The 72,089-nt window shown below is 44.1% G+C and overlaps 1 long non-coding RNA gene across 1 annotated transcript; it reads right to left on the reverse strand.

Moving 5' to 3' along the window:
• Window positions 1-16,491: 16,491 nt before the first annotated feature.
• On the reverse strand, window positions 16,492-45,246 carry LOC308458840. Its single transcript, XR_013977720.1, has 2 exons — window positions 45,078-45,246; window positions 16,492-16,635 (listed from the first exon to the last, which is right to left on the reverse strand). It is a non-coding gene; the product is annotated as an uncharacterized lncRNA (long non-coding RNA).
• Between the last annotated feature and the right edge of the window lie 26,843 nt (window positions 45,247-72,089).

The raw sequence follows: 72,089 nt of genomic DNA on the forward strand, positions 1-72,089 counted from the left end.
ATATCTTGCTCCCAAGTTGGGATTCAAGACAGCTCTCACCATATTAACATGGTCAATATTTACTGTCGTTGTTTTTGGGCTACAGGTGATATTCGACGACACATAATAATTTATTATTTTATTCATTCAATGTATTTATAACCCACCTTTCTCCCTAGCTGAAATTCAGGGCAGCTTCCAACATTTGGGGAAAAAAATAAAATCAATCTAAAATACAGAGTCATTCAAAACAAACTAATTAAAAACAATTAAAACACATCAAAACACATTTAAAACCACATTTTTGCCTGGCAGCAGTGCAGTGATCAGCATACCTTAATTTTCAAAAGCCTGTATGAATAAGAAGGTCTCTGCCTGCTGGAGGAAGAATAGTAAGTCTCACATCTCTTTAGAGTGAATTTTGCAATATGAGAGCCACCACCGAAAGGACTCTGTCTCGTGTAACCACAAACTGTGCTCCTGATGTTGATCCTTAGCAACCAGGCAAGTTTGGACAGTGAGATTTTTTTTTTAACCTCAGATTCAGTTCTCCACATTCCAACATTAATCTGCATCATTAATCCCACCACCGAGTTAACCACAGATCCTCAGAAGTGCCCAGTACCTGGTGCAAGACTTTCATAGTTTAATATCTAATAAATTTTATTTATTTATTTATTTATTTATTTATTTATACATACATACCCCGCCCATCTGGCTGGGTTTCCCCAGCCACTCTGGGTGGCTTCCAACCAAATATTAAAAACACAACACAGCATTAAACATTAAAAACTTCCCTAAACAGGGCTGCCTTCAGGTGTCTTTAAAAAGTAGTAAGATAGCTGTTTATTGCATTGACATCTGTTGGGAGGGTGTTCCACAGGGCAGGTGCCACTACCGAGAAGGCCCTCTGCCTGGTTCCCTGTAACCTCACATCTAGCAGTGAGAAGAAGAGAAGAAGAGAAGAAGAGTTTGAATTTGATATCCCACTTTCATCACTACCTGAAGGAGTCTCAAAGTGGCTAACATTCTCCTTTCCCTTCCTCCCCCACAACAAACACTCTGTGAGGTGAGTGGGGCTGAGAGACTTCAAAGAAGTGTGACTAGCCCAAGGTCACGCAGCAGCTGCATGTGGAGGAGTGGAGATGTGAACCCGGTTCACCAGATTACGAATTTACCGCTCTTAACCACTACATCACACTGGCTCTGTGAGGGAATGGCCAGAAGGCCCTCGGCGCTGGACCTCAGTGTCTGGGCTGAACGATGGGGGTGGAGATGCTCCTTAGGGTATATTGGGCCGAGGCCGTTTAAGGCTTTTAAGGTTAGCACCAACACTTTGAATTGTGCTCGGAAACGTACTGGGAACCAATGCAGGTCTCTCAGGACTGGTGTTATATGGTCTCGGCAGCCGCTCCCAGTCACCAGTCTAGCTGCCGCATTCTGGATTAGTTGTAGTTTCACCTTCAAAGGTAGAGCGCATTGCAGTAGTCTAAGTGGGAGATAACTAGAGCATGCACCACTCTGGCGAGACAGTCTGCAAGCAGGTAGGGTCTCAGCCTGAGTACCAGATCTTGGGAGTAGCAACCACATAGTGCTACTTCGAATTCAGATTATATGGAAGAGAATAATTGCCAAGCAAGAGCAATACAATTTTAGTTGACTTCAGAATAAGTAACTTTAAGAAAAAATATATGAGGGGATTAGTTTTTTAAAAAAATGAATTTGAATGGAATGGACCTAATTGTTCTTGTTTGTTTGAAGAAAGTCAGCTTCTAGCATCTATAGAACCTGAAAAAAAAACGTATAGGAACTATTGTCTCCCCCCCCCCCCCCGAGAAGTTTAACCACTCAACCACTTTTATTGCTTTACTTTAACCTCCCCACACCCTGGAATAAATCCTGCAGACCTCCATTTTTGAGTTGCATATATCAGGGGTACGTAGGGGTTCTATTGGTCCATCAAGTTCAGTGTTGTCTGCACTGACTGACAGTAGCTCTCCAGGGTTTCATGCAGGAATTCCCTTCCATTCCTACCTGGGGATTGAACCTCACTGAGCTATGGACCTTACCTGAACCCACCCACCCATTGCAATAACCATATGAGGTAGGTTAGATTGAGAGAGTATAATTGGTTGCCCAGTGAGATCCCTTAAGGCGACAAAGGTTAAAACCTGCATCTTCCAGTCTGAACCCTCTACCCATTAAGCTTGCCCTTTCTTCAAATAAAATGCAGGTGTGTGTCCCCTGGGGGCAGCAGGGGAGGACTGCACCCGTCTCCTGGTTCTCAAAACCCTCAGCGCACACGTCAGCTCAGGAAAGCACAGCAGCAGTTTTTAAAGAGCGAGATGTTTGTCTCCCCTGCAGCATTCATTACTGTGATGTTTGCACCTTTCTCAGTCGAGACCATTAGCAAAGATATTAAATAGGCACCAAACCCTGTAAAAATCCACTTCTTCTCAGCTTGATTTGTTATTACCCTTTGTTTACAGACCTCCGGGCAATTATCAGATATGAGAGTGTTCATCTCCATGTCAATTTGAATTAAATTCCTTCAGATGCTAGTTATACAACTCATTTGAAAGGGAAAGGGAGGGGGAGAGGCAATCAAAGCTGTCTAGTAACATCGGGCTCCTTTCTTATGGCTCTGCGATGACGTCCTTGTGAGACCTGATCTGATGTTCTCCTTCCGCTACCAACTGCCCCATTTTAAGCTATGAACCATTCAGGGCTGGGCAGACCCCAGACTTGTGGGATCTCCTTTGTTTTTACTAGATTCCTGAACTCCATCAAGCAGACCCACATGCATAATAGTGGGTCTGAACAAACCCACAGCAAGAATTGAGGAACAGGGTGTTTCTTGGGACATATCCAGCCCGTCAAACAAACCTCACATGTCATTTTATGCAAAAACAAAAACAAAAACAAAACACACCTCTGACATTCTTTACAACATTTTCACTGTTGTATTATAAGATCATTGTTGGCTTGTACATTGAAATGGAAAATAACACTGCAATATGTCTGTATGTTTACTCTGTAGCATAGCATGGAAACTTCCCTTGCAGCTGAAGAAGAGCTGCAGAGAGCCTAACAATGATTAAGTAAGGTTGTATCTCTGTGCCTCACTCACAAGATGTTTAACTTAAATCCCCTGAAAAGTACAGTGGTACCTCGGGTTACAGATGCTTCAGGTTACAGACTCTGCTAACCCAGAAATAGTACCTTGGGTTAAGAACTTTGCTTTAGGAGGAGAACAGAAATTGTGCAGCAGTGGCATGGCGGCAACTGGAGGCCCCATTAGCTAAAGTGGTGCTTCAGGTTAAGACCAGTTTCAAGTTAAGAACAGACCTCCAGAACGAATTAAGTTCTTAACCCGAGGTACCACTGTATACAATTACAAGGCTATGCATATGCTAATCTCTCAGTTTCAATCTTGGGTGGAGTGAGCTTTTGTTCTGAAGCTGCTGAAGAGAATGGAGTGCTAATATCTCTCTCCAAGAAAACCAGCTCAGGCCAACTCAAGGCTGTTTAGAAGAGGCAGGGCTTTGACCTTTTTTTAAGCTCTGGATGCAAGATATTTCACAATCTAAGTGCCCCATGCTCAGAGAAGCATAAGATATTATGCATCTATCTGAATGTATCTCTATTGTTTTTAAGTCATTTTGGAGTAAAGTTCTGCTGGTAAAGCTTTTGAACCATATTTTTGGAGTAGACAATTTTTATTTCAAGAAGAGCCCATTTTTATTCATCCAGTTTGCATCCATATGTGCAATACCAATAACCCCAATAGACCTTCTTCTTGACCTCAACAGGAGACTCCAGGGATTCAACCTGTGGCCCCCTGCATAAGAACCTGTTGCTCTACCAATGAGCAACAGCCTTTGCTGATCTACTTTCTGCCTGTCCGTGGTTTAACACTGGACTTGGTTTAAGTCCATACTCAGCCACAAAGCTCCTAGGGTGACGCTGGGCCAGTTGCTGTCTCTCTACCTATTTTACAGTGGAGAGTTGAAATGGGAGGAGGGGTTTCCATGTACATCACTATGGTCAACTTGGAGAAAGGCAAAGATAGACAGTGGGAACTTCTGACACCTTCTAGAACTCTTAAGCTTGGGCAGTTGGTAATACTAGTACAGATATATAAATGCACATATATCTAAACTATGGCATTTTGTAATTATATGTGGCTGGCTTGGGGCTCTTCTGTTCCCTGAAGTAGCAATTTTGCTACCCTCTTGGAGGGAAAGGGGATGCCTCTGGTCCACAGAAGACCTCACTCTCCATTGCAGCTGGGTCCTTCAAGCACAGCTTGACTCCCAAGTGAAGCCTTTGTTTTCTAAGCAGGGAGCTAACCTCTCATTCCTGTGCATGGATGTTTAGTAGCAGTAGCAACAATATTCCATGGAATAAAAAGAGGGCTTATTCCATTAACCATCCCAGCTTTGTTCAAAAAGACCCCACAAATCTCTGCAAACTCTCAAAATGTCTTCTTGTTGTGCAATAAATTGCTTCACAAAACACCACCAATACTTGAATTACTGCCTGGCTGGGTCTCTTCTTTATCTATCAGAGGGTGAAAAGAAGATAAAATAATCAATACTTTTCATTTTTCAAGCCGAGTCTTGGCAATAGGTAGGAGAACTCCCACCGCCCCTTGATTTTTCTTAACTCCAGTGTTTCAGGCACAAAATTATTGGCTCTAAAAGTTGCCAAAATGACCATTTCTCTTTCTCTTTCTCTATTCTTCATTTTTTTTAGATGCAGAGAGACCTGAACTTTTACAACGGTACTCTGGATTAGAACTAAACTGAAATTAGCATAAATATTTGTATGTACATTTCAAGATAGGTTTCCTTGCTCATTATTTTGTGTTGATCTCAGCTGCCTTCAGAGTTGTTGTTGTTGTTGTTGTTGCTGTTGCCTGCCTGCCTGCCTGCCTGCCTGCCCTTCACCATCAGGTCCCAAGGCTGGTTACAACCATTTAAAATCCAGTATTAAAAGCAATGCAAAACAAACTGCAGTCACAGTAATAGGGTAGATCCTGCAAACACATATCTCAGGTGTCAAATGCAAAGGGATGTGTCTCCAGCATTCACCCAAAGTTGTATAGTCAAGGTACCAGATCCACCTCTGTGGGAGGAAATTTCAGAACTTAGGGGCTTCCACAGAGAATGCCCCCAAAATTCTGAGTGAGGTGAAATGACCAAGAGGGTCCCCTCTTCTGTTTTGGAAACTGAGAGGGTCTCACTAGTGTAAGCCCCTTAAATTAAACACCAAAGCAAAATGGTGGCCAATTAAGCTGTTTCAGAAAAGGGGTTATATGAGCTCTGGAGGCAAATCTCTGCCCATAACTTGGCCGCTGCATTTTGGACCAGTCCAAGTTTCTGCTTCATCTTCAAGGGCAGGCTCATGTACAGTGAATTGCAATAATCCAATCTGGAATTTACCAGAGCATGGAGTACCACAGGCAAGTCTGCTAGCCATTGAGGTCATATGGGTCTCAAGTAACATTGTTGGATCCAGGAGTGCCCCCAAGTTGTGAACTCACTCCTTCCAAGGAAGTGCATTGTTTCATTTTCCTTTTTTATTCATCACAAAGTGCATTGTTTTTCTCTGCTGGCTTCTTCCAGACCAGTGACTCTGATAGGGATGGGTGAATCTGTCAATTTTAGTTCCTCTCAGTTTTTTCTTCATTTTACCCAGTATTAAGTTGAATTCGCCATATGTCCACATCTACTTGAGGTGTGTGTGTGTGTGTGTGTGTGAAAAGCCTCCTCATGAAAACTGATCAGTGTTTTAGTGTGAATTTTGCATAATATACCCATTTCTGTATGCAATGTTGCAACCCCTCTTGATCTTACAACTAGAAACTTGCACACCTCTTTTAGACATGAATGGATAGCTAAATGAAGAAGATATGCACCTGTCATATCTAGTTGTGTTGTGGGAAACCTTAGACCAGTGGTCAAATATGGCCCTCCAAACCTCTCTGCCTGACCCTTGGGTCTCTTGCTTAGGAAGAAACCTAGGCAGTTGTCCTGCATACCCTTCAAGTGTCCTGATTTTCCCAGGATATCCCAGAATTGTAGAAGCCATCCCAGCTTCTGATTTGATCCTGGAATGTTCCTGTCCACCCCCTCCAGCGCCAGCACTGAGCTCAGGAGGATGACCCATCACTTGCAGCCATTTGCAGTGGTGCCACGCACACATGCGAGCCAACTCACAGCACCAAAAGACACATGTCCTGGTTTTCAACGGAGGAATGTTGGAGGGTATAGCCCTATATAGTGAGTCAAGCCATGGTTCTGTCTATCTCTGTATTCCCCATGCTGACAAGCATCACTCTCCAGACTTTCACAAGGGCATTTTTCACAAGTCCTACCTGCCGTAGCTCCATCCGAGTCCCATTGCAGGGGCTAGGAGTCTTTGAAGCACTCTTGCCTGAGAGCAGAATCCACATATGAAGTCAAACAGGTCTAGAGGCCAGTTGATCACAGAAGCAAGCAGCAAGATTGACCTGGAAACCACTGGCATTGTTTCCAGCATCTGCCTGCTGCTGAGAGCTCTGTTTAAGAAGGCTGGAGCTGAATGGTTCTCATCAATGCCTTCTCCCGTGGGAAGGCTAATCAGCTGCAAGTGGAGTTGCTCCCTCTTCTCCCTCTTCAGGCTGCTGTTCAGCAGGTGCAGCTGACTTCACCCGCTGAACAGGTTCTTCTATGACGCCACCTGGAGATATTAAGAATTAAACCTGGAACCTTCTGCATGCAGCGCAGATGCTCTAGCACCAAGGTAAAGTACTTCTCCTTGCCTGGATGGAGCAATGAGAGTGTGTGTTGTGTGTAAACCTATGAGACATAGGGAATTGCCTTAAACCAAGTCATACCAATGGTCCCTCCAACTCAATATTGTCTACAATTACTGGCAATAGCTCTCCAGGGTTTTGGGTAGAGGTATTCCAGCCCAACCTGGTACCTCGGGTTACAGACGCTTCAGGTTATGGACGCTTCAGGTTACAAACTCCACTAACCCAGAAATAGTACCTCGGGTTAAGAACTTTGCTTCAGGATGAGAACAGAATTCGTGCGGCAGCAGCAGAAGGCCCCATTAGCTAAAGTGGTACCTCAGGTTAAGAACAGTTTCAGGTTAAGAACGGACCTCCGGAACGAATTAAGTACTTAACCCGAGGTTCCACTGTATTTCAGTGCCCAGAAGGGCATACAGATGCATAAGTGCATAAGTCTGTCAATATGGGCTGAAGCTACTGAAAATGCAACTTGTGGAGCAACACTAAGCTTTCAGCCCCATTAGTCTGCAAATGCACCTTGGTTCCAGGTTACCATTTGTGATGTGTGTGTGTGTGTGTGTGTGTGTGTGTGTGTGTGTATCACAAACACCTGGTGAAATTTGTTTGACTAAATACACACTTAGTCCCTGCTTTGTTGATTGGGACAAAAGAGGGAGAGAGAAGGCATAAGGGGACGTAGAGCGTTAGTGAATCAAGCCCTCAGCTAGCATTTAATTGATAAGAAGTAAAGCTAATATTAGATAACAAATAAATGGTCTGTTGCACAGGCATTTAATTAAGCACCAAATTAATGCAGTAATGACCTACTGGAACTAACAGCCAGAAATGCTTTACTGCAGGCTACATCTGGAAGGGTTCACCTTTTCCCCCCATTCTCTCCTTTAGAAACACATTAAGAAGACATACATTTGTTTAAATAGATGGATTAGCGCTCTTCTGCTGCCGCCCGCCTGAGCGTCCTGTGGGTGCAATCCTGCTCCTGCTGAAGTCAGTCGCAAAACTCTCCTTGATTTAACTGGGACAGGGTCACAGCTTATTCCGACATGTTGATGGAATTGGGAGTTTGCTGGATTTTGGGATTCTAGCATTGGTTAGCTGACTGGACACAGTTATACCGGATACAGCTTTACTGTTTAACCAGTCAAACAGGTATGGGGAACCTCTGGAATTCAGGCTGGATGTGCTCTCTCTGGGTTGCCACCCAGCCATCAGGTGTTAAGTTTGAGAGTGGGGTGGAGGGCTTTGGTTGATGACCCTAGATGACCCCTGGGTCCCTTCCAACTCTCCAGTTCTATAAATTCTCTGTGCAAAGTGTGCCATTGCAGAGACTTCCTCTGCGAGAAATTCTGCTGCTGGGGGAAAGTTTCATCAGATCATTGCAAACTGTACTCCATGCCTTTTGCAATTGCATGTATACAATTTTCAGGATGCAATCCCATTTTCAAGTTCAAGACTTCATAGAAGGCAGGTCTTGCACTTCAGCTACATATTGGTCTGATTGGCCACCTTCTACTGGAATTACTGAAATATGTTTCACACATACAAATGAAGGTGAAATCTGGGTGGGGTTACTAAGAGTTGAATATTTACCTCTGTTTCCCTGGACAATATTGTTGTGTGTGTGCATGTGTGCGTGCGTGTTAAGGATGTGTGATAGTGTGGGGTGTAGGACCTGTGAAACATTAGCGCCCAGTGATATAAGCAGTCCAATTCCAGTTCCTTTTAAGTCCCCCTGAAATGTATTTTTTTTTATTGCTTTAAAGTGTGAAAAATACTTTCTCCCTGCACCTCTGAAGCATGGAAACACTCAGCTAGCTCCAAGATACCTCCAAAAAGATAATAATGCCAGAAAGGGCAACACTTCATTTTCCTCAGCCTTTGACACCTTTTTATTCCCTCCCTTTTGCACCCTAGCAGGTATGTTTGCAGAGCAAGTGGCTTTGCCTGGCAACCCAGTGATGCCCTCTGAAGTATGTCATGAGTAGTGAAACAGGAGCATCCATGAGCAGGTTAGGTTTTGTGCCACAGGTTGATCTGATCCAGGCACCACTGTTTTAAGACTAAAGGGGACCCTAAGGAATTCGAAAGTTCTGGGACTTTGTGGTCTTTTGGGCGACTTCCAAATGCACCATTTTTATGGTGAGAAAGGTAGTTCTCCTTCGAGCTAAGGCGGCTGGGTTTGAGGGCTCACATTTGCTTAGTTCTGGAACGATGTCCATAAGCCTTTATCAACAAGACCTACCAGAGCGAATAATGCAGAGTTTAAGCAATCAATGACATTGCCCTTTTCGAAGGGGCCTTGGAATGTGTAAGGCAAATGTTTGGTTGCATTAAGATCAGGGAAATTCTGTAAAGACGTCAAGACATTGACTGCTCCTGCAGCGCGCTTCTGCCCATTATCACATTTGGCAAAACAGGTTGCGCTCATGCAGAAAACCCCTGCTGAAAGATGCAAGAGCAGGCATTAAATAGCAAGCGGAGGTGTTGCTGATGAAAGAGGGTAGACACACACACAAAAGGAAGACTTAAAAGGACACTGAGCATGTTCTCTACAGAGTGGGTGTTCCTGGCACAATGGCAGAGGACATGCTTTGTAAGAGGAGGTCCCAGGTTTTGTCCCCAGCAGCTCCAGTTAGAAAGTCCCAGAGCTGGAAAATGCCCTTTGCCTGAAGCCCTAGTGAGCTGTGGTCATTTGGAGATAGATGGACATAGCTCCAGCATCAATGGCCATTCCTGACATCCTATGGCAGCTGCCAGGGGCCTCAATGTGATAGCGGGGTCCACTGCTGACATCTCTCTCAGGTCTCCCATTAACATTTTCAAAGGCAGTGATGCTGGTGGATACCAGTTGTCGAAAAGCACAAGAGGGGAGCATGCTCTTGTGCTCAGGTCCTGCTTGAGGTTTTCCCACAAACATCTGGATGTTGTGAGAACAGGTTGCTGCACTAGATGGGCCGTTGACCTGGTCCAGCAGGCTTTTCTTAAGTTAGAGAAATAAAAACATGCTGAAAAAATTCTGGGAAATGATATACAATGAATTGAAGAAAATGTTCCAATTAACATTTGTAAAAAAGCCTGAAGCATTTTTGTTAGGGATTGTAGGAAAAGACCTGCCAAGGAAACTGAAGAACGTCTTCATGTATGCGACAACGGCGGCAAGAGTCTTAATAGCACAACGATGGAAGAACGAAGAAATCCCGACCAAAGAACTGTGGCGAGAATTAACTGTGTGGAATTGGCAAAATTGATACACAAACTGCGTGATAAGGACAACTGTGACTTTAAAGAAGAATGGGAACCTTTTACAAAGTACTTTAAGAAACAGCAAACTGAACTGGACTCCTTGGCAGGTTTTGAATAAACATACACAAACTTATTATTGGTAACATATAGATAGATAAATTAAGGATCTTTACAATTTTATAATATGCAGAGAACAACATGTGCTGAAAAACCAGAGAGAGGAGGTGAGGGAAGTCTGGGGTGGGTGGTAGGGCGGGTTTCTTTTGGGGGGAAATGATGAGGATGATATGTTTTTGATAAATTGTTATGTTGAAATTCCTAATAAAAATATTTTTTTTGTTTTTTGTTTTTTAAAAAGAGAAATAAAAACATGCTCCCTTCATTTCTGCATTTGGCTCCATCCTCTTATGAGGTGTCAAAGGGTAACTTGAGCATCATTATGAAACATGATTAGAAAATTGCTGTGAGAGACTGTGCAACATCCCAGTGCACAAGCAGAACCAAGATCTCCAGCTCCATTTCCTGTTTCGTTCAGGGAAGAGGAATCTATGGCCTTCTGGCCTTGCTAGTCTACAGCTCTCCTCTTCCCTGACCATCAGCTATGGTGGCTATGGCTGATGGGAGCTGGAATCCAACAAACATCTGGTGGGTCACAGTTTCCCCATCATTATCAGCACCTCCAAGAGACAAAGTCTTTAGATGCTGCACCAACTCAAGAAGCTAAATGAGAAACGTTGATATGTGGGTGACTCAACCAGCTTACGTTCTTTCCTCAGACAAGGTTGGCATTCAAGGGAACATCATAAAATACAGAAGTGACATTATTTGTCTGCTGTTTAAATACAAGTAAGGAATGCTTACCGCAACACTGCTATCTTTTGTATGGTCCATTAAATCCCTGGGCAGTGAGTCATTTCATAGACAAAAACACACCACCAGCAGTACCCCTCCTTAGAGAGCACTATCGCTTCCCCACAAGGATGGAATAAGCAAAGAGATGCAATTTGTTGGATTTCTTGAGAACAAGAGGGACCTGCAGCAAAATGTTGCAGCGTGAAGCTTTGCTGTTGATTGCTCCAGCCAGTCAGCTGTACTATCTTCCAAGATCTTCCCTTTCTCCTGCCAAGTTATCTGTATGAGTACTTACCAGCCATGTTTGCTTTTTACAATACATGATTAGGAAAATGTCATTATTAAAGGCAAGGTGTGACTCAAGGCAGAATTTGCATATTGAAAGGACCTGTAGGGAGTGGTTCACCTATGTTACTCCAGAGCCAAATGTTCAGGTGCAAACATCTGGGGTGCAAATGAGGATTTGGGTTTTGTTAAGTTTTCTCCATGAGACATTCTATAACAATGACCTTTTGCGACATTTTAGACCTGCTCACAGTCCCCCTTTGCATCTTCTTTGACACGCAAAATATAGGTTTTTCTTCCTCTTACTGACTACATGATCTAGACAATCAGGGATCCTGTAGCCGGTTTGATGTCATCACAGCACCATGAAACTGATCTGTTTTGGCTACATAATGACACGATAAAACCAGTTCAGACTGAGGGCAACGAGAGAACATTCTCTCCCTGTTTCATGGTTCCCTAAATGATAACTGAATGTGGTGGAATGTTTTGCAGGAATGCATGGCATTTTGCTTATTTATTTATTTTTTTAAAAAATCACCTGTGCCCCACTTTAGCACACTGCACCCCAATACAGGATCCCTGTCCATAGGTTTGGGCCCACAATGTGTAATGAGTGAAGGACAAACGTTGGTACCGAAAGCATTGCTTTGCTTTTCCTGAGAGAATATATGGAGAGAAACCTTTAACTCAGGGACATCACAGAGTTGGGTCTCTAATGCCTTTGTCCCTGATAACCTCCAGGGAGCTCAGCCATTGAGAATCAACCCAGCTACTTTCTGCATGGATGCATTCTGCTTCGGTTTCTTGGTTATGCTAGAGAATGATAGAATGTCAAGAGCTAGCTTTTATAGAGAAATACAGACTGATACAAAGAAAGCCTTCTTTTCCAAAAGTGCAATTTCCTGCATTTTAAATCAGAAAGGTAGCGTGTCCAGACTTTACTGAAATTTTCTACTCTGGCCCAGGTTTGGAAACAGCAACAATTGCCAACAGTAGAAGAGTGGCAATACAAGGTTATGGAACAGGCAGAAATAGCCAAATTAACAGGGGAAATTCGACAACAGGGCGACGAAACATTTCAAAAAGAATGGGAAAAAGTTATGTCATATATAGGAAAGATAAGATGAAATAGTGAAACCAATAGAACTGAAATAAACCTCATAATGGGAAAACACAAAGAAATTTATGGGACAATAACAACAATAAGAAGTAAAAATGTATAATGTGACTAATGTAACTAACAGTATTTGTAAATGAATATAGACAGACAATACGAATTGTATTTACAGAAAGATTTATTTGTTTACAGGAACTTTATGGACAAATGTAGAAGAAGAAGAACTATATACAATGAGAAAAATTAAGAGACGACATAAAAAAGCCAGGGAAGGAGGGAAGTCAGTTCTTAGGAGCAAGTATAATGTAAAATGTAATGTAAAATGTGTAAAATGTAAAATGTAATGTAAAATGTGTATGTATAGTATGTAACTAAAAAACCAATAAAAATTATCTTGCAAAGAAAAGAAAAGAAAAGAAAAGAAAAGAAAAGAAAAGAAAAGAAAAGAAAAGAAAAGAAAAGAAAAGAAAAGAAAAGACATTTTCTACTCTGGCACAGAAATCCAGTGCAGAGAGCTTCCCGGGTTGTACATGTTGTGGAGGACCCAGGAAAGACAGGAGAGTTTGCTCGTGTGTACAGTGGTACCTCGAGTTAAGTACTTAATTCGTTCCGGAGGTCCGTACTTAACCTGAAACTGTTCTTAACCTGAAGCACCACTTTAGCTAATGGGGCCTCATGCTGCCGCCACGCTGCCGGAGCACGATTTCTGTTCTCATCCTGAAGCAAAGTTCTTAACCTAAAGCACTATTTCTGGGTTAGTGGAGTCTGTAACCTGAAGCGTCCATAACCTGCAGCGTCTGTAACCTGAGGTACCACTGTACTGTAGGTCATTCTGCTGGTTTCACAGTTTATTTAAGCTGAGAGAAGCATGGTATGGAGACTGCCAGAATTTGTGTTCTGGGAAGTTTCAGCACCCATGCCTAGCTGCATTGATGGAATCATAGAACTGTAGAGACAACCCCTGGGGTCATCTACTCCAACCCCCTGTAATGCAGGAATCAAAGCTAAATAGGATCAGCTCAGGGTTTCATGACTATTATGCCAACCACTGGATGATCCCAGTGTTTCTTGGGTAACATGGCATGAACAAATGCAGGATTTGGTAAGTTGCTGCAAAACGTGGTCCGAATTAATTCCTGCCTCCTCATGCATTTGGAATCAGACGGTGGGAGAGTCGATAGGGCTGCAGTCGCTCAAGTTTTGTGCAGCTTGGGTACCACTGTTTTAGCAGCGAGGCTTCTGGGTCAGGTTACTGACTCATCAAGTCCAGCATCATGTTCTCAAAGTGGTCAGTCGGATGTCTGTAAGCAGGACCTGAGCAAAAAAGGTGTTCTTCCCTCCTTTGGCTTCTAGCACCTGGTATTCAGAAGCGTTAGTGCTTCTGAACACAGCATCCATCATGACTAGCCAAAGCCCAAGACAGTGGGATCAGAGCTGCTTACTTCCGAACCATATAAATGCTGACAACATTTGGGAGTTGTAAAGACACCAGCCCCAATCTTGCAGCTGATCATAGTGTCTAAATTAATTTTCCAGGTTGCCTGGGAAATTAGTTTGCTTAGCTGTGTAATAAAAGGTGGGCATCAATCACCTGTCACTTTCTTTCACCATATCTATGGATGTCTTCTAGATCCTTACACTAGCCTTCTATTTCTCCCAGTATGGAGTGTTGGGAAACTGTGTACGTGCAGCTACTCACACAGGGTCAATTAAGGTTTGGCAGACAGCCAGAAGGCAATCTGAAGGAGTAAAGTCTGCCTGGTGATAGCAGAGACATGCAAGCAGCTCCCTGATTGGTCAAGCTCTCTCAAGGGAGTGATAATTAATGGCCTACTAACTGGAATGTGTTAGTTCAGTATTCAGAGGTTCAGAGTTCTGTGTGCCAGTGTAGGAGTTGTGCGTCGTGTCAGAGAGAGCTAGCAAAAGATCCGTGTTCTGTTCCTGTAAATAATCCACTGTATATAATAAACATCTAACTACAAGCTCCTGGTTCCTGCTTCATCTATCCTGTCTGCAGCCAAGTCGCCAGTTGCTTCCATGGAGTCTGTGTTTACTCTGCTAGGTCTGGCTAAGGTCCTGCAACTAGTCAGAAAGTTGTGAAACACCAAATAGGTTTTACCAATATGGAGTACTTCAGCCAATATCCACTTAGGGATGTTAGTGCACTTTGACCCAGCACTTCCATGTGCACCACAAAATCCCTTCCACCATTACATCCCACCCCCCATAATGGATACTACTCCCACCACCACCCTGTCCAAGTCTTGTCATCTTCCATTTTTCTCAACCACATCTTAGAGCAGCCTTCCCCAGCTGAAGGTCTTCCAGATGTTGTTGGACTCCGACTTCCATCAGTGGCAAGGGATGGTGGGAGTTTTCCAAAACTTCTGAAGGCCCTAGAACCTGTATATGCATGTGCCCACGTGGTTCAAGCCACCAACTTGAGGGATCAACTACGAGAATGTGGAACTCCTTTTTGGATTAGCACAGCTGTCTATCTTGCTGTGTTTCTCTCTAGGAGGGCCTCACAACCAGAATCTTCTCCCTCCTTAAAATTCCCTTTCAGTGCACACCGGAAGACATTTCTTGAGCTTGTCGGCAGCAATTTCTAATTTGTCTGATCTTCATCAGTCAGTTTAAAGGAGCATAAAATGTCATCTGCTGTGCCCATCACCGGGTGTGTATTAATGTATTTATCTGATTCGCTTCCTCTTGCTCATCTAGGCTTGATGCAATTCTGAATCTTTCAGATCCCCTAATTTATTTCAGTCACTCTTTGGGCTTTCTGAAGTTGAATTTCTCAGGTGGACTCATCTGAAGTGATGCCATGCTCTAGCAAGTCCATAAGCAATTATCATCTTGATAGCCTAGAATGTTTGGCTTGTATACTGCTAGTTGCCCTTGCACAAACCACACGGAACTATTTAACTTCTCTCTCTCTCTCTCACCCACACACACACACAAACATATTAAGGTCATGGTTCAGTTCCTAGGAAAGAAGCCCCAAAGTACTCAGTGAGTCTTAAGTCTGAGTAAATATACATAGGATCACTTTCACTAATGTGCTTTCTCTCTCTCACACACACACACACCCGATATATAATAATGCATGCATACAAGTGTATTGCTTGCACTGTTGAAAGCTGTTAGGAGATCCCTATTCACCTTCTACAGTTACAATTCCCAAGGTTCCCTGGGAAAAGGGATTGATGATTAAACTGCAGCCCAGTATTAAATTGTAGCTCACTGAAGGGAATAGGGGTGTCCTAACAACTTTCAGCACCCTTAACAAACTGCAACTCCCAGCATTCTTGAGGGGAGCCATGATTGTTTAAAGTGGTATCATTGTGACTGTTTAGAATATGTGGATGTGGCTCATATGAGCTGAAAGAGATCTACACATACACTGGCGTGCACATTACCTGCATATTTCATCTTGTAGGACAAACAGCCGTTTGTGTGGGGTGTGGGGGACATTTTGATTGGGAACACAGCACAGGAGACAAGGTTAGTGCTACTTCGACAGCCCCATGGGCCTGATCCAAACCTTTGAGTCTATTATGAACATTTAGCATGTACCTGACTACCAGTCATGACAGCTCTATGGACTACATTGAGGCCTTTGCACTGATCCAGCAGGGATCTTCTTATGTTCTAATATATAGATTTATTTACTTAATTAATTGGATTTATATCCTGCCTTTTTCTCGAAGGAGCTGAAGATTCTCCTCTTCCCCATTTTGTCCCTGTGAGGTAGGTCATGCTGAGAGTAAATGTCACCCAGTGAGCTCCATGGTTGAGTGGGGGATTTGAACCTAGGTTCCCCCCCAGGTCCTAGTCTAACACTCTAACCACTGCCCCACACTTCCCCTACACTTCATGTGAAGTGTAGAGTGGTGTGAAGATTACAACCTGTGTCGTGGGGGGAAAGGGAGCATCAACTGACGTGCCTTGAGTGAGCTCCTTAAAAATCATAGAGCTACTGATCTTGCAAATGCCAGGATTCATCTCACAGCCTTATACAGTGGTGCCCCGCAAGATGAATGCCTCGCAAGACGACAAACTCGCTAGACGAAAGAGTTTTCCGTTTTTTTAGTCGTTCCGCAAGACGGATTTCCCTATGGGCTTGCTTCACAAGATGAAATGTCTTGCGAGTTCTTGCGAGTTTGTTTCCTTTTTCTTAAAGCCGCTAAGCCGTTAATAGCCGCTAAGCCGCTAAGCCGTTAATAGCCGCTAAGCCGCTAAGCCGTTAATAGCCGCTAAGCCGCTAATAGCCGTGCTTCGCAAGATGAAAAAAACCGCAAGACGAAGAGACTCGCGGAACGGATTAATTTTGTCTTGCGAGGCACCACTGTAATCCTGCCCAGAATCTGTTGGTGTCAAACTTTTCTTGTCCTCATCCAATCCGTTCTCTATTTGGTCATTTTCACGGATAACATCGGCTGTTTGTTTTGGACGCTAACTAACCAGAAAGTTGCAGAGATTGAAACTTGCTCCCTGGCGGGTGGCTGTGATTTTTATCCATGATGACAGGATCCTTTTTGTTGCTCGTTTCTATTTTGGCGATCTTCACAGGTTTATTTACAAGTGGAGACGTGGCGGCAACCAGCCTCGGCTGCAGTCAGAGGAGCGTCCCTGCACTTTACTTCACTGACTTTCTGTCAGCTTTCATTTCAATGGCGATTTCAGAAGGCAGGCCCTCAATGGCCCCTAGAAAGCATCTTTTATTCTGCTTTGCCATATAACGGAGGGGGGTGGTGTGTGTGTTCTGAATTCTGCATGATGTTCCAGTCTGAATAACAAACCCTTCAGCAGAAAAAGAAACCCACATTTTGTCCTCACTGCATTATCCATCACGGTGTCATTAGGGTAGACTCACATACATACATGCACATTACTGAATTTTGCACCAACAATAGACTTCCATTTTAATTTTCCACCATGATGCATGGTGGTGCTTAATGATGGGCAAATCCATCAACTTCACATTTACCTCAATGTTAAATTCATCCCCCACATTTCCACGGCAATTTGCAATTTATTATTATTCTTTAAAATTCGCACGAAAATTCACCAACAGTTCTGTGTGATTTTTTCCCTTATAAATACATTTTTGTACACAGTTTTGATTAAGATGCACATTTCCTCACAAGCAATGATCCCTAATATAAAGCATTTTTGCATGTTAATTGCATGGATATATGCATTTTTAACGCACACTTTCACCTGATAACGTGTACACATCGGTCGGTTGGAAAACTGCAGTGTAAGATTCTGTGAACTCCGTTTTTGAAGGCTAGCCGTATTCTCTTTTGCGTGGCTGGTTCAAGAAGTGTGAGGTGGGAAGCTCCTCATTAAAATGCCAACCGAATTGAATTTCTCCCCATCCCTGGTGATGGTGCATCAGGGGTATTCTGAGGCATTAAAGGAAATTTTAATGGTGGGCTCAGGAAGGAGTTGGTGCTGGGTCCTGTGAGACTGCTAAGACCCAGACTTTCTGGATGCTGATTACCTCTGTAGGTATAGAGTTACACACACACAGAGAGAGAGAGAGAGAGAGAGAGAGAGAGAGAGAAATGATATTTCTAAGTAATATTTCTGGGCCCTTATCACCTTTTATAAGGTAAAATGAATTGATGTGCATGCATAGTTAATTAGCACAGGGTTTGGGAAATCTATTTTTGTATATCTAGTCTTATTTGCTGTATTTGCGTTGTTATTATAAGGCAGTGCCCTTCAAGCTCCTATTTTCAAGTGTGTCATCTCGTCCTGTTGTTTTGAGACTAAAGTTGTCTGCTGAGGGGTGATTCTGAAGCAGCCACTACACTACAGCCCCCTGGTGTATTATAGGAATGTTTCAAGCGCCTGATAGGAAGACGTTTGCAAGCAAGAATAACCTGGAGGCAGGGGACACTCTTGCCTCATTGTCCTTGTATTAAATAGACTACTTAGGTGCACTAGCAGTATGTGGGCAATTGCATCGCTCTGAATAACTGTGTTTCTAACCAAATACAAAACACTTCTGAGTGCAAATCCTAACAAGTTTAATTCTGAATAAATTATGTCGGGCCCACATAGATGGAACACTGGCTAATTGGGAAAGACATTGACTTGGGGAGTTGCTGATGGTCAGAAGAGGCAGTGCTCTTAGACTCTTTGAAGCCAGCACCTTCTAAATGGGAACTAAATGTTGGGAGATTCATAATAGGCGAAAGGCAGAACTTCGCAACATGCGTTGTCAAGCTATCAGGACAGGAAAGGAATCAGGGAGCTGTGCTGTGCAGAGGGCCTTCTCGGTAATGGCACCTGCCCTGTGGAATGCCCTCCCAGCAGATGTCAAAGAGAAAACAACTACCAGACTTTTAGAATACATCTGAAGGCAGCCCTGTTTAGGGAAGCTTTTAATGTTTAATAGATTATTGTATTTTAATATTCTGTTGGAAGCCACCCAAAGTGGCTGGGGAAACCCAGCCAGATGGGTGGGGTATAAATAATAAATTATTATTATTATTATTATTATTATTATTATTATTATTATTATTATTACTAGGCTTGTGATCTTGCCTCTGCAGCCCAACCAACATAGTTGGGAACTTAGTCTCTCATATTTCTAAACCCTGGGACCATTCAATGCATCTGAATGTTGGAAGATTCAGGATGGACAAAAGGTCACGTGGGACCTTAACTATGGAATTTGCACCTGCGAGAGGTAGTGAGGGCCACCAACTGAAATGACTTTGAAATAGGATTAGGCAAATTCATGGAGAATAAAGCTATCATTGACAGCTAGCCATTATGGTTATGTGCTACCTTCACTGTTGGAAGCACTATGCCTCTGAGCACAAGTTAATGGAAATCATAAATGAGGAATGTGGTACTATGCTCAGAGTTTGTGGGCTTGCGTGGCGAGTTCCCGACACCCCCCCCCCCACGGTAGAAATAATGAAACATGACACAATTATTTAAGGTTAATGGGCTAAAAAAGGCAACAACTTTATTGGTTACAGGTGATGAGCGGTATTGGCTTAGGCATTTGGATCTAACCGACTATCTCTGACTCCAACCCATCTTCTGGAAGTCCGGGAAGGGTTAACCACCGTTAGGGGGAGTCCTGCTGATGCACATCAACTAGGAGCTCCCCCGGGGTCACCAATAGGGGGCAATCCTTAGACCCTAACCTCCCTAGGCTTCGGACAGGGCCATGCCCCTGGAATCCTTTATCGGACTACCCTTCAATATATGGGGCAGGTGATGGCGCTACCTTCCCTCTTTCCATCTACAGAAGTATTCCAATGCCTAACCGCCAATACCCAGCAAATTGTGACGATTTGCTACGAGGTAGGCAAAAACCAAGTGGCTGGTGCCAATTTGCCAAGTGGAAAAATTCCTACCAGGCCCCTCAAAGGCGACCAACCAAAGTCCATAGCAAGGTCAAGGAACGAAAACCTTAAAGGGTGGGAGGGTGGAAAAAGCAGGAACAGCTGGTAAGCAGCAAAAAGGGAGATCCCTGGCCGCGTCCTGCTTCAAATAGAGCAGGTCACACCCCCAGAGCCAGCCGATTGGCTGGCCAGAAGGTGACACGGCTGGGAATACCCAATCACGCAGGGCCAGCCTCCCACCCCCTGCGCACGTGGAGGGGCCGTGAAGCCCACAACCCCACCTCCTCCTTAAGGCAGAAGTGGCTTTCCCTTAGGCTTCTGGTTGGACACTATGAGAACGGGAAATGAGACTGGATAGGCCCTTGGTTTCATTCAGAAATTTCCTGTTTCTGTGACAAGATGGACCAGTGTTCTGACTTACTCTAAAGCTATTTCATATCTTCATATATCCCACTGTTTTGGCCTCGTACATGTCAGCTACTTAATTGTATATCTTCCTTGCATCATAAAAAATAAATTTTGTATCCAGCTGCTAATGAAGTTTAAAAAATGCCATCAGTCATTTAGGAGTCTAATCCAAATTCATCAGTGTCTCAAATTGATGCATGTGTATGAGACGACCAATTGGTTAAATCTCTGATTCAGTGCTTTTGATCAGTTCTGTGCATTGGAGCAAGCTAGCTCCGCTGGAGATCAGTCAAATGGACTCATTATTAGTATGGAACACTTCAGAAAAAGGTATATTCTTTCTACAAATAAAGTTCTAACTGATCGATGGCATTTATTTTTTACTTTATTGACCACACAATGCAGAAAAAATATAATTCAGAACTGTCATCGTTACAGGTGTAACATAATACCTGCTCTGGACTTGTAAGAAATTGATCTTCAGTCTGGCAGCACCTACATTATGGAACGCCCTGGCTATTTTCATCAGACAGTTGCCTTCGTTGCCTTTTCAGCACTGGCCCCGACTTGGTGGAACGCTCTATCACAAGAGACCAGGGCCGTGTGGGATTTGACATCTTTCCACAGGGCCTGCAAGACAGAGCTGTTCCGCCTGGCCTTCGGCTTAGACTCACTCTTTCCCCTTATATGGGATTTGGTATATAAATTTTCCCCTGGCTTTTTTGCTGGCCCATGTAGGACCAGCATGGATAACTGGCTCAGGTGAATATCTGATGTTTCCTCCCTTTATGGTCTTGATTTATGGGCTACTACTAAAATGAGGCTGCATTTTAAGCTGCATTTTAAACTGTAATTTAATTAACCGTTTGTTTGTTTGTTTGTTTGTTTGTTTGTTTATTGTTGTTGTTTTCTGTTACGTTTTATTGTACTTTATATTTGGTGTTAGGGATGTGGGTGGTGCTGTGGGTTAAACCACAGAGCCTATGACTTGCTGATCAGAAGGTCGGCGGTTTGAATCCCCGCGACGGGGTGAGCTCCCATTGCTCGGTCCCTGCTCCTGCCAACCTAGCAGTTCGAAAGCACTTCAAAGTGCAAGTAGATAAATAGGCACCGCTCCAGCGGGAAGGTAAACAGTGTTTCCGTGCACTGCTCTGGTTCGCCAGAAGTGGCTTAGTCATGCTGGCCACATGACCCGGAAGCTGTACACTGGCTCCCTCAGCCAATAAAGCGAGATGAGCGCTGCAACCCCAGAGTTGGTCATGACTGGACCTAATGGTAAGGGTTCCCTTACCTTTACCTTTATATTTGGTGTTAGCTGCCCTGAGTCCGGCCCTGGCCGAGGAGGTTGGGGTATAAATAAATAATTTTGTTGTTATTGTTATTGTTGTTGTTACTCTTTTTGGCACCACATTAAAATATTTTCATTTATGCAAACGTATCCAGACATCTTCCATTCACATGGAAAATGGAGCAAGCTTGTTTTCTCCTGCTCTGTAGGGTAGGACTCAAACCAAGTTACAAGAAAGGAGATTCTGACTAAACATCAGGAAGAACTTTTTGACAATAAGAACTGTTCAACAGTGGAATAGACTCCCTCAGGTGGTCGTGGACTCTCCTTCCTTGGAGGTTTTTAAGCAGAGGTTGGACAACCATCTGTCATTGATACTTTAGCTGTGATTCCTGCATTGCAGGGGTTGGACTAGATGACCTTTGGGTTCCCTTCCAACTCTACAGTTCTGTAATTCTATGATCTGCAAGCTCCATGTGTTAATTATTTTTAGTTACCATTGATGTTAATAATCTTTTAAATATTTTAAATACCTGCTTTTAACTGTAAACCCCACCACCATCAATAATTTTAATGCTGTAATTCATAGTTTTGTAACTCACTTTGAGATTTTATTACAAACAAGTGGGATATACATTTTTGGAAATGAATAAATAAAAATACAAGAAGCTCATGTACATATGAAACTGTCTTCTTTTCCTTCTTCTTCTTCTTCTTCCACAGAGACCCACATCTACTTTTGGATATACAGTGGTACCTCGGTTTACGAACTTAATCCATTCCAGAAGTCCGTTCTTAAACCAAAACCATTCTTAAACCAAGGTGCGCTTTTGCTAATGAGTTCTCCTGCCGCAGGTGCCCTTCCACCATTCGGATTCCGCTCTTAGATCGAGGTAAAGTTCTCAAACCAAGACACTATTTCCAGCTTTGCGGAGTTTGTAAACCAAATCATTCTTAATTCGGACTGTTCTTAGGCCAAGGTGCCACTGTATTCATCTTCAAGTTCTCTACACTGTTTTCAGTTGTTTTCAGATGTTTGCATACACATAAGCCCTGCTGTTAATTTTAGATCACCCGCCCATCAAATAGGTGGTCATGCACTAGGTCTTTTGAAATTCTATGGTCTCCACACTAATGCTGCTATGTTCCATTGGCCTGAGTCATCTCTTGCCACATACCCTGCATATGTCCATTTTAACCCCATAACCATTTATCTTTACCATATCCAATTATTAGTTTCTCTATATTTTAATGATAACCATAACATTGCATGCCCCACGACATGTTGGGTTGTTCTTAAGCTGTTCATATTTCTCTATGTCATGGTCCAGTTCTCCACTCCATAACACATCACATGTCATATGCACAGACTGAATACTTTAGCTTTCAGTTCTAAGGAAATGTTTTTATTCTTAATCATGAAGCTGAGTTTCCCATCATGCTTCGACTCAAGGAAGGGTAACATCACCCCAATTCACCTTATTATTCAGCCCCAGCACAGAGTGGTTATTCAGCTCTAGCAACTGGTTGACTACTGTGTAAAATAACACCCTGAACTAATAGGCTTTTGATCCCCACGTCTCTTCTCATGCTTCCTGTCATATAAGTGCAAGTTTGAGCTCACATTGTGGGTGAGCAAATTTCCATGACTGCTGTTTAAATACTGCATCCGTCTTCATTCTCCTTCATTTTATGAGTTTTTGCTCTGTAGTTTGCCGAGAAGCTTGCAGCCATGGCAGGAGCTCTGTCAACTCGGCAGCGAGTCCCATTGATTTCACTGGGATTTACTTCCAAGTAACTAAGGTATTTGTTGGCAGCTTTCCAAACATCCTGGGCTCAGTTATCACTAGGCAAGAGTCCCAGATGTTTAAGGCATATGATTTGAAGACTGAGTAACCTCTCAAATGATACTCATGCCCTGATAATGAATTAATAGAATCATAATGGGAGGAAATAGTCCCATCATGGAATTTAGCAGATTGGGTTTATGTCAATGGGCATGCGATTGGCCTCAAATTGGTGCCAATTAAAACCCAGTGGCAGAACTCCAGCAGAATTTGATAGAAAATCATTCCAAACAGTTGGTTGAGTCCCCCCCCCCTTTCTTTGTAAGAAAGAACAGGCTCATTAGAATCAAGTATATCATTTTTTTATTTGACTCTAATTGCCTTTTAAAGCACATGTGAATGCAGGCTGCAGATGCCAAGACCATGTCTTAATATAACAAGTAGTGAAGCATTGAGGCTCTCATGTTTAATCAGAATTAAATAAATGCCAACAAAGGAATTAAACCGAGCAAGATCAAGGAGCTCTTTCCATGCATATGTGGGCCCTGTGCAAGGACTTGGCCATGGTTCACCAACACATTCTCTGCCTCACTTGAAGGAAGCTGTCTTCTATATCTTGAGTCAAAACTATTGGTCCAGCTACCTCAATGTGGCCACGAATGGCTATCTACATCTCACACAGGGTCTTTTCTCGGTCCTGCTGTTGGAGAAATATCTTACCATGTAGTGACTGGTTCTCAGCCTGGGATGTTTTTCACAAAAACTTCATGTTCAGCCACGAAAACATGCATCTTCCATAGTATTCATCACTTGATGTTTGCAGCACCAGGTAACAACTCCCATGTATGGACTATCACTTGTGGATGTAACACCACAGATTGAACTATCATCTCACATTACTTCAAAAGCAAAGCTTTGCTGTTGGGCCACGTCATACATTCAGCTGCCAATCACCTTGGGCTCCCCTGTGCACATTCAGACATGATTGAAATTTGCTTTTTTTTGGTGTATGTGTGTGTTAAAAAACATACTAATAAGGAGAAAGTAATAGAGGAAATTGCTTTCTTAATGAGCTGGCCTTATGGAACTTACGATCTGCCAGCCTAGTCTATTCCACAGGTGTGTTTTGAAACTAAATGGAGGAAGGTACAAAACACTCTGTGCAATGCAAGTGACTCATCTCTATCCCAATAATGAAATTGCAGCCATGTGCTAGTGCACCATTAGGGCGCTGCCTAGTGTCACAGGTATACCATTGAAGTCTCAAATTAAAACTCACAGCATGTAGATTTGCTGTCCAACTCTGGTTTCTGGGAATTAAATGACACATTGTGGAAAATCCAGGCCATGGTCTCTCATCAGCTCAGGGTGTCCAGAAGTTGAATAATACATGTCTTCGCAGTGAGTGCAAACACAATGTTATGTTCCACAGGTGACGAATGCTCCTGATGCCAACTCCAAACGCAGTGGGGTGATGACAGGCTGGGAGCAAGGGATGGGGACTGAGACCCACGAAGCATTGCCTTTGACAAATATTTCATTGTTCCATTGTTCAGCTTGGCATTGACTTCTAGGTGGAGTAGCTGTCCAAGGTCCTGAAGGGTCTCTGTTTGAGACTTCCATCTCCTAGCAGCTGACAACATTGTGGTTGGTGAAACCCTTTTAGCCCATCTCTCCCTTGCATGGGGCCACGTAATTGCCGTGTGCTTGTTAAAGGACAATAACAGAAGCTCCCGCACACCCACACACACCACCCTCTTTTTTTATTCCTTTTATGTCAGCCTTGATTTGCAGGAAACTTTTCATGGTTGCCCTTAGAAAAGGTGAAGGCAGCTGCAGGTTGCTTCCTACATGAAATCAGGTCACAGTGATTCTGGATATGGGAACGTAATGATCACCGCAAACAAAAAAGGGCCCCTGCTAACATCCTCCACGCCCCCCCCTCCATCCGAGTCCAATGCACGGCTCGGCATTTTCAATATATATTTAAAATAACAAAGCAAGACAAGCAGGCGCCTTTCCCCCCAGAAACTGCCAACGTATGCTCCAAAATCTCCTGCATTTTGCATTGTGTCAGTCTGTGTCAGAGGCTTCAGGGAAGGTAATATAGGAGATGAATGAAAGTCTATCATCTCAGTGCCAAGATGAAAAAGTGACAGCTCATAATGAAAAGAAAAATAGTTTCCATTTTGGACCTCTGTAAGTAAGAAAATGACGGAGCCCTGGGAACCGCCAAGCCTGAAAAATGATCCCTTTGACAGACATGCCTATAAGTGAAAGTGCACGGGATATAATTCGAACCATAATATAGGAAATAATGATTATTTTAGGGATAGCACGATTTTAAATAAAATCCTTGACTGCTCTATGGAAAATGGGAACTGGGAACAATGTGGGGCGGTGGGGTGGGCGTGAGGGCTGTAGGTTAATTTAAGAAATAAATGACCTAGTTTAAGATGTGTGTCTCTTTGATAATGTCACGCATGTGAAGATCGCCAAGGAAGGAGGACACCATAGCCTGGGTCTGAGTTTTCTTTTCTCCTACAAGCCTAGATCAGGGGGAAAAAATTCACTGGTGACAGGCAAAAATCTGGTGGTATTGGAATGGAATTGGTTGCAGGGGCTGTCTTCAACGGAGACAGAGAGGGCAGGTGCTTTGCATACACAAACACACACCAACGAATTTGTGGGGATGAAAAGTGGCTAGACCAGCTGCTTATTCACAAGAATCCTGACCAGCAATCAATTCAGACACGGAAAGGGACAGAGCTGATTCTACAAGCTTCCAAATCCCTCCCAATTGCTTAGAAGTCTCTGAGTGAAACATGGAAGGGAGAAGGAGGGGACAGAGGTTGCCTCTTGAGAGCCAATGTGGTGTAGTGGTTAAGAGTGGTAGAATAATAATAATAATAATAATAATAATAATAATAATAATAATATTTATACCCCACCCTCCCCGGCCAGAGCCGGGCTCAGGGCGGCTAACAGCAGTAAAATTACAATAAAAACATAATGGGGGGGGAGACACCAATTTAAATTACGGGTTAAAATACAATTTAAAATGCAGCCTCATTTTAATAGTAACCCATAGATCAAAACCATAAGGGGAGGGAAACATAAGGGTAAGACTGAGTCCAAACCAAAGGCCAGGTAGAACAGCTCTAGGGAGAAGAGTCGATGGAAGAAGACTGGAAGAAATTTAAAGACTATCTTCAGAAACACTGCAAAATTAAGGAATGTTAGAGTGATGTTGGACTGAAAATAAGCGGTTTCCAGCTGTACAGGTTAAAGCTAATGATAGACTAAGATTAAAGATTAAGATTAAAGATGTTTAAAGAAATGGAAATTTGATATTAAGAGGGAAAATTTTAACGTTATATGATACTAAGACCAAAGATCAGGTTTAAAGAAGTTGAAGTTATATATTTTAATATCTTATTAAAGCTAAAGATTGGGATTAAAAAAGTGGAAAAGAAACTGCTGGACAAACAATTTGGATTGGAATACAAAAGAGGGAGGTATGAGGAAGTCCAGAAAATAAGTAACTTAAAAATGGAAATGGAAAAGAGATATTGTTTTTAATTGTTATATTTTTTGTTTTTGTTTTATTGTTGAATTTTGTTTTGTTTTTTGTGTGTGTTGTTGTTATATGTATTGTGTATGTTTTTTTTCTTTCTTTGTTGTTCGAAACTTTAATAAAAATTATTAAAAAAAAAAAAAAGAACAGCTCTGTCTTGCAGGCCCTGCGGAAAGATGTCAAGTCCTGCAGGGCCCTAGTCTCTTGTGACAGAGCATTCCACCACATCAGGGCCAGTGCTGAAAAATGCCGTGGCCCTAGTTGAGATCTATCTAACCACCTTGAGACTTGGGACCTCCAAAGTGTTGTCATTTGTGGACCTTAAGGTCCTCCACGGGGCATACCAGGAGAGGCGGCCCCGTAGGTACTGGTGAACCATGTTCGATTCTCCACTCCTCCACATGCAGCTGCTGGGTGACCTTGGGCTAGTCACACTTCTCTGAAGTCTCTCAGCCTCACTTACCTCACAGAGTGTTTGTTGTGGGGGAGGAAGGGAAAGGAGATTGTGAGCTGTTTTGAGACTCCTTAGGGTAGTGATAAAGCGGGATATCAAATCCAAGCTCCTCCTCTTCTTCTTCTTCTTCTTCTTCTTCTTCTTCTTCTTCTTCTTCTTCTTCTATGGGGAGAAGGCAGGGGGGGAAGGAAACCCTGAATCTGGGGAATACAGAAATTGGTGTATGTGTGTGTGGGGGGGGTGTAAACAGGGTTAGTTGCCGTTCCCTTCTATGAGCTTTCTGTTAGAATTCCTGCTCTGTGACTGCAGTCATGGGATTGTTGTCTTTCACATGACGGTGTATGTTTTGACTCCACAAAGTGGGAAGTGATGGAGACAGGATGTTTGTTACTGTGTTCCGTGAAGTGGGACTATTGTCCTTTGTTCTTTCTGATGCTAGAGAGAGAGGGAGCCATGTTGCAGTGCTCCATGTGTGTTTATATGTAAATAAAGTAGATTAGCCAAAATGCTGAGTTGCTGAGGTCTGTCATGCAACCTGCGAAGACTCTGCAGATCCCTAAGTGTGCCGATGTCTGTTGGCATCAGTCACTGTGATGTTCAGGCAGAAGAAAGATTTTGAAGCTCCCGAACAAACAACCAGGAGGGAGAGAACATGCAAGTCAGGTATGTGTCTCTACCAGGGTCCTACTCAAGTGTAGGATGAGCTCCTAACACTTTCCAGGTTGGTGGCCATCACTACCTCTTGTGGGAGCAAACTCCATAGCACTGTGTTTCCTTTTATCCATCCTGAATCTTCACACATTCAACTCCATTGAGTGTCCATGAGCTCTAGCATTATAAAAGAATGAGAAAAGCTTCTCTACATCCACTTTCTCCATGCCACGCACATTAAATACACGTAGTCCTGTATGCATCTTTTCTCTAACCTGCCTAGTGATGGTCTTTCTCAGGAACCAGGTGCTGTTGCTGCATAAAGAGATTTGGAACTCCTGAACCGAAGATGAGCCTCCTGGATCAGGTCATTGTCCCATCTAGACCAGCATCGTGTTCTTACGGTGTCCAACCAGATGCATGTGGGAAACCTGCAGGCAGGATCCTGCAGTTGTGACACTTGCTCTAAACAACACTGAGGGAACAGGGGAAGAGATTGTGGGGAGGAATTCAAAAATTGGCAATCTGTTCTGTGGATCGCAATGAACACATTCTAAAACCACAAAACACCCAGGCAAAGGGAACAGTGTTATTTGTTGCTCAGAGCCAAAGGTTTGTGTTTGGATTGCCAAGCTGTTCACAGTGCAACCAAAAGCCTAGCATGTTCGCAGAGCATCAGTGTTTCTTCTGCTACACTCATCGTTTTCTCAATTTCCCTACCAATAATCAATACCGCCAGGCTGGTTGTGGTGGCAGAAGCAAATACAGTATCCCAGCTTAGAGGTTTCTGCAGGCAAACACTCCATTTTGCAAAACTCGGAATGAGCAAATAGGTTTTTGCCTCTGTGCCACCTATGGCAGCTGCGGTTACTATGGATGATTGGGCAGAATGGATAAAAACAGATTTCCCCAACCAACTATATGCAATGCAACATATTTCTCAGACGTTTAATGGAATAGAAATTTTGATTTGATCAGGCTCTTATGGGCACTGCTAGCTCTGAGCATTAAGCCCAAGCTTGGACTTGGGTAAGTGGAAGGATGGAATGGAGAGCATCAAAGGCAGCAGGTGTAGAAATAAAACAATTTCTTTCTCTCTCTTTTTTGGTCATAAAATTGGAATGTCACCAGGAGCCTCTTCCTCTGCTTTGGCCCTTCAGCAGCCGTGAAATATGATTGTTGAGCAGATCCGTCCCCTCTCTAAAGAACAGTTCTGCTCTTCCCCAACCTTTCCCTGCATCCTGGCTGACGCATTGTGTTTCAAACTTGGCTTCTCTCTAAAAGGCTGAAGCCAATGTTATAAAAAAGAGAGAGAACACTTTCATGATGATTCTTGGAAGCTTTTTCCAGGGAACGGATTCAACCGGTGAGACTATCAATGCATTCAGCAGGTTGGTAACTTTGGCACGGGGATGTGGAGGGATGCATCCTGGCTTTAAGGAACAATGCAGAACCCTCTTCAACCTCATTAATTTCAAATTGACTTCACCAGTTGGCTTTGACGAGTGTGTGTGTGCTATGGTCAGTTCTATGGATTTGGCAAGGCATCTGATATTGTGGGCTGTGACATTGTTATGTTAGAGCAGGGGTGGCTGTCGGGTCAGATCCTAATCTCCCCCACTCCTGTGGGCCAAGCATCAGAGGTGGGCAGGATGCCCCTCTGTCAATTGTCTGACATTACAATGATGTCAAATGTCCATTTGCTTTTGCCTTTTCAGCTTGCAAGCAAACTATGCAGACATAAGCATGGCACAATGCTAATTTCAACGGCCAACTGATATATGGGGGGCTTCCAAAAAGCCCCATGTTGGCTTTCATCCACAGCTTTGTATGTGCCACCAATTAGCTGATGGGTGATGCCAAACCACATCTTGACCTGCCCTGCGATTGATGTCCTACAGGGCAGGTGCATGTGGCTTGGCCAAAATGCTTCAGCACTCAAAATGCGGGACCCTGGTACGCTCAAATTGCTCTGCCGGCAAAAATTCCCCACCACTGTGTTAAGGTTACCAAGTCAACCCTCTCCTTCCAGAACATTTGTGGTATAAAATGTTTCTGAATTTCAAAAGGAAGTTATCGGTCATGCAAAGATTGGACACAGAGCAGTATGTCTGAAACCTTTCCAGGCACAAAAAGTGTTGAAAGTGGAATTGGGTATAGGACCCCCCTGGAAGGTTAAGTCCAGTCTAAGGCGACTATGGGGTTGTGGTGCTCATCTTGCTTTCAGGCCAAGGGAGCTGGCATTTGTCCACAGACAGTTTTCCAGGTCATGTGGCACATGGAGGACTGTAATGCCTGCCGGAGCACACAGAGCACACAGAAACACCATTTACCTTCCTGCCACAGCAGTACCTATTTATTTACTTGCATTGGCATGCTTTCAAACTGCTAGGTTGGCAGGAGCTGGGACAGAGCAATGGGAGCTCACCCCATCACAGGGATTCGAACCACCAACCTTCTGATCAGCAAGCCCAAGAGGCTCAGTGTTTTAGACCACAGCACTACCTGCGTCCCTATGAAATCGGGTATGTTACCAATCTGATACCATGTGTGAGCACATATAATCATTGATACACAATTCAAAGGACGTCTGGAGGGACCCCAGATCCACACATCAGGGAAACCTGGAATTGATAATCCATTTTAGCAGGTGCCTAAAATGTAACACTGATGGTACCTGCATAATAGTGGCCCATGCCAAGTATCCTTTATCTGGTTGTCACATGGTGAGTATCATGCAAATCATGAACTCTACTACTCAGCTATGATTCCCTCCATTACCTGGCTAACCTTACCCTGAAACTTTTTCTAAAAATCACTTTGAGGTTTGTTTGGTGGTGGTTGTTTTTTACAGTCAAGTGGTATATAAATTTTTATGAAATAAATAATATCCCCATATTTTTATGTCTCCACCAGGATCCTAGATTATGGCTAGAATTTGAACCCATGTTCCAATCTAAAATTCTGTGCATTGGGTCCACATTCTAATTTTCCTAATCCCCCCAGCAGATGTGCAGCCCAACATTCGAGCGGGGCAGGGAGGTGGAACATTTAATAACCAACAATGAGAAGGAGTCATCAAGATCAGGAGGGGAAATTACGCCTTCCAGCAAAACCAAGGCAGACGCGTCAGGCTAGTAAACAAGCCAGCACGGACGAGAGCAATTAAAAGCAGAAAGTTGCAGGAAGATGGATAAGTAAACAGGAGGGTTACAAGTTCACGAGCCCACCCCGAAGGCACCATTAAAAGCTTAATTTGCTACAATCAGGAATGTTCATGGCGTGTTTTGGCTTTCGGGAATGGAAGAGTAATTTCTCTGCTCCTGATGAAACACACTGGGGTTAATGCTTTGGCAAGTCTTCCGTGCTTCTCCTTAACGATGGATATATCCTGACATACAGGCAGCCCAACACAGATTGGTCTAAACCTTGCTATTATTATTTTTAATCATTTGGGAACTCTTGAAAGCAACCTCTTTGTAATGCCTTACAGCACAATCCTAGCCAGGAGTAAATTCTATTGAAATCAATGGGTCTTACTCTCAGGTAAGTGAGGTTAGGATTGCAGATTTAGCCATGCTGCCTAAGGAAGCAAACTGACCGGGGAACAAATGGCAAATCCCACTCTTTCTTTCCTTTCCCTTTTAAAACATAAGAAACAAAGGTATTGCTGTTGGTTATTAAATGCTGTATAAAACCCAGATCTCCATATAGTTCTGCCTCTTATTTCTAACAGTGAGTAATCCAATGTTTCTGAGAAGCATACAAGCAGGACACAAAAGCACAAATCTTTCCTGTAAATTGCCCACTAGGACAGGGGTGTGGAAGTTGTGGCATTCCAGACGTTGGGTTCCTCCAAGATGACTTGGCCACACTTCTCCATGCTCTGGTAACTTCCAGATTGGATTATTGCAATGCACTTTATGTGGGACTGTCCTTGAAGACAGTTCAAAAACTTCCATTGGTCCAAAATGCAGCTACCAGATTACAGTGGTTTCCTACTGTTGGGAATCTGAGGTGAGATGTCCACATACCAGAAGTTGCCCCCTGTTCCAGTCACCTCACAGAGACAGCGTACAGTCCAAAATAGTTTACTGCTGCAGAAGATAAGGCTTCAGTAATACAGTTCCAGAGATAGATGCATACACAGAGCTTGTAGGCTTTGCAGATGGAGATACATAAAAGTACAAAGAAATCCTGTTGCTCCAGAAATTCAGGACACAGATTCTGACTCACACCATTGAACACTTCCAGTCAGGCTCACTAATTTCACAAATGAGCTGATATGTCTCAATCACTTATATAGGCAGTACTGGGTCATTACCATAGTAACTGGCTTGGCTAACTTTGTACCTGTTTGCTTATCTCATCCATAAGGTGATTTTTACGCTCATGAAGGAAATGTTTGTTTTCAGGGTCCACGCTATTCCTGTGACTGCAATCTGTTTTAACTGTCTTAAATTCCAAATTTCAAATAGTTGTAACCTGCCCTGGAACCTCCTGCTGGTAAAGGGCGAGTAATAACTTTAATGATGATGATACTGCTGAACTACAACTTCCACCCTTCCTGCTCATTGCCCATGCTTGCTAGATGGGAGCTGTGTTCCTTGTGTGTGTTACTCATTCCTGCTCCAGTAAGTGCTTCTGAGTAATCAACATAGCCATTAGCCTTTGGCAGGTCTGTCCTTCATGAATTTGCTACATCCTGTTTCAGGAGCATCTACCTGTTGCAGCAAACACTGTAGATGATTGATGCCTTGATAAATAAGTCCTCTTTTTTTGGTCTGTCTTTTTAGTCTGTCGCTTGTGAATTTGCATTGTGTGACCTCTGGGTTGGTTGCCAAGAGTTCTTAGTGCAAAAGTTTGACATTCTGGGACGGTTGCCAGGACTTCTGGCTTAAACACAGGACATTTCGATTACAAGGTCGGCACCATCCTTTTCACTTATGGCCCCTCCAGACATCCTTTTAATTGTGCATTCCTGATTATTTGAGCTCATGATGGTCTTGAGGCAGTAATGCATGATTCCACTTCCAATACCGTTTTCAACTGTAAAGGTTTTGGGGCAGACGCACTGCTTCGTTTCCAGCCGGTGAATGACCTGTAGCTTCCTGCTAAAATTCTGTAACTTTGCCTATCACAAATTATTCTGTAGAAGAGCTGTGTGTCCTGCTTTCATTGCCCTATAGCACAAGAGTGCCTCTCCAGACTTCACTAATGTGATTATATTAGGGAAGCATCACAGAACACCCAATAAAGCAGAATGATGTGTGGATTATCCAGTATCAGCTCAGCACTAATGCACTATTATTGCATCAATGAAACAAAAATCACCATCTGGAGGGACTTTTGGTGTACATTCTGTAAATAATTATATAGCCCAAATATGCATCACTAAGTCATTGGCATCACCTCCAGTACATGGTTGCATGAGAGGGGTTGCAAGATACAGGTGTATAGTTTCTCCTTATCTTTGTCCAGATAAAGGTGGAGAAATCTGCCAGTCTTGGCTTCTCTCAGTTTTCCCTATCAGAAGGTGAGTTATCCAAACTTCCACAACAGTTTCTAATTATTATTGCTTTCAAATGTCTACGTGGAAATCCAAACACAATTTTGTGCAGCCATTGACTCGTTTGCTTCTCCAGATTTTGCGATGTGGTTCCTCAGCCAAAGAATACTTAAAAGGGAGAAACAAAGAGAAGCAAAAAATCATCAGGACAGTAAATTGAAAAGAAGAGAGAGATTACTTGTGGAATAATAACTGCCACTTGCATAAAGCCAATCAAAATCTCTTGGGATTGTCATTGCAGCCAGGGTAAATTTGCAGCAGTTTCAACCATCCTCTACCCACAAAGCACCTCCCCCCCCCCAATCATTGAAGCACCTCCCCCAACACAGCATGCAAAAAAAAAGGTGGCGAAGACAAAAGAGAAATTTCAGCTCATAAATGCCTTTTTTTCTGTTTCCATCTTTGCCAGCCCAATGCCCTCCAGATGTTTTGGCCACAACTGCCACCATCTCTGACCATGAGCCAAAACACTTGGAAGTCACCAGGCTGGTGAAAGGTTCTGTACCCATCTCTGAGACACCAGTTTTGAGTTCCTTGTACTCCATTGTCCTTGAGATGAAATATTTTCCTTCTTCCGTCTTAAAAAGAAAAGGATGAAAATCCTGCAATTTGCTACCGGCAATTCAGATTGGCTCTCCAATTATACCGATCTGGTATCCCTACCACCTGCTATCATTAGCATTTACTGGAACCCTGTAATGCGTTGTTTTCAGTTCTGCTAAAGCTTTTTATGACATTCAGGAGGCAGCAGCGAGAACAATAAGACAAGCAAACAAAGTGATATTTACTAAATGAAGTGAACCTTTCTCGTGAAATTAACAAAGTGTGCTTTTCGAAATAGATTGCCTTAAATGCCAGGCTGAGGCTTTAAAAAAATGTCCATTTATTTATTTATTTATTTTTGAAAAGTGCTTTGGGACTCAGAGAAGTGGGAGAAAACATTTCCTGGCAGAGAAGCGAAGTCAATGAGACTTGCTCCCAGACACCCAGATAGGATCAGAGGATGCTTGATTTAGTCAGACAACGGATTCATCTAGCCCTACACAGTTTCCTACACAGACTGGCAGTAGCTCTGGAGGGTTTCAGACAGGGGTCTTTTGTAGCCAGGCCTGGAGGCACCAGGGATAGATCACAGGAACTTCTTTTTTGAAAGCAGGTGCTCTAACACTGAGCTTTCCCTATAGGCAGGAGTAGCCACCATGAGGTCTTACAGGTGCTGTGGAACTCCAACTCCCAGTGTGGCCAGTGATCCAGCCACATCTGGAGGGTACCGCATTGGGCATTCCTGGCATACACAGATGGTGCCAGAGATACAAGAAGGTGGAAGAGGGTTGGTGCTTTTTTCTATGAGTCTCTTCTTCCCTGTAGAATCACACACATAGGTAGCCTGAACTACCCTAGCTTTATTTTTCCCCTTGAAGGAGTGATTAGCAGCCATTCATTTCCATGAGGCTTAATTTTTTAAAAATTATTATTATTATTATTATTATTATTATTATTATTATTATTTCTTCTTCTTATTCTTGCTTATCCTTAACTCTGTGGTTTTGATACCGTATCTTTATACTTTAATCTGCTGGTGTTCTTTTTGGAGGGACATTTTAGGTACATACTGGTTGATGTGAAGGCAAAAATACAATTTCCCCAATGATAGTCAGCACCCAGACATTCCCCGTCCCCATTCCTTGAGGTCATGTTCCTTGGTGTGACGTCAGAGTGCCCTGCTAGAAGAAGAGGAGAAGGAGGAGGAGGAGGAGTTTGGATTTGATATCCCGCTTTATCACTACCCGAAAGAGTCTCAAAGCGGCTAACATTCTCCTTTCCCTTCCTCCCCCACAACAAACGCTCTGTGAGGTGAGTGGGGCTGGGAGACTTCAGAGAAGTGTGACTAGCCCAAGGTTACCAAGCAGCTGCAAGTGGAGGAGTGGGGACGAGAACCCAGTTAACCAGATTACGAGTTCACCGCTCTTAACCACTACACCACACTGGCTCATTAGGACACAGGAGCAGGACACTCAAATGCTGAAGCAGGGGTGTCCTTGTTCTCCTAGCTCTGACTCCGACATCCAGGTATTGTGTGGCATTCCTGCGCATAATCAGATGTTTGCATGTAGAAGCATGACACAATTGTATGTCCCTACTATGCGGAGCTGCTTATGCGCTTTTAGATACAGTGGTACCTCGGGTTAAGAACTTAATTCGTTCTGGAGGTCCGTTCTTAACCTGAAACTGTTCTTAACCTGAGGCACCACTTTAGTTAATGGGGCCTCCAGCTGCCACCACACAATTTCTGTTCTCATCCTGAAGCAAAGTTCTTAACCTGAGGTAGTATTTCTGGGCTAGCGGAGTCTGTAACCTGAAGTGTCTGTAACCTGAGGTACCACTGTATCAATACCCAAATGTCAGGGGTGGAGGGTGGCCATGGGTTGCGATGGAGAGGACACTGAACCCCCTATTCAGATTCAACTCATGAGGCCCCTGTGTGCAAGTGGGAAGTGGAGAGAACCAGTGTGATGGGGTTTTAAGATCCAGAGAAAGACTTAGTTCTCAGTGAGTGGGCAAATCTGTAGGTGGGCTGTGCCGTTCTGGCGGCAGGTGGGAGATATACTGTACCTTTGATCTGCAGTTCCAGGAATGTGCAATCTAAAATTTGACACATGAAGGGGATGGAAAGTGAAGGAAGTAGAGAGAGTAATAAATTTCTGTCTCTCTGTGTGCATTTTCAGGAACCTTTGTAAATTTTTTGCAGCCCAGTCCTGCACATCTCTGCTCTGTCCCCAAGATGAGCCTAATTGTCCTTAAATGACAGTTTTGTGTGTCGATGGAGATGCACTTAACAGTGATTGCTGTTTGCCTTGCATGCCAAGCCGGCCTTTTTCAGGACTCAGGATAGCTCCAAACCTGCCATGTTCATGCTTTCTATGGCTCAGAAGGGGCCTTGGAGGAGTCTGCCACATTGTTAATAGACTCGGGTTGTTTTCTCCCCTCTTTTTACAATCTTTGTCGCTTTTGAAGCTCACGTCGCTCCGAAAAGCGGCAGAGAAGCACCGCGTCTGCATATTCCTTTCAGCCGCTCCTCATCTGAAGCAAAATAAAACAAACAAACCCAACAGCCCCCTCCTCTCCCCCGTCCCACTTCTGGCACCTGCAACCATTGCCGGCTGCCGAACAGGTGAGCCTCGCCGAGCGCTATTCAAAGCAAACAAGCTGGCAGCTTGCTAGACAACAAAACCACAGCTCGGCTCCAGCTGGGGAAGGAGATTACTTTGATAACAAATTAAAACTGGATCTGAAACCTTGGAAGGGGCAGGGGAACCGGAAGACACTTGGCTTCAATATTTTTTGTTTTGTTTTGTTTTGTTTTTAATGCACACTATAAAGATGGTTCTTTATTAACAACCATTCCTTAGCTCCTAGCAACCTCCATAGGACCTGGTATGGTTACCTTCTATTCTGATTGAGGAGACCATTTAAACTAGTCTTAAGGGTCTCCGTGGGATCTTCAGGGTTCTTTATGCATCTCTCCCCCCTCCTCTGCTCCTTGCATATGCAGACAATTGGGAAGTTCAATTTTAAAAATGTCCATATATTTCCCCGTGATGGGATTTTATTTTTTTTAACAACAGCACTGGATATTTCTAGCATGATTGCTGTTTTTAATAACCATATAATTACTGTATTACTCAGAACTGTCCTATGCTCTCCTATACAGTACAGTGGGAAGGAAGCATGCCCCAAAAGTTATGCAAACAGTTAACAGTTAACACAGTGATAAATCTATACTCTGTTGTCCCAGGCTGAACTTGGCCTCTTTGCCGCTCCAATTCGACCACATCCACTAAAGAAGGGGGTGAAAAAGGGCTTGCAGAGTAGGGATTATTTGGGCAGCAACCCACTCACCCCCCAAAAGGGAGAAACTGGAGTCAGATATTGAAGTGGGCATCAGTGTGATTAAGAGAGAATATAAGCCATGTGGGAACATGACTCAGAGATTTGTGCCATGCAGAATTCCAGCTGTGAGGTTGCGAGCTTGAATCATCACCTCCTAAGGAGTCATCTAGTCGAACCCCCTGCAATGCAGGAATATCAGCTGAAGCATCCAGCCTTTGCTTAAAAACTTCTAAGGAAGGAGAGCCCACCACCTTCTGAAGGAGTCCATTTCATGGTCAAACAGCTCTTACTATCAGAAAGTTCTTCCTAATGTTTAGCCAGAATCTCCTTTCTTGTCACTTGAATCCATTGGTTCGGGTCTTTAAATAGATTAGTTTGGTCTTTGATTCAGTCACTTTTTGTGGTTAGGTGCAGGAAGAGGAGTAATTATGGTCCTGCTAGGGGACCCTACTTAGGCATCTTTCAGGGCTGCCTTGAGACATTCTCTCTGGAATCTGGGGTGGGATAGGAGCCACCTTTTTAGGCAAACCTGCCTCATCTGTCTGGAGGTAAAGGCTCCCAGGTGGGGGGGGGGTGTAGCAGTCTACTGACTGAGCTTCATGGTGTGGCCTGGGAAGTAGGGTATAAACTGGATGGCCATGCCTCTATTTCCTGCAGGCAGGAGATTGGCCACTCTACTGGCTGCAGAAACAGTTCTATGTTGCAGATAGTTCCTGCACCAAGAGTTCTTTCCCTCTGCAGGTGTTTTCTTCCTGGGATTATTCTTAAATAAAGTGACTCTAGTTCAATTGAGCCCTTGTCTCTGCCTCCTTTTTCAACTATCAGGTCACAGAATCCATGACGTTATTGGGAACGGTTTGCCAAAATGTCTCATTTAGACAAAACATGAATATAGGAATGTGTTTATTAGGAAATACCCTCCATCATGTCTGAAATTAAAAAACAGTGGTACCTCGGGTTACAGACGCTTCAGGTTACAGACACTTCAGGTTACATACGCTTCAGGTTACATATGCTTCAGGTTACAGACTCCGCTAACCCAGAAATAGTACCTCTGGTTAAGAACTTTGCTTCAGGTTGAGAACAGAAATTGGGCGGCGGCGGCGCGGCAGCAGCAGGAGGCCCCATTAGCTAAAGTGGTGCTTCAGGTTAAGAACAGTTTCAGGTTAAGAACGGACCTCCGGAACGAATTAAGTACTTAACCCGAGGTACCACTGTAGGGACATTTTTCATGTGAGGAATATGGGAGGGTATGCTGCCCTTTCAGCATCTGTGTTTCTGCCGATGCTCCCCAAGGAGTTCTCACTCCCCCCAACTGACCCTCATTGACCCCTCCTCTATTTTGGTCCTTCACAGCCCCTCCCACCAGAGAAAGAGTGAGTGTTACCACCAACAGGACACAGCACCCATGCCCTCCATCACCCTGAGAAAACCTCTTTTATTTTATTTTATCCTTGGTAGATCTACAAAAAGAAAAGCACACATGCCAACAGATAAATTTTAGAAAGGGGCAAGATTAGACGTGGATGAACAAAGCATTTTTTTAAGTATCCAAGACTCCTTTTGCTCTTCTCGTCTCTCTCATTCCTTCCCAGCCTTGCCCTCTACCTGCCCCTCAAAGCTGGCATGTCAAACGGGGCTGGATCTCAGCCTCCCTTCCTCCTTGCCTACTCTCTAGCTACAAGCTGTCCAGAGGAGAAGGCCAGTATTGGTGGTCAGGGAGAGGCAATGTGAAGCTCCCTTGCAGCCATCATCACCACTGTTGTCATTGCTTGAGACAAACACCAGCTCATCCCCCTTCCCAAATTCAGCAGTGGCGGTGCTGGCATGGGGAACTGGGACATTTCAGGAACAAATCAGAAGCCTGGGTGGCTTTCATAATTCCAGGGCCGTCTCTGGAAAATAGGACACTTGGAGGATATGTTAGGAGACATCCCCAGTAAAATGTGGGAAGGATTCACGAGGACTATTTTATTATTATTGTTATTTTGAGGGGGAAGGGGAATAATAATTGCAAACTGATGTGGAAATGTTGGTGAACTGGATTTAAGATTAGAAAAGGAGAGGATTTTTTTTTGAAAGAAACTGAAATGGACAGATTCATCCATCCCTAGATACCCCCACCTTGAAATCCTGGAATCCACTGTTAATAAGTTTCAGGAAGTGTAGCTGAAGAAGGGTGTCAGGGAACTGCCATTGGAGCTGGAAGCGGAGGGAAGGCTCCAAAGGGATGGTGGAGAGGGTCCCAGTAAGGAGAGAGGAAGCCCGTCTGCTGGGGAAGGAAATCAGCGTAACACCAGTAGAGAAGGGGGGCAGATGGGGGAATCAGGGAGGAGGCTCCAAGACTCCTCGCTGGAGACCAGCAGAGAGAGTACGGGTACTCCACTGCCCACACCCCCCCTGCGCAGAAGACTTCCGCGCAGGGAGAGTAGGAGGAGGCTTGGCGTCAAGGAACTTTTGTGCTGGAAGAAGTTTAAGAAACGCCCACTGACGGATTCTGCCAGCGACTGAGACAGTCACGATGCTGGAGGCTGTTCAGTCAGAAAGGGTTAACCAGGTAACCTAGCCAGAAGTGGCGGCAACTTACGCACGAGCAACCCCTAAACCCATTACAAAGGGCTTTGCCCAAGGCTTTGCAGAGCTACTGCCAGTCAAGAGGAGATCATTCTGCACTCAGCAGACCAGTGGTCTAACTCAGCAGAAGGCAGTTTTCATCTGGTCATAGAATCTGGTTAGCAAAAATTACACCTATGGCTGAGTGCAGAGGCCGGCCTGCAGACAGACAGATAAGCTGAACAGGAGAGCCAGTGTTCATATCTATTCAAGCTGACGACCTCCATGGGAGCAGCTTCGGAGCAAAGCAGGTGCGCGGTCAGATTTACGAGAGGTTGTAATCATGATTCAGTAAGACAATATCTCAGTCCAGACCCATTCCTTTTGGGTATCAAGGAACCATTTGGGATTCTGTTGGAATGCACACACAGTCAGTTCCTGCAGCCGACTGAGAAATGAGGACTAGATCATGGGACTGGGGGCTCATTCTTATTCCGTATCTCCCCTTGCCTTTCAGTGCACTGCCAAATCCAGTATTTGCCCCATTTTCATCCTATTTTATATATTTGAGACCGCTTAAGAGGAAATCTTGCGGACACGGGTGGCGCTGTGGGTTAAACCACAGAGCCTAGAACTTGCTGATCAGAAGGTCATCGGTTCGAATCCCCGCGACAGGGTGAACTCTCATTGCTCGGTTCCTGCTCCTGCCAACCTAGCAGTTCGAAAGCACGTCAAAGTGCAAGTAGATAAATAGGTACTGCTCTGGCGGGAAGGTAAACAGCGTTTTCATGCGCAGCTCTAGTTCACCAGAAGCAGCTTAGTCATGCTGGCCACATCAACCGGAAGCCGTACACCGGCTCCCTCGGCCAATAAAGCGAGATGAGCACCCGAACCCCAGAGTCGGCCACGACTGGACCTAATGGTCAGGGGTCCCTTTACCTTTAAGAGGAAATCTGGGTCACAAATTCGTTCAAGTTTATGATGGTGCCACACTTGTCCCTGCACTTAGACAACTAGCATATCAGGAGAAATTATTCCAACTTTTGACTGTCTACTTCGCAGGTTCCAAAAGAAAACGAATCATTTATTCTCAGATTCAAATGTTTGATAGGGCTTCTGATACTACCAGCTGACAACCAGAAAATAAATACAGTGCAACAAACAAACTTCACCTGACACACACAGCTCCATGGATTATTATTACATTTTTGACCCACCTTCCCCCCCCCCCGCCAAGGAGCTCAAGGTGGCAATACCCTCTTGAGGTGGCTTCCCCTCTCCATTTTATCCTCACCACAAACCTGTGAGGTAGGCTAGTCTGAGAGACTGACTGCCCCAAGGTCACCTGAAGAGCTTTATAATTCTGTGGGGAACTGAACCCTGGTCTCCCAGGAACTAGAGCTTAACCCTTTCTCAACTCACAGCTGAAATTGTCATCTTCTTTTTACCCATACCACGTAATTATTATTATTTAACACATACACAAACACTTAAAGTGGGTCCCCAAAAAATAACATAAATTATTTTCAGCAGATATTGCACATAAGTAGAGATGATTAAAAAAACTTATTCAAATACTGATGAAGTCAACGCTTTTAAAAACATACATGCATAATAAAATTACCACTCTGCATAGGTATTTTTTATTTTATTTTTGCCCAAACAAAGATGTTTTCGGCATCGAAAACTATACAATGCAGGTACCTGCTTGATATTAATAGTTGCTATAATGTATAGTGCTATGTTTCTGCAAATTGTTAAGCAATTGTTAAGTAATTCTTTCAATTCACTCTGTAGGTGACTTTGAGCTTGTCAAGGAAAGGTGGGGTGACAACTTTGAAATAATAATAAAAAATAAATAAATAAAATAGAAAGCATTTAACTCTCCCACTGACTTTGACAGACTCTCTCTCTCTCTCTCTCTCTCTCTCTCTCTCTCTCTCTCTCTCTCTCCTCTTTCTTCTCCCCTTACTATTCTCTTTTCTTTTCTTTTTTAAAAAAATTACAAATAATCTTTGTGACCCTAGGAAAGGTATCTGAGTAATGTACCAGAACTGAATTTCCCATCTCCTTGATGTGTTGCGCAGGCTTCATTTTTGATGAAGTCACTGTCACCTGCTATTAACTTAATATCAGCTCTTAATAGGGTCCTTTCCTTTCCATCTTCACGCTGTTGGGGTCTGAATTAATTAGAGGGTGGGGGGATCTTGTGCACGGATCCTTAAATGGCAGGAGAAGGGGATGAGTCCTCTCACCATAGAGGAACCGGCTTCTTTAGTGGAGACCAAGGGCAAGAATTTACTGTGAGATTTTAGGTCAAATTCCACCCTGCCCTATTTGGACAGGGAATTTTGTTAAGGAAGGAATCTGCGAATCCACCATGGGGGTGATGGGGTCAGAGGATTAAGAAAGTGAATGAAGACAAGCTTTGTCCAATGGTGGGATCTATGTACAAGCCAGTCTTTGCATTGGTCAAGGAGCACACACACCATGGAATGAAGCAGCAGAAACTACATGGGCTTCAGTGAACCTCTTTGGGTGGTAGAAGAACCATGTTTTTTCTTGTTCCTTCACATGAAAAAAAAAGAAAAGCACCTTCTCAGAAGTAAAAATATAATATAAGGAGAAATATTACAGGCCATTCCTCTCTCTCTCTGATGTGTTCGTTTTTTATCTGAATGACGTTTGTTACCTACAAAAGCATTACAAATGTGTACATTCATTTCATACGGCTCAATGTGGTGCCTTCCATAGTTCTAGTTACAGGCAGGTAGCCATGTTGGTCTGCCATAGTTGAAACAAAATAAATTTTTAAAAATTCCTTCCACTAGCACCTTAGAGACCAGCTAAGTTTGTTATTGGTATGAGCTTTTGTGTTCATGCACACTTCTTCAGATACGAAAGCTCATACCAATAACAAACTTAGTTGGTCTCTAAGAGCCTAGATGTTTGGGACTACAATTCCCATCATCCCTAGCTAACAGGACCAGGGATGATGGGAAGTGTAGTCCCAAACATCTAGAGGGCTGGAGTTTGCCTATGCCTGCTCTTCAGCTTCTCACACCTCCTCCTCCCAGTCAGCTCCCTCTTCTCCCTCTGACCACTCGATACGATAATCTTTATTGTCATTGTCCCACACAGAACAATGAAATTGAAAATCTACATCAGACATTCTGAAACCAACAAGCCTAATATCCCAGCTATCCCAGCCTGGTTAGCCCTCTAAAAACTCTGATAGTCATAGAGACTCCTTACACTGTGTTTAAAACCAAAATCACATTTGAATAGAAACTGTTTCTCGGGTGGCTGTACCTTCTTCCAGAAGGCAGAAGCTGAAAGAGATCATTTCCAGGGTGCGTACTATCCCTCACTGTCTCTGCAGTTTTCTTATGGCACGTGGAAGCATGGCACCAACTCATTGCCATCCCACCACCACTCCCCTGGCTCTGAGCCGGCTTCTCCTGGGGGTTCCCTTGAGGTTTTCCCCAGCCAGTGCCTCCCACCACTCCTCTGCGTCCAGCCAGTCCATGACATCTAGGCAGCCTTTCTGGCTTGGACTATTTGTTACACTCAGTTCCTGCTTATGGTCTTCCCAGAGGCATCTGGTTGGCCCCTGGGAGTGCATGAACTAGCAGTGGCCTTGACTTGACCCAGCTGTAGGGCTTTCCTTAAGTAGCCTCTGCACAAAGACCTCCAGCAGACAGTGGTTGGGCAATTGTTCCATCTCCATGGCTTTAAATACAAGCGAGAAAATCCCACATGGAATTAAAATGAGGAGCGGAGGACCAATCCCGTGCTGTTAAATCAATTGCCCTTAGTCAGAGGTTTGTGGCTGTTTTGTGTTCACAGAGTGGTCTAACATGTTCAGAGAAAATTGCCTTGCTCCGTCTCCCTGGGTTGTTGCAGCGCCAAGTGGAACTGGGCCTCCACCTAACCAGCTGCATTACTCAAACTGAGCTCCATGAAACGTGGCACAGTTGGTTCAGCCAGGTGTTACAAACCAAGATACGCCATGGGTCACAGACTATTCAAATCTGTCTCCAATTTACCATGGGCTTCTCTGCTTCTGTTCTCCCCTCCCTGCTATTCCATTTCTCCCTCAGTGAAATGGGAGAGAGGGAAGGAGAGGGGTACACCAGGAAAAACTAAACCCAACTTGATTCTGGTAAAGTGCATAGAATGGTAACAGTATTGTCTTTCTCTGTGTGTGCTCAGTGGATTGTTAGGACCATTAATTGTTAAAGGAGAGGACATTTGTGGGTCTATGTGTGGATGCTAATTGTCAGCGAAATGTTGGCTGTTAGTAGTTGTTGAAACTGTGAGTGGAAGTATCTTGAATGAGAGAGTGTCCACAGGATTTTTTTTTGAAGTAGCGGGGAATAAGAACATTGAAAGTGGGTCGTAGGCTAAGTTCTTGCAAAGAAGAAAAAGAGAGAGTGAATGTAAGTTTTGTCTCATATATTAGGTTCTAGAAATGATGGAAACTTGCTCTTCTTTAAAAAATGAAAGCTCAGAATATGGGGATTATGGTTCATCTGCTGGGAATGTCCCCTCTCCCCAGAACCTCTGTGTAATCCTATTTTATGGATTTTGCTGTTTTATCTGTTTTATTGTTATATATGCTGTATTATTTAACTTAGTTTTTCCTCCCTTTACAAACCACTTTAAGATTTATTTTATTTTTGAGAAAAGTAGTGGATGAAATAATTGAAATAATAGGTAAGGATTTCTCTAATGCACCCTTCACCCACAGATGTCAGAGTAAGGTGTAAGACATGTTTTATTTATTGATTTCATTTATCTCCCACTTTTTTCCCCTCCATGGGGCTCAAGGTGGTTTACATGGTCATGCCTTTCCTCATTTAATCCCTACAACAGTCCTATGAGGTAGGTTAGGCTGAGAGTCAGTGACTGGCCAAGTAAGCCTTCATGGCTGATTGGGGATTTGAAGTCTACACTCTGAGCTCTACAAATCTAAACACTGCACCACAATGGCTCTCAGTTAAGCAAGTCTACTAAAACAATTGAAATCATCCATTAACATATCAATAGGAGTCATTGAAACCAATGTCTCCACCCCCATCATTCTGCCCGGATGCTGAGGTCCAGCGCCGAGGGCCTTCTGGAGGTTCCCTCATTGCAAGAAGCAAAGCTACAGGGAACCAGGCAGAGGGCCTTTTCGGTAGTGGCGCCCGCCCTGTGGAACGCCCTCCCATCAGATGTCAAAACGATAAACAACTACCTGACATTCAGAAGACATCTTAAGGCAGCCCTGTTCAGGGAAGTTTTTAATGTATGATATTTTAGTGTTTTTGGTTTCTATGGAAGCCGCCCAGAGTGGCTGGGGAAACCCAGCCAGATGGGCGGGGTACAAATAATAAATTATTATTATTATTATTATTATTATTATTATTATGTATTATTTGATCCTGTTCACATAGCCTGCCCCATCCCAAGGGCTCAGGGTGGATACATTAATCACCACCAAGAGCCACCATGATTTGGACGCGAGATCTTCAGTGCTGTGTGTGGCTGTTCTGTGTGGTGGTGAGACAGCAGGATTTCAGTCTGGGATGCCCTTTTGGGCAGTGAAATATCCTCACAGGCTCTAGACTGCCCACTCCTCCTCTAGAAAGATAGCTGTTGGGTTAGCAGCCTTTGACTATGCAACAACCTTCTTCACTCTGGTGTCTTTTGATTTGCTCATTGAGCCTGGCTTCTGCTTCACTCCTTCAGGCCCTCCAAGCTTTTCTGTGTGGTCCTTGGGACTCTCCCCAGCCCTGCTCCACATATTCCTCAGATGTTTTGCCTAACCACAATGAACTTTGCTTTCCTATATGGAAGATACAGTCGACTGTATATAAAAGGAGTGTCTCCATCCCCATCGTTCTGCCCAGACACTGAGGTCCAGCTCTGAGGGCCTTCTGGCGGTTCCCTCATTGCGAGAAGCGAAGTTACAGGGAACCAGGCAGAGGGCCTTCTCGGTAGTGGCACCTGCCCTGTGGAACGCCCTCCCATCAGATGTCAAAGAAATAAAAAACTATCTGAGGTTTAGAAGACATCTGAAGGCAGCCCTGTTTAGGGAAGTTTTTAATTTTTGATGTTTTATCATGTTTTTAATATTCTGTTAGGAGCCACCCAGATAGGGAAACCCAGCCAGATGGGTGGGGTAAAAATAAATAAACAATATCCTACTGTACAAAGGTAAACATTTTCATTCATTGCTTCACACACTTTTGCTTCTGGCCCCACTGCCATGTGCCCCCCAGACGGTAACCTTGGTCTGAAAAATGTTCCCCACCTCTGTCCTTGGCACTGATTCTTGCATGGACAACTTTATCCTCCCAACTCTGATATCCTTGCCAGTTTATTTCCTGGCTCCTGATTTCCAGCCCCAGACCCCTCTTTTCACACCTGCCTACAGAATACAAAACACCAAGTTCAGCAGATGAAGCCACACTTTGTCCTATTCCACCACAATTCGTTGACCACCAAACCCCCATCTCATTGAGATCTTCTTCTGCTTTCTTGCGAACAGTGAGATTTCTTGCTTTATCTCAGAGGGAAGATAATTCTGGCATTTATTCATTTTTTAAAAGGGGGGAGCTGCTGAAAGTCCCTTTCTCCGGCTGCCCTTAAAGTCTTGGTCTAGCCCATGATGGCTTCCTTTTTTGTTAGTTTTGCTTCGGATTTCAGCTTTTGTGTTTCCCAGGGAAGGTGAAATAAAATAGAAGCGTGCCTCTTCGGACGCGCCAAAATGTGTTTGGAATTCTCTGCATGGAGTGGAAAGGAAAGCATCTCAGCTGAGCAGATGAACTAGAATGGGTCCAGTAAACAGCATCCAGGTGTTTTACCTGGCTTCTATTTTCTCCGTAATAGGTGCCTACTGGAACGAGGGGAAAGGGCATATGAAGCTATCCTTGTCTCTGCAGCTGATGGCGAGCATTTATCTCATGGCAGTGGGCACCAGCAAGCTGGGCTTTTGTCAACCTGTCAGGATTTTTTCCCCCTCTCCCCCTCCCCTATTCCCCTCATCCTTTTTTTTTTTGAAACAGAAAGCAGAGTTCAGTAAATAAAGATAAATGATTGTGCTCCTTCTCTGCAGACCCCGGAGCTAAACCGAACAGGCCTCTTATGGTTTGTACCTGCTTCATTGACTGTTCAGACAGCCCAGTAATACGACAGATGTACCCAGCCGTTCCCTCTTCCCCGCTGTCCATTAGATTATGTTCATTTTGTCTGAGATGCCATTAGAAGTCTCAAGGTCAAAGGAGTCACGGGGAAGAAAATAGCAGGACTAATTTTTCCCCTACAGCCCTAATGTGCTTAAGGAAGCTGGTAGGCACTACTTGCAAACCAGGTAGTGTTCCTCTTTTTTTGGAAAGAGAAACAGCGAGAAAGCAGGGGCGGGAAGCATGTTCCATTTTGGGCTCAAATGTATTGAAATCGAATGCAGGTGTGCGGCAAGCCCTGAGGCCGTTTTGGCATGGGAGTCCAGGGATGAGAGCTCTGTGGCATCCCTAAATTCTTAATGAATTATTGGGCAGCAACATTTCATTATGGCAGAGAAGTCAGAGCAGGAAGACCGACAGGAGAAGAGTGCAAGGGCCCCCAATTTCATTCCCTCACGAGTTTGGCGGAAGCTTGTTATCCCAGTAACTAGGAACTGGGAAGCACGGAAGGTAATCCAGCGCAGCTTCTAGCAATGCCAATGCTTTTAAAAACAAAGTTGTTAAAAAGCAACAAAAGTCAGTCTCAAACAGAAGTCATTTTCCACTGCATGAGAGAATTTACACAGACACACACAAAAAGAGAGAGAATATTGTAAGCATCCAAGTTTACCATTTGCGTAACAAATTCAACAGGGGTGGCTGCATTTGTTACTTTCACCAAAATCTGCAAAAGCTCTTACGGCTCCTTAAACACTACAAGGCTGTTGCATTTTAAGGAAAGAAATAACATACAAAAAATTAATTTTATCAATGGAAAGTTTGCTTTTCAAAAATGTGTCAGGGATTTTTGCTGTTGTTAAAATGCTGGTGAGTTTTCACGAAGGTTTACTTCTTTTTTAAAAAAAGTTAAACTGAATTGGAAATATGGATAACTGAATTTAAGAAGGAAAGAAGGAGAGAATCTGACAGAAAATGAAAATGACAGCTTCACCCATCCCTAGTTGTTGTGGCATGAGCTTTTCCACAGTGTGAATGTATTTTGCTTTTGTTTTATTCCATTCATTCTCATTATTGAAACATCAATCATGTCCATTACTTCTTTGCAGCAGAGTTGCTATGGGCAGCCATCTCCTAGCAGACTGCATTTGATTATTCCAGGATGCTCAGCATTGTGGTATTCAAGGGCATTTGGGGGGGGTGTGGCTGTCTCCCCTGGTAGACAACCATTTCCTCCCAGAATGCACTGGGCCAACACAACAAATGGGACAAATGGGATAACAGCTTGTTTCTGAAGTGGTGCAGAACCTTATGTGTCAGGGACTGGATGGATGACAAAGAATGGTTGCAGACACCAGTCCAAGAACCACACAGAGGAAGAAGACTTAGAGCCAGGGCAGTAGTGGTGGGACACAGGGGGAGGCAAGCTGGGAGGTGGTAGAAGCAGGAGACTTAAGGGAACACGGGGAGTCAGAAGAAGACAAGGACAGGGGTAGGTGCTGAGGATCTCAATTTGAGTGTAGACTCTGACAGAGGAACCAGATGCTGCCTCAGTTTCACAGCAGTTGTCCAGTCCCTCTACATCAGGCTCTCAGAATCTGAACAATTGAAATTTATTTTCCTTACATTTGTTCCCATTCTGGTGCTTTATTCTATTTGCTCATAAGTCCTTCATGCATATAGCAGAGATGAGTCCTTGTCTGCTCTTTTGTGCATATTGCAGATGCACATTCATTGAGTTAGCATGACTGGGGTTCCTGATTTGTTGAAGAGTTGTATATGCTTATTCTCTCCTTTTCAATGAAATAAGGAATATTCGGACATTTGAAGGCATTGGAGGAGGGTGTGCAGAAAAATAGAATGAGACTTGCAGGTGTACTTCCATTTCCCCCACCATGAATATAAAATGTGTGTGGAGGACACTCCTGCCTCAGCGATGTCTACACTGGCTTGGACATGTCCACAGAATGGAAGATGGCAGGATCCCCAAGGACATGCACTATGGGGAGCTGGCTTCAGGCACCAGGCCCATTGGCAGGTCAACTGTGCTTTCCAAAGAGGTCTGCAAACATGACACGAAGGCCTGCAACATCAACCCCGCTGTGTGGGAATCCCTTGCAGACAACCACTGGCCTGGAGACAGACAGACAGGCCATGTGTCCATAGCAGTGACCAGAGAGGTCATGACCCCATTTTTTAATCTACCAATCAAAGCAATGAAAGTTTCCATCCCAGCACATAAAGGAAGAAACCTACTAAGAGCTTTTGCCAATATGGCTAGATTAAACTTGAAGGCATTTACTGCTATACTAAGAGCCAGCCCAGCCATTTGACATGGTGAAGCCACCGCTTCAGGCGGCAGAAGCTCCCAAGGCAGCACACCAATGAGTGTCCTGGTTGCCTCACTGCCTCCGCTGGTGGCCAAGAAGCAGAGACAGCACCAAAAACAATTTCAGGCAAAGTCTCACCCAAAAATGGCAGAGGTTGCAGGGCAGGGGTTAAATGGGACATGTCACCCCTGACTATGTTGCTGGCCAGCTTAACTTTTTGAAAAACCCAAATTCAACTCAACATCTCTCCCAGTAGAATGAACCCATCGAGCAGAATTGCTGAGGAGAGAAAAATATGATCCATGCCTCAATATTTCAGACAGGGATGAACCTCGATGAATACTTGAGACATAATAAATAAATGGTGTTTTCTTCATTAGGCTGCCAGTTTATGAAACTGAAGAGCAGCACTTACGGTGGCGTGATTTGTCTCGGAGAAGAAAAACGTCGAGTCGTTACATACTTGTTACTCTCCCAAATTTTTATTCTGCACTTGCGATGAAGACTAATATGAGAATTTGGGAAATGGTGTGCAATTTCAGCTCATTTCCAAGAAGCCGATTACCTTTATTGCAATGGCTTTTTAATTGATAATTCAATTGAATTTTTTACCCCTTTCCTGCCTCATGGTAGGTGCTACTAATTCTATTAATTCCCAGCAAAGCTACAAGGCATTCTGCTCAAATTTCTATTTTCTTTGTAATATGGTATCACAACAGACAGCAACCCGGGTGGCGTATGGCAGATTGTTCCTTTTCTGGCACTTTTATTGAAAATCAAGATACTGTATTTGCTTGATTATAATAATGAAGCTGATGGCTTCCAATCTGTTTAATAAAGGGCTTCTGTGTTGGAATATTTCTATTAAATAAACCAGCTGGTGAGACGGTTTCTTTGTTATATATATTTCTTCCAGTGGTGGCGGGGTAAGGGATATTAATTACTGAAAAGTAAACATGCTGGTTGGAAACTTTAGCGCCCCCTCCCCTTTCACAATTCAGAACTTCGGCATTATATAACAGCATCACAATGAGCTCTAAACTTGGAAAGGAACATCACAGATCTGAGAAAGGTACAAAGAGTGGAGGTTGTTCCATTAGGCAAACTGAGCATCATCTCACCAACCTCAGCCAGTCCCCACCTGCCTGCCTTCTTACTGACATCCACTCCAGGGGGTACCACTCCCTGACAGCATCCTCTTCCTTACTCTCAGTATTACCACTGTAGGAATCAGCAGGGAGGAGGCAGGTGGGGATAAACTAGAATTAAGTGGGTTCTGCCTGGCTTTGACTGCAGCTATTAATAAAACATTTTATGGTTAGGGTTAGGGTTAGGGTTGGGGCTGAGGTTAGAATTAGGGCTAGGGCTAGGATTGGTTAGGGTTAGAATTAGGGTTAAGGCAGGGGTCAGCAAACTTTTTCAGCAGGGGGCCGGTCCACTGTCCCTCAGACCTTGTGGAGGGCCGGACTATATTTTGAAGGGGGGGAAAGGATCTGGCCCCTGGGCCTTAGTTTGCCTACCCATGGGTTAGGGTAAGAATTAGGGTTAGGTGACAGTGAGCTTTGCCAAATTCAATGTATTTTTCAATTTTATTTTGTTTTATTTTATTTTATTTTATTTTATTTTTAGCATTTTCACAGCATTTTTTATATGTGTCTAGAATCCACCTTGGTCTCCTTTCTCTCTACCCTATCAGGCCAGAGGGTCACCAGATTGACTTGTTGTTGGGGTTTTTTCCCCAACCAGAAGGTAGCATATAGTTAAACTATGGGAGTCGCTCCCACCTGTGGCTTCAATGGCCACCAGCCTAGATGGCTTTCATAGACTCATAGAAGAAAAGAAAGGGACACAAAGGGCCAACCCCCTGCAATGCAGGAATCTCAGCTAAAGCATCCATGACAGATGGCCATCCAACCTCTGCTTACAAACCTCCTGGCCAGGATATCACCACCTTGTTATGCCGCTGATGAAATCGCTGATGAAATAATTGCACTGGCTAAGGTTCTGGTTCTGACATATAACACACCGTAGAGCTTGGGACCAGGATACCTGAAAGTCCTGCAGACCAGGGACCTTATATACTAAATTTGCCACTTGCAGGAAGCATCCCATAATGAGGTCCTCTCCACGCAATATTGTAATCAAGCCTTTAATATTAGACAGGCACCATCTTTGTGGTGCCTTTCAACAAACCTTTGAAGTTGAGATCTTTCCCAGTCTTCACATATGTATTGGAATGTTTTTGGATGTGTTTATTGTTTTATCATTAGAGTTTTTGCTTCCCTGGGCTCCTTTTGGGGGAAGAGCAATATTTAATAATCATGATGATGATGATGATGATGATGATAATAGCAGGATAATTCTTCTTTTGGCTTTCCCCTCCCAAAAATGTATGTCTCAAAATAATGTCTAAATATTAGATGTGTGAGACAGGTATCAGGATTAAGGAGAGAGCAGTTAGTAAATTTCTGGTGGGGTGTGTGTGCGCGCCTCTGAATATTTATGAGTTGATCTTATGACTTCTTTTTGTGTTGACATTTTCAAGTTAAAAAAACATTTGACTAAAGGAAAATGGCTGGCACTGCGTAGCTGCATTCTGAAAATTTCTTAGCCTAGGGGCAGCATCCAGAACATAGCAAGAACAAATAATATATCCTTTGATGCAATATGTAACCTGGGGGTATTGTCGACCAGCAAGGGGAGGGGAGAGAAAGAAAGAGAGAGAGAGAGAGAGAGATGAAAAATTAAAAAGCATCGGCAGACTGGGTCACTGCCTGTAGGACAGGGGTTTAATCACTCTTCAGCATTAACGACACAAAGCGGATTAAAGGGGGGGGGGGAGAAACCTGTGTGAGGAAGAATAAATGACTCTTCATTCCATGGGTTTAAAACGGTTTGTTTTCTGAGGTCTCCGGGAACTCAGCAAAACCACCATCACTAATGGTACAGGAGATCATTCAACTTTCCAATTTTTAACAGAAAAGAGACAAATATAAAGTTCGTGGCTCAATTAAATGTGCAATTAAAAATATGCTAAGGATGCCCATACGTGTCTGTCTCCTTATGTTCCTTACTTTATAAACTCGATGAAGTTTGGATTGTTATAGGATCAGATTGTTATATAATGTGTGATCTTCGTTCTATGTCTTCTTGTTTCTACTGCTTGTAAACTGCCTTGTGTGTGGCAGTATAGGAAGGCGGTATACAAATTAAAGGCGAAAAGTGAAATGAGATAAAGTTATTGCAGTAGAGTATGTTTTGTATAAGGCTAGGGCAAATACTCTTTCAAAGGAACTTCTGGCCTGAAATTGTAGGAGGGTTGTCTCCAAATAATGCTCATGAATTACCTTTTTTCGCTTGCTGGTTTTTTTGTTTTTGCTGCTGCTATTGTCCTCAGTTGTATATGAGGAGAAATGGATGTGAAATTCTGACAAATTTCCATGAGGAAGTATTTCCCTTTTTCAAAATGCAAACTAATGTGGGAAGGTAAAGAACTGAAGATTGGGAAAATGAGAAACTGCAAAAAACTGAAATGGTCAGATTCACCCATCTCTTTCAACAGCGTAGATGCAAAATTGCTCAGGGTATACAGGGGGGGAAGGTCTGTGACTTTTCATCCAGTATTGACATTACAATACTTTGCAAGTTCTCTCTGTACCGCCCTCCCCTGCATTAAGGTGGGTGGAGGTGTTGTTGTGGTTTTCAAAGTTCAAAGAAAACTTGTATTGCAAATGTACAAACATCAAGTTTCATTGTGATCGCATTGTGAATTTTCAAGAATGGGCTCCTGCATTTTACATCTTCATTCCCCTCTGGAAAATGAGTGCCTAAGGACTGGCAATTCCTGCTAGCTTCAATGATCTAAAAATGAAATCCAGCAAATTAATGTAGAGCATACAAGTGGTTAATACCCATGTTTGATAAATGATACCTCTACAGTCACAGGAATTGCACTTCTGAATTGTGATTAACATAGGAACATAAGAACAACCTGGCTGGATCAGGTCAAGGCCTATCTGGTCCAGCATCCTGCTATCATGGTGGCCAACCAGATGTCTGTGGGAAAACCACAAGCAGGATTTGAGCACAAGTACAACCTCCCCTCCTGCGGCTTCCAGCAACTGGTATTCAGAAGCATTGCTGCCTTCGACTGTGAAGGCAGTGCATAGTCATCCTGGCTAGTAGCCCTTTCCTTCTGGTGGTGGGTGAGCAGGAAACAGGACTATTGCCTTCATGCTCTACTTGTCCACTTTTGGGAAGGACCTAGCTGGTTATTGTAGGAAACAGGATCAGGTGGATCGTTGGTCTGACCCAACCCCCACCAAGTGATGGAAAGCTGTAGTTCAAAGATTCTGAAAGAGACCAGGTTGAGGAAAGCTGTTCTTATGGCTCAAGTTGGTGTTTTTTATGGTTCAGGTAAGGTTTAAGGAAGCTTTTCTCCCTAGAACTGAGTGAAGCCATCTAATGAAGCTGAATGTTGGAAAATTCAGATCAGATGAAAGGAAGAACTCAAGAATCTGCTCCTGCAGGGTGTTATCATGGCCACCAATCTGGATTTAGAAGAGGATTAGATAATTTCATGGATTAGGCCATCAAAGACTACTAGAAAGGAGATTCCAACTAAACACCAGGAAGAGCTGTGAAGTGGAACGGACTCCCTCACAAGTGGTGGTCTCTCCTTCCTTGGAGGTTTTTAGGCAGAGGCTGGATGGCCATCTGTCATGGATGCTGTAGTTGGGATTCCTGCATTGAAGAGAGTTGGACTAGATGACCCTCAGGGTCCCTTTCTACTCTATGATTCTATACAATGACTGTGTGCTACCAGGGACACGGGTGCTGCTGTGGTGTAAACCACTGAGCCTCTTGGGCTTGCTGATCAGAAGGTTGACAGTTTGATTCCCTGTATCGGGTTGAGCTCCCATTGCTCTGTCCCAGCTCCTGCCAACCTAGCAGTTCGAAAGCATGCCTGTGCAAGTAGATAAATAGGTACCGCTGCGGCGGGAAGGTAAATAGTGTTTCTGTGCACTCTGGCACTCGTCACAGTCCTCCGTGCTGTAGACGCAGTTTAGTCATGCTGGCCACATGACCCAGAAAGCTGTCTGTGGAAAACTCCGGCTCCCTCAGCCTGAAAGTGAGATGAGCGCTGCAACCCCATACTCGCCTTTGACTGGACTTAACCATCCAGGCGTCCTGTGTACTACTTTAACTTTGGAGGTTTTATGCTTCTGAATTCTAGTCACTGAGGACTGCAGGAGCATAGAGTTGCACTCAGGTTCTGTTTGCTGACTTCCTTTGGGAATCTGGTTGGCCGCTATGAGAAGAGAATGCTGTGACTCCAACAGAGCTCTTTGTTTGTTCCTCTACCTCTGAATGCTCAAATTGCATCCTGAATGCCACATTTCGTTCCAACACCATGTTCAAGGAAGATCTCATGTTACTAACGAAGAAGCAAGCAAACAAAGGAATGGCAAACAGTGGAGTTAAATTGATCGGAGCATGCTGAATCTGGAAATGAAATATAACGACACTTGCGAAGAATAGTAAGAAAACCCAATATTAACACGATATAAAAAAATTAGATTGTATCTGTTGAAGGAAGTGAGGACTCAATTAGTCCTGCTTAAAGAATGGGGGAGAAAATTATGGATCCCCCTTTGCCCCAAACTTTATGATTCTCTGACCTTGTCTAACATGCCCCCTTAATTAACAGACGCAAGGGCTTGTGGGGCATTGGAGAAACCCAGCCTTGCTGGTCCCATGCTGGATAGCCATAGTAGGCGACAAAGAGGTAGGGAAAAAAGATTTCCATATATCTACGTCTGCTGCTGACCCTGCTCAAATTGGATTTAAACTATCCAATTATATTTTCATTTGGTCTCTTTTGCTTCCACAGAGAGGCCAGGAGATGAGCCCTTTTGTTGAACGGAAATAGGGGCCCTCCTTTCTCAAAGGCTGCCCATTTGAGTCAGGTGACCCTCCGACGTGCAGATCAAGGCTGAGCGTGCCGAACTCCTTCCAATGTCGCCTTTGAGAAAACTTTTACTCGACAAAGTTTTAATTGCCTTTTTTTTTAATGCAGAGCCTTTGGAGAGCACCTGGATTTTTTGGTTGTTTTTTAAAGCAGGAAATTCCACCAATGACTTTACAGCTCACGTTTACCTCACACTGCCTCGTGGCTTTCCAAGCTGTGGCACGACTGCAGTATGTTTGTGGTGCACCTGGAATCTCACAGGCCTGGCTACGGCACCGAGCAGAGGTGGGCAAGATCAGACCAACATGGCAAAAGCTATTGGTCAGTTTCTTCCTGAGATAAACAGCAGACGAATATACAGGTAGCTAAATGATATTCATGGGCATTTTCCTGGAGGAAAGTGGGCTTTAGTACAGAAACTATCAACCCAAACCTATTTGCACATGGATCTTGGTAATTAAAAAGCAAGACACAGGTTGAACTAGGGCCATATTGATTGAAATTTATTAGCAGCACCTGCATAGGTTATGACTGTCCAGGAATCTACTTTAGCCTGACATTATTTGATGCACCTGGGAGCTATTAATCCATTTATTCTTTATTTCAAACAGGGATGGGGGCTGAGTGTGGCCCTCCAGTCTTTTCAATCATGGCCACACCCCCACCAGTTCTGATTCATTGCCTCTTGGAGTGAGTTTCTCTGGCTCGAATGTGTCCTTCAACTCTGATAACACTTCTTCCCTGCCTGGATGAATGGTGGAGAGGGGTGTACAAACATTTATAGAAGCTAATCTATTGTACAGAGGTCAAATTTACATTCCTTTCTCCAACTACATTTGCCCCTAGTCCCACCCACCACTTGCATGTGAGCTCCAGAAGGTTACCCAGAATGAACAGCGGCCTTCTGCTAAATCTAACCTCTTGTTCTAAGCCAGTGTGGTGTAGTGGTTGAGAGTGGTAGATTCGTAATCTGGTGAACCGGGTTCGCGTCTCCGCTCCTCCACATGCAGCTGCTGGGTGACCTTGGGCTAGTCACACTTCTCTGAAGTCTCTCAGCCTCACTCACCTCACAGAGTGTTTGCTGTGGGGGAGGAAGGGAAAGGAGAATGTTAGCCACTATATGAGACTACTTCGGGTAGTGATAAAGCGGGATATCAAATCCAAACTCTTCTTCTTCTTCTTCTTCTTCTTCTTCTTCTTCTTCTTCTTCTTCTTCTTCTTTGCCTTCATAGTCTCCATTATGCACGGAAAGCAGTTTCTCTATAGAGGCAACTGAGAAAGTAGGGAAATGGTGGAGGGGATTGCATCACTTCAAACTGTGGTTGCTGGAGCGTTGTGCCTCAGTCAGTGGCGTAGCGTGGGTTGTCAGCACCCGGGGCAAGGCAAGTAATTTGCGCCCCCTAACCCGTGGATTTTAGTAGGGGCAGAGAGCTGCGAGTGCGAGCGCGCCCCCCCATGTTGCGCCCGGTGCGGCCGGCCCCCCCTGCACCCCCCACGCTACGCCACTGGCCTCAGTACACATCATTGAATAATACACTCAAGTAGAAAACTAGCACGCAGTGACGTACATTGGAAAGAAGAAGAAAAAGACATGAGCAACAACCTTTTTCATTATGTACTAGTTTTCTATGTGCATGGGTTTTATTTGTGTGTTTATGTATTTGAGGGGAGAATTCAACAGCTCAGGGGTAGCCAATACGCTGCCCTTCAGATGTTGTGGGACTGCAACTCCTGTCAGCCTTGACCATTGCCCATGATAGGGATGATGGGAATTCATAGAACCATAGAACTGTATAATTGGAAGGGACACCAAGAGTCATTTATGAAGGAATCTCAGCTAAAGCATCCAAGACAGATAGCCATCTAACCTTTGCTTAAAGTCCTCCAGGGAAGGAGAGACCACCACCTCTCATGGGAGTCCATCCCACTGTCAAACGGCTCTTACTGTCAGAAAGTTTTTTCTGCATATTTAGTCGGAATCTCCTTTCTTGCAACTTGAAGACATTGGTTTGAGTCCTACCCTCCAGAGCAGGAGAAAACAAGCTTGCTCCCTCTTCCATGTAGATATTTGAAGATGGCTATCATTTCTCATCACTTTACCAACAAAGGTCTGTATAGTTAAAGCCATGGTTTTCCCAGTAGTGATGTATGGAAGTGAGAGCTGGACCATCAAGAAGGCTGATCGCCGAAGAATTGATGCTTTTGAATTATGGTGCTGGAGGAGACTCTTGAGAGTCCCATGGACTGCAAGAATATCAAACCTATCCATTCTGAAGGAAATCAGCCATGAGTGCTCACTGGAAGGACAGATCCTGAAGCTAAGGCTCCAATACTTTGGCCACCTCATGAGAAGAGAAGACTCCCTGGAAAAGACCCTGATGTTGGGAAAGATTGAGGGCACAAGAAGAAGGGGACGACAGAGGACAAGATGGTTAGACAGTGTTCTCGAAGCTACCAGCATGAGTTTGACCAAACTGCGGGAGGCCGTGAAAGACAGGAGTGCCTGGCGTGCTCTGGTCCACGGGGTCATGAAGAGTCAGACACGACTAAACGACTAAACAACAACAACATCATTTCTCCTCTTTCCCAGGAATTGTAGACCAACAACATCTGGAGGGAACCTGACTGGTTATTGTACCCTAATACTCTGTTGCATTTGTTAACCAGCCTTTTCCCAAAGTGGCTGTGAAAGAAGGTGCCATATGTTGAGTCAGACCATTGATCCATTGAGCTCAGCTTTATCTTCACTTTCCCATCCCTACCTGGGTCCTTCTGAATGAAGAGTAGATCTTCCACTGCTGAGACCTTCTCTTCAACAGCTGTTCATCGTGAGCTTGTACTACCATGAGTAGATAGGGCTTTGCCTGCATGGTAGGAAACGATGCATCCCTCAAACAATGACCAACTCACTTAAAAACCGCCGTCTCTCTCCAGCCTTATAGCTCAATCCCATGTCTATTGCTAATGACTCACTGAGTTCAATGAAGCAAATTCCTACTGTGGGGGTCAACACAAGTTGCCAAGTCTATATTGGGGGGCTGTTATACATTGGCATTTAGAACCGCCCACCCACCCCCCATCCCAGCTTATCTCCAGAAGTGTTGCAAAAGTTGTGAAGTTTTCCCCGCAGCATTTCACGCTCAAAGTCCATCTTTCAGCTGGTGCCTTTTTCTGTCTTCATTGACTAATGAGGATAATTGGTCCCTTTCCTATTCAGGACATCCCCTCATACATCCACAGACATCCATCATGTCTCCCTTTAGCCTTGGCCTCTGCAGACGGAACGTGTCTGCCTCTCTGAGCCTTCTTCTCTGAAACATTCTTGAAAGAGAGTTGCTCAAACTTGAAGATAGGGCATATAGCATGTAACAATAACCCCATTGCACTTTTGCAGCCGTTAACGTGAATGCAGATGAGTAGGAAAGAGGTTTGCAAGGGAGAAATGGTGGGTGGAAGACAAAACCCTTCCTTATGGATGGGCTATCAATAAAGAAATAAAACCTTCATGTTCAATGGCATTATATCACTCATCTGAGGAAGCAGCAGCATAAGACAGCTATTAGCAGCAAGTCCTGCTTTTCCATGTGGGAGGTGCATTAACAGCAAGCCCTGCTTATTAGCTTGAGAAGGCTGGCTGCCATTGAAACACGATGCTGAACTAGGTAGAACCTCAGTCAGGAGCAGCATGTTTTGTTTTTTATTGATTGATTTCATTTATATCTCACTTCCCCCGCCAAGGAGCTCAAGGTATACATGATTCTATCCCTCCTCATTTAATCCACACAACCTTATGATGCAGGTCACAACTGACCCCAAAGTCACCTAGTCTCATGGCCAAGAGGGGATTCGAACCCTGGTCTCCAAGGCCCTAGTCCAACACTCTAACCAGTACACCACACTGGCTGTCCCACCCCCTTGCTTTGAATGCAACCCCTTGCTTCCTGTTGACCTAGGAACGAGACCCCTCTTCATATTCATTCCTTTATGATGTAGCTCAAAGGGTGATTCAGAGTGCAATATTGGTTGACAACTTGGTTGTTGTCAGTGTCTAGATATGAACACTGTGTCACTTCCTGGCTGATTTTTTTCTCTGATTTTCTTGGAACAGTCCATATTATCTATGATCTATCCAGGCACATAGATAATCTTTTATCTTTGAGGCTTTGATAAGGACCTTCTGATGCTTCTTTCTACCTCCTAAATTGAGTGTCCCCCCCCCCTGTTGTTCTCTCTCTTCCCTGACCTACAGAAGCAAATAATCATAGACTCATAGAATTGTGGAGTTGGGACCCTAAGGGCCATCTAGTCCAACCCCCTGCAATGCACACATTTGTCCTAACCAAAAAAAACAAACAAACAAATTATACAGAAATGCATATATAAGGGGGAAACAGTGCATAAAAATGACTATCTTAGTGAAGATAGCATGCAAAATGGTATTATATTGGGGGGGGGGAATGCTTGCAAATATGTAGTAGTGTGCCATAGTGGTTGGAGTGTTTGCCTAGGGTCTAGGAGTTTCATATCTGTGCACAGGAATGAATAGAAGCAGACTGGATGACCTTTGGCCAGTCACACTCTCTCAACCTAACCCACCTGTGAGAACAAAATAGGGGAAAGGGAGGACTCTATGTGTCACCTTGAGGTCCTTGTTGGAAGGGGGGGGGCTGTAAATGTAATAAGAAAAAAAACTGCTTACAAAAATATGTTTCGGGAGCATTCTGCATTAAAATGCTGGTAAGTGTCCATGGCGTTGCTCCAGGCCTGGCAGGGGAGAATCCAAGTCTGAAATTCCAGACAGCCTCCGCAGTGAGTGTAGACCAGTGGTTCCCAAAGTGGGTGGCAATAGGATTACTTAGGGGGATGCTAAGAGGCAAGATCATGACCACTGGTCCCATTACCTCCTGGCAAATAGAAGGGGAAGAAATGGAGGCAGTGAGAGATTTTATTTTCTTGGGTTCCATGATCACTGCAGATGGTGACAGCAGTCACAAAATTAAAAGACGCCTGCTTCTTGGGAGAAAAGCAATGACAAACCTAGACAGCATCTTCAAAAGCAGAGACATCACCTTGCCAACAAAGGTCTGTATAGTAAAAGTTATGGTTTTCCCAGTAGTGATGTATGGAAGTGAGAGCTGGACCATAAAGAAGGCTGATTGCCAAAGAATTGATGCTTTTGATTTATGGTGCTGGAGGAGACTCTTGAGAGTCCCATGGACTGCAAGAAGATCAAACCTATCCATCCCGAAGGAAATCAGCCCTAGAGTACTCACTGGAAGGACAGATCCTGAAGTTGAGGCTCCAATACTTTGGCCACCTCATGAGAAGAGAAGACTTCCTGGAAAAGACCCTGATGTTGGGAAAGATGGAGGGCACAAGGAGAAGGGGATGACAGAGGACGAGATGGCTGGACAGTGTTCTCGAAGCTACCAGCATGAGTTTGACCAAACTGCGGGAGGCACTGGAAGACAGATGTGCCTGGCGTGCTCTGGTCCATGGGCTCACAAAGAATCGGACATGACTAAATGACTAAACAACAAACAAACAGGCAAGTCAGTAGCAGAGGTGCAAATAACTATCAGACGTTAAAAAGCTGGCATCCCTGGGTCAAGTCCATTGGTTTTGTTGACTTCATTAAAGTAAATAGTTTTAACTGGATTTTGAATAAATGTGCAATGAATTGTTACATGTGTGTGTGTTTGTGTGTTATGTTCCTTAGCGGTACTCTGAATACAGTGGTACCTCGCAAGACGAATGCCTCGCAAGACAAAAAACTCGCTAGACGAAAGGGTTTTTTGTTTTTTGAGCTGCTTCGCAAGACGATTTTCCCTATGGGTTTGCTTCGCAAGACGGAAACGTCTTGCAAGTTTGTTTCCTTTTTCTTAACACCGTTAATACAGTTGCGACTTGACTTCGGGGAGCAACTCATAGAACGCGGTGTGGTAGCCTTTTTTGAGGTTTTTAAAGACTTTGGTGATTTTTGAAGCTTTTCCAAAACTTTCCCGACACCGTGCTTCGCAAGACGAAAAAAATCGCAAGACGACAAAACTCGCGGAACGAATTAATTTCGTCTTGCGAGGCACCACTGTACTTTTGATAGGGTAGGGGGCACTGGGGATGAATCTATGGAACCAAGCTTAAGAAGTTTGGGAACCACTGGTTTTGACAGTATCGAGCAACGTCAGTTCCTTGACTTATTAGGCAATTACCTAAAGCTCACAAGCATGAGTACCTCCATGTTTTGCTCGTGAGGACCTGATCATCTGCTTTCTGAAAAGCTACGGGAGCTTTCCTGCAACATTCAGTTCTACAGAGGAAGCAATGCCATTCCCTTCCTTCCCAACTCAGTTGTCATTGTGTTTTTCTTCCCCCTTTCTTTGATGTGTAATAATGAGGTGGCACAGGGGAGGGGGGGGAGGAATGTCTTTAATCAATTGCAGAAACTCATAGCGCTATCTGGATCGCACACGTCTCGAAACACTTTATCACTGTCATTTGGCAGTGTCCATAATTCTGATATATCTGGAGCTCTAGTGTCATGTCATTCTATTACATTAAACAATAGAACATAACAATGGAGAGCGCTGGAATGATGGAATGCTCCCTCTCTTCGGAAAATGTAAAGAGATAATACACATGTTTTCAGATGGGGAAGCTGCTATTAGTCCATCCAGTGGCTTTCGTTGATTAGGTTACACGGGAGAAGACAGATACTCTGGTTAGAAACGGCAGAGGGTACACATCGCTCCAGGTATCAGGCGCGATGCCGTTTGTCACGTCAAGATACAAGACATGTTCCCCCGTTAAGAAATTGCCGTGGTGAGGAGGGGTTGGTCGGAATGAGAGCCCACTTGATTTGTGACCCCCTGAGCTTCATACAGCTTTGCAGCCTTGGCCCACCAAAGGATGGATGAAGCTTTTGCATTGGGGGCAATCCCAGAGTAACAAAACTACTTGTGTGGCGAGTTCCCATCCCCCCCAGTGGAAATAAAGACACATGACACAATTATTAAGGTTAACGGGCTAAATAAGGCTACAACTTTATTGGTTACAGGTGATGAGTGGTATTGGCTTAGCCATTGGTCCTAACCAACTATATCTGGCTTCAGCCCGTCTGCTTGAAGTCCAGGAAGGGTTAACCACCAGTAGGGGGAGTCCTGCTGATGGACATTGTCAGGGAACTGACATCGGAGCCAGAGGCGGAGGCTAGGCTCTCAAGCGATGCTGGAGAAGGGCCCAGCAGGGGGAGAGGCAGCTCACCAGCTGGGGAAAGAAATCAGCGTAACACCAGGGATAAAGGGGGGCAGATGGGGGAATCGGCGAGGGGGCTCCAGGACTCCTCGCCAGAGACCAGCGAGGAGAGCACGGGTCCTCCGCTACCCACACCCTCCCTGCGCAGAAGACTTCCGTGCAGGGAGAGTAGGAGGAGACTTGGGGTCAAACAGCTTTTATGCTGGAAAAGGTTTAAGAAACGCCCACTGACGGATTCTGCTAGCGACTGAACAGCCACGAAGTGAAGGGCTGTCCAGACAGAAAAGGTTTAACAAGGCAACCTAGCCAGGAGTGGCACCAACTTACGCACGAGCAACCCCTACATTTATAACAGACATCAACTAGGAACTCCCCCGGGGTCACCGCTCGGGGGCGTGCCTTAGGCCCTCACCTCCATAGGCTTTGGACAGGGCCATGTCCCCCAGAATCCTTTATTGGGCTACCCTTCTATATGTGGGGCAGGTGATGGCGCTTCCTCCCCTCTTCAATCTACATAACAATACCAACACCAATGCCTAACCACCAATACCAAGAAAGTTGTGACGATTTGCTACGAGGTAGGCGAACACCAAGCGGCTGGTGAAAATCTGCGAAGTGGAAAAATTCCTACCAGGTCCCTCAACGGCAACCAACCAAGGTCCATAGCAAGGTCAAGGAACGAAAACCTTAAAGGGCGGGAGGGTGGGAAACAGGAACAGCTGGTAGGCAGCAAAAGAGGGAGATCCCCGGCCACACATGCCTTAAATAGGGCAGGCCATGCTTCCAGAGCCAGCCGATTGGCTGGCCAGGGGGTGGCGCGCCCGGGGATTCACCCATTCATGCGGTGGGCTGGGACACCCACAACCCCACCTCCTCTGCAGGGCAAAATTGGCTGAAGTAGACAAGTGCCTAGTGGGCCCCTTACAACCTCCAGGAGCAACGCCTCTACACCTTCCACATGTGCTGTGTCAGGAAGGTTTTTGGCATCACATGGCAGGACAGAGCCTTGGACAAAGATGTGCTCTCCCAAGCAAACATTGCCAGGATCTTTGCACTCCTGTCTCAGTGACTTCTATGCTGGCTTGCTTCTGTCCATAAGATGGCAGGAGCTCCAAGGATGTGCTCTATGGGGAGTTAGCTTCAGATACCAGGCCCGTTGGCAGACCAACTCTGTGTTGCAGAGATGTCTGCAAACGTGGCATGAAGGCTGGCACAACAAATTTCACAACTGGAGTTTTGAAGTCCACTGGCCTATCTTTTTTTATTTTGAGGTTAAGATTCAGAATCTGAGCAACTGATCCCCTAACCCCTTACATTTGTTTTAATTCCAGTACTTTCTTCTATTTGCTCATAAGTCCTCTGTGCATACAACAGAGGGGATTTGAGACCTTGTTTGCCCCCTTGTGCATGTTGCCGATGCACTGCCAGCGAGCTGGCATGACTGGGGTTCCTGATTGGTTGGAAAGCTGTTTTTGCTTATTCTCTCCTTCTCAACGAACCAAAGGATATTTGGACATTTGAAGGCATTGGAGAAGGGTGCACAGGAAAAAAGAGAATGAGAAAGCATGGAGTTCCACAAGTTAATTCTGCATTGGGTGATGAAGCATTTTGTGTGTGTGCATGTCTTGAATCCATTGAATATGGTAGCCCTGAAGTGTCTCCTCACTGTCCAGCAGGTTAGGCTGAGAGCCCAAGCAAGCTTTGTGGACGAACAAGGATTTAACCCTCAGCCTTCCGCAACCAGAGCCAGCTCTCATTCTGCGCTACCACACTCCATTAAGTATGAAAGGAAACGGCAGTGGCTAGAGGAAGCAGATGGGAAGAGCAGAAGGTGAGGGCGAGTTGATTGCAGCATGCGTAATAAGCACAAATTCCAAGCATTGTCTTGGGAATTCAGCCCACATGGAGGCAATATTAACCAGTCGTCCTAAGTAGAAACTACAAAGTTTCAAGGACAAATGGCTAATATTGTATATTGATTCTGCCACAGATGTGTGCGATTAGAACTTTTCAAAAGCTGCCTTTGCCATGGGAAGGCAAATAAAGTTTGTGGCTAGGTGCATTTCATGTTTCTTTTTGATGTGAAGGCTGCCGAAGACAAATCTGCATAAGAACATCAGAAGGTCCCTGCTGGATCAGATTAAAGGTCCTTCTCGTCCACCATCCTGTGGCCAACCAGATGCCCACTGGTAGCCTGACAGCAGAATCTGAGCATAAGAGTTCTCTCCCCTCCTGTGGTCTCCCACAAGTGGTATTCCAGAAGCATTGCTGTCTCCAACCCTGGAGGCAGAGCGCAGCCATAATCACTAGTAGCCATTGTAAACCTTCTCCTCCATGAATTTCTCTAATCATCTTTTAAAGCCTCGAAGTAGGTGGTCATATAGTTCTATAGTTCAGTTGTGTGCTGCATGAAGAAGCACATTCTTTTATGTGTCCTGAATCTTACAATGTTCAGCTCCATTGGATGGCTATGAGCTCTAGTGTTATGACAGCAGTGAGTCTCCGTACTTCTGAGAACCTGAATATTGCTCACAGAAGCCACAGGTCATAGTCAGAGCAAAAGTCCAGCATCCTGTTCTCCCAGAGGCCAACTAGAAGTCCATGGAAAGCCTGCGAGCAGGACCTGAACACAAGATCCCTCTCCCTCATAGATGTCAACTTTTCCCTTTTCTTGCGAAGAATCCTATTTGGAATAAGGGAATTTCCCTTTAAAAAATGGGAAAGTTACAGCTATGCTTTCCCTATCTGTGATTCCCAACAAAAGGCATTCAGAGGACTACTGCCTCAGAAAAATGGAGGTAGAACATCACTGTTGTGGTTAGTAACCACTGAGACCTTTACCCTATTTCTCAAGGAAAGGAATCCAGTCCCAGCAAGTCTATACAAACAGCTGACCACATGGCAAAACCTGTTCCAGGACTGTACTATTAAATGCTGCAGGAGCTAGCCAGACCACAGGTTTGAGTGGCTTCTGGAAAAGTGTTCTCTTTTTCTACTTGAGCACTCTACTAAGATTCCTAGAGGGTCTTATATTGTACTACACAAAAGTGGTGGGTTTTAAGTGGTCTAAACAGCACTGAGCTAGATAGACCAATGCTCTGGCTTTGTATAGGCAGCTTCTGTCACAGGAGTGTGCCGGTCAGTAAACTGGTCAGAGATAACTCTTTCCTAGCAAAATCATGATCTCCACAGACTTGGTTGAGTGTCAGGCCTAATGAGCAGAGACATTCATCCCGAGTGGTCTTCCTCTATGAAAATCAGTTGCCGAGACTGAAAGTCCCCAGCTCCTTATCAAGGCTTTCCCCAAGCAATCAGATACTGTGCCTGCATGCAGTCAACCTCACCTCCACCCTTTTCATGCCTCTTCTGGTTCTGAAAGACAAGGTGGGAGGGGAGCTTGTCACATCAGGAGGGGGAGACCATGACTCTTCACCAGCCTGACTCATGTCTGCCTCTTGGCCACCCTCATCCCACTCCTGCTTCATCCTCTGAATCTGGACTGGTCTCTGTCACAAACTCTCCCAGCTCACTAAGCCCTGTACCCTATTCAGCTTCCAACAGCTCTTTTCCCCAGTCCTCTCCCTCTGACCACTCATTGATGTTCCACCACCATTCCCCAGGCATGAGCTTTCTTCCCTTGTTGGTTCCCCAGCTGGTTCCTCCCACCATTCCTCTGTGTCCAGCTTTCCATGCTCCTAAAATGGTGTGTCCCTGCCCACAGTTCCATTTAGATAAGCCAGCTGAAGCCACACTGAAATCTTATTTCTACACTGATGATGGATGGCATCCCACATCACACTTGAGGAAAGTGAGCTAGATGGAGTGTCCAACAGATACAGCTCTGTCTTCCAAGAGATGAGAATCCTGGAAAACTCAGAAGGAATGGCTTGAGGCAGATGGATCACCCTGCCTTATGGTAGGGCCAGTCCTGGTAGGAAACAGGGTGTCTGATCCAGCAGGACTCTTCTTATATGAATACACCATGGTAAACATATATTGGAATATACCCGGGATTCATCCGTCTGTTAAAATGTGTGGGGAATCCCAGGCGTATGGCAGCCCATATCGGAAGTATTGATTTTGGGGGGAGAATTTCATTTTTAAAAAGCTTTAAAACTTCTGTCTTGTTTGAGGTTTTGCTAAAAAAAAGCTCATCAACTTTTGTCTCCCCCCCCCCTCAAAAAAAAAAAAACACAAAAAACTCAACAGCTTTTGTGTCTGGATTTTCACTTGTTAAAATATGGCAACCCTACAGGATCTTCAAACAATGACCTGAACTATGGCTGATTGCCCATGTTGGTTACCCATTCAGAACTTCAATACTTACTCTCCAGTAGTGCAATCTGGAGTGAATGATTGATTCATATTGAGCATAAGTAATTTTCCCATTAAAACTTTGGCATGCCCAGGCCTCAGAAAGACAGTTGCTCTGATCACCATCCAAAATAGGCTGTTATGCCCCTCAGAGCACATTTTCCTCATGCCAAGTGATGATCACTGGTGGAGTGTGCAACTTTCCAAAAGAATACGCAGAGGCATGGGTTTAATGATATGTGCACAGTCTGCTAACCATTTGCAAAACTGGCTCATCTTTTGCAATAGCAACTTGAGCCTGAGGTGGCAATGCAAATGCTTTAAGCAGAACCTCACTGACCAGGGCTGAAGAACTGATGGCCTTCTGAATGCTATTGGACTCCAACTCCCATCATCTTCAGCCAGCATGGCCCATCTTTCGTTACCCAGTCAGAGCCTTCAGGATAGGGTGGGGAGTACATTTAAATAAATGAATAAATCACAATTGTTCACAGGCCTCACTTCATATAGCCTGCTAATACAGTGGACCTTCGGGTTACATTACCTGAAGGTTACCTGAAGGTAACGTAACTTTTGGGTTGCAAATGCAGCCAACCCGGAAGTGTATTCTTCCGGATTTCATCGCACGTGCATGCGCAGAAGCACTCTATCATGCCGCGCGTATGCACAGAAGCGGCACCTCTACTTGCGGATTTTTCGGAGTACGTACAGACCCCTGGAACAAATTACATTTGTATCCAGAGGGTCCACTGTAATGTGTTCTGGGACCTGCTCTGTCCCTCGACTTTAAACAGATGGGGGGGGGGTCAAGGTAGTATCTGACTTGAAACAGACAACTGCATTCTGAACATGAATGATGTGTTTCTATCATGTGGTAATGTGACCACAGCTCAGTGCAAGAGCGCCTGCTTTTTGCCTTTTTGCATGTCCCAGGATTGTGATGCAGCACAAATCTTCCAATGAGGACTGCATGGTGACAGCCTTCCATTTTTATTATATTGCACCACTCAAATCTCTGAGCAGTGTGAGGTTACAGCAGTTCCAGGTGGCTCTCCAGGGTTCTGTTTCCTTGGAGTGGGGAACAGTGGAGACTGTGGTGTCTTTCTGATTTATTTACAACCTGAGCCTCCAGTGGAGGGGATCACAGCATTAACACCGCCAAAAGCTCTTGCTTCACTTTTTAAAAAAAATGTATGATTTTCAGTGTTCTTATCTGTTTACAGTTTATTTGCAAATATTCCACAAACCATTTCCATTCTTTTATAAAAAAATTGTTATCTTGATTTCTTATTTTTCTGGTAAGTTTCACCATTTTTGCATATTCCTAAAGGACTTGCTTCTCACATTGCCACAACCTTGGATTCAAGCAGAAATCAGGCGTGGCTCTGTCTCTCAGCTGCCCAGGCTACAGCTTGTTGCTCCTGCCTTCTCATCTGCACACACAATTCAACTTCCCCCGCCCTGCCAACTAACAGGCAGTTATGGGAGGGCTGCCCACCCATTTGTCTTCTGGCACAGAGCCACTTCCTTTGTTACCTTAACGACCCATACTTGGGCCACCAAGAAACTTGCCTGGCTATTTCAGCAGTATGAATCCCTGCTGGATCCAAGAATGGGAAAGAACTCAGACATACAGCTTACCTCCCCTTCCCCTCCCCCAAAAAACCCACCCCTCACAACAATATAGAGAAATACAGATTTTTTTTTAAGATGCAACCCACTCAGCATTTTCTCTGCAGCTCTCATTGATTCCCATGGAGTTTGCTTAGAAAGAATATCCATTGGCCTGCATCTCTCCTTCTTTTGAAATGCAGATTTCTTATCCTTGTGGCCTTCAAATCCCTGCCCTGAAACCAAACTGTAATCCTTGTTTCTCTGTCCTTTCCAAAGTACAGAAGGGCAGACATCTTGGGGGTATAAGCTGGACGAAAGAACTCGATGCTGAGATAGTGGGCCTTTAACAGTAAAAAATATCTAGCTGCCTCATTGCAGGAGATAACAACAACAACAAAAAAAATCTATGTCCACCAAAGAGATAAGATATTAATCAGAAATTATTCAGCAACAGCGGGAACAGCTACCTTGATGCACATCTCTCAAGATGTTTTTTTAGTTCTTCAGAATCTCCCCCCACTTTAATTAGCTAAAGAATAATATGACACAGCTTGTGATTGGCTGCTCATTTCAGTCAATATTGGTGCTTTATTAATTTTGTATGCATCCAAAGAAAGTCTTGTTTTAAAATGAACTCAGGCTCCACTGCATTGAAGTGGCTTCCAACAACTTTACAATTAAATCCACTTTTTTTTCTGAACACACTGTGGGTGAAAAAAATACACCAGGGGTGGTTAAACCTTAGCCTGGGGGCCTCATCTGGTCACCCATCGATTTTTCTTCATCCCTGTCTCGCAACCAAGACCTTAACCATTTTGGATGCAGTGGCAAAAAGGAAAAGGTCGACACAGCATTGGAGGTTGTGGCAAAGTTTAAATCTCTCTGCCCTGCCCAGCACCCTAGTGGTGAAAGGAATTGTCCCCCTCCCCATCAGTCATCAGATCCATCATTTGATGTTCTGGGAGGAGTTGATCGCTCCCCTTTCTCAGGTGACCTGCATGTATCAGTTGAGGAGGCGGGCTGTGCATGATATCTGTGTGTCTCTGGAAGATGGAACAAGCCTGTTTTCTGCTGCTCCGGAGGGTGGGATCTATTTTTATTTTATTTTTGGAATATTTATTGAATTTTATAACAAATAATGATACAAATCTCATTCATCATGTTATTTACAATTATTCTACCTCCCCTCCCCTGGACTTCCCTCAACTCCCCCTCTGCTGAGTTATTTAGCTTTATTTATTGTATCCTGCTTTTCCTACACAAAAATAAAATCCCTTATCATTTCTCTGAAATATCTGTTACTCAAATGAAATTGTAAAAGTTTATTCAAATCCTGCCAGTGAATCCAGTCCATTCTCTGTTGTTTCTGCAAATAAACTGTAAATGGTTCCCAGACTCTTTTGAAGCCCTTTTTGTCCTCTCGTAGTTTGTCATTTCTGTGGTGAAGTTGTAAAATCTCTCCAACAAGGTCAGAGAAGATGGTGAAGAGGAGGAGACCACGACACAGTTCATTGCTGGAACTTTTTAACAATTAAAGGTTTTTAGCTGATTAATCATCTGCCTTTCAACAGACAAATTAATTAATTGATTAAACTAAAATAAATTGGCTGTTAGCAAACCCTCAATACCTTTTGGAGATATTAACAGAAGTGTGCGAGAGAGCCTAAAGTTTAACAAGAAAAAGAAGCTATTAAGTGTTGCTAATAGAAGAGCACACACACACACAGAGAGAGAGAGAGAGAGAGAGATTCATTCTGCGGCAACTCAAAGAAAGGGCATCAAGAATGTCCAAGTTTGCAACCAAATTCACAGTCCCAGAGAACTTTACTTTCACTACAATTGGCACCCAGCAATGAATCAACAAAAAACAAAATTTTAAAAATGAAAACCTCTGTTACTGAGTTTGCTACTGAGATGGTGATGATGATTGAAAACTTTAATGGGCTTGGAGTGTTTGATGTGCCCTATAGAATCATAGAATCATAGAGTTGGAAGAGACCACAAGGGCCATCAAGTCCAACCCCCTGCCAAGCAGGAAACACCATCAGAGCACTCCTGACATATGGTTGTCAAGCCTCTGCTTAAAGACCTCCAAAGAAGGAGACTCCACCACACTCCTTGGCAGCAAATTCCACTGTCGAACAGCTCTTACTGTCAGGAAGTTCTTCCTAATGTTTAGGTGGAATCTTCTTTCTTGTAGTTTGGATCCATTGCTCCGTGCCCGCTTCTCTGGAGCAGCAGAAAACAACCTTTCTCCCTCCTCTATGTGACATCCTTTTATATATTTGAACATGGCTATCATATCACCCCTTAACCTCCTCTTCTCCAGGCTAAACATGCCCAGCTCCCTTAGCCATTCCTCATAAGGCATCATTTCCAGGCCTTTGACCATTTTGGTTGCCCTCCTCTAGACACGTTCCAGTTTGTCAGTGTCCTTCTTGAACTGTGGTGCCCAGAACTGGACACAGTACTCCAGGTGAGGTCTGACCAGAGCAGAATACAATGGCACTATTACTTCCCTTGATCTAGATGCTATACTCCTATTGATGCAGCCCAGAATTGCATTGGCTTTTTTAGCTGCCGCGTCACACTGTTGACACTGACACTGCTGTCCCAAGCCCTCTTGCAGCAGAGACACTGCGGGTGGTGATGTTCTACAGAAGGGGTTGCCAATGTGCTGTCAGTGGGTCTATGAATACCACAAGAGGTCTCGGTAAATATTTCAACAAAAACCCACAATGTGCAAGAGATGGTTTGCTGTTCCTACTCAGTTCCTTTGGAAAGGGGGATTGAACAAATTCCTGGAGGGTAAGCCTTATCATAGCCAGAGGCAGCAACCCTTCTGAATATCAGTTGCTGGGAACAGCAGGAGGAGAGAGTGTTCGTGGGCCTGGATCCTGCTTGAAGGCTTACCATAAGCATCTGGGTGGCCACTGTGAGGTGAGACGCTGGACTAGTTGGGCCATTGGCATGATCCAGTAGGTTCTTCTTAGGTTCTCTGTAAGAGCAATCAGCTACCTGATGTTTAGAAGACATCTGAAAGCAGCCCTATTTAGGGAGGTTTTTAATGACTGATGTTTTAATGTATTTTTAATCTTTTGTTGGAAGCCGCCCAAAGTAGTGGGGTATAAATAATAATAATAATAATAATAATAATAATAATAATAATAGGGTCTAATGAAACCTTCCCAGAAGGAACAGCTGGCTATCTGGTTGGTATCAACAAGGAGAAAAGCCTTCTGGTTTGCTAGCCCAAATACTCTGGAAGAACCATCTGTAGACAGTTTGATTGGCCTCCTCATTCATGTCATTCGGTAAACAGGTACAGACACTGTTGTTCTGCTGTGCTTTGGGGAGTTTAAGTCCTGTGGATTCTGCTGGGTTTTCTTGTGACTGATGTTTTCATATTTGTTGTGTTGCTGGGATTTGGATTTTAATTGGTTTTAGCTGTTTTATTGGCCTTGAGAACAGTTGTTGAAGAGCACTTAAAGCTCCATAAAACGAACAAACAAGCAAACAAGCAAACGAACAAACAAATGTCAGATGTGCAGAGAGGTGTTCTTAGAAGATGCTCCACAGGTATGGAGGATCTCGCCTGA

Source organism: Podarcis pityusensis (genome assembly GCF_964106645.2).
Source record: "Podarcis pityusensis genome assembly, chromosome: 11".
In the NCBI taxonomy this organism is placed as follows: domain Eukaryota; kingdom Metazoa; phylum Chordata; class Lepidosauria; order Squamata; family Lacertidae; genus Podarcis; species Podarcis pityusensis.